Below are 61,580 nucleotides of genomic sequence, written 5' to 3'. Positions count from 1 at the left end.
TACAAATCTGATGATTTTTTGTTCTATTTCTTTAAAAAATGCCAATGGGATTTTGATGGGAATTGCATTAAATCTGTATAATGCTTTAGGTAATATGGTCATTTTAAGTATGTTGATTCTTCCAATCCAAGAACATGAAATATCTTTCCATTTCTTTTAATAGGGTCTTGTAGTTTTCATTATATAAGTGCTTCACATCACATATTTTGTTAAACTTATTCCTAGGTATTTTATTCTTTTTGTTGCAATTGCAAAAGGAATTATGTTTCTACTTCTTTTTCTGACAATTCCTAATTTGAGTATAGGAACGCTATGGATTTTTAACGTTAATTTTGTATCCAGAAATGTTACTGTATTTGCTTATTGTTTCTAGTAGTGTTCTTGTGGAGTCCTTAGGGTTTTCCATATAGAGAATCATGTCATCCACAAACAGTGACAATTTGACTTTTTTTGTTTCCTATTTGAAATATTCTCTTGCCTGGCTGCACTTGCTAGGACGTCCAATATTATATTGAATAAGAGTGGCGATAGTGGACAGCCGTGCCTTGTTCCTGATCTTAGAGGGAAGGTTTTTAGTTTTTCGCCATTAAGTATAATGTTGGCTGAGGGTTTGTCATAGATGGCCTTTATTTTGTTATGGTACTTTCCTTCTACACCAATTTTGTTAAGTGTTTTGATCAAATATAGATGCTAGATCTTTTCGAAGGCTTTTTTTTTTTGCATCTATTGATATGATCATATGATTCTTTTTTTTTAATTTGTTTATGTGGTGTATCACATTAATCGACTTGCATATGTTGAACCATCTCTGTGCCCTCGGATGAAGCCCACTTGATCGTGGTGTACAATCTTCTTAATATGTTGCTGTATTTGGTTCACTAGTATCTTATTTAGGATTTTTGCATCTGTATTCATAAGAGCTATTAGTCTGTGGTTTTCTTTTTTTATGTTATCTTTACCAGGTTTTGGTATCAGAGTAATATTGACCTCATAAAATGAATTAGGAAGTATTATCTCCTCTTTGCTTTTATTTGGAAGATTTTGAGGATTATAGGTATTAAGTCTTCTTTGAATGTTTGGTAAAATTCACTGGTGAAGCCATCTGGACTTTTACTTTTTGGTAGGTTTTTGATGATTGCTTCAATTTCCATACTGCTGATCGGTATATTTAGATTTTCCAATTCTTCTTGATTCAATCAGGGAAGGTTGCATTTTTCTAAGTACAGGTCTATTTCTTCTAGGTTATTAAAGTTGGTGTTATATATTTTCCATAATATTCTTGTATGATCCTTTGTATTTCTGTGATGTCAGTTATAATTTCCCTTCTTTCTTCCTTAATTTTGTTTCTTTGTGTGTTTTCTCTTTTTTTTTTTAAGTGAGTCTACAGGGTCACTTAAGAGTCAATTTTTTTAACCTTCTCAAAGAATCAGCTCTTTGTCGCATTTATTTTTTCTATTGTTTTGTTGTTTTCAATTTCATTTATTTCTGCTCTAATTTTGATTTTTTTTTCTTTCTGCTGACTTTAGGCTTCATTTGTTCTTTCTTTTCTAGTTTTTAAAGATGAAGCATTAGGTTGTTTATTTGGGCTCATTCTTGTTTTTGGAGGTAGGCCTATAATGATATGAATTTTCCTCTTATGACAGCTTTTGCCGCGTCCCAAAAGTATTGGTACATTATACTATCATTATCATTCATTTCTATATATCTCTTGATCTCTCTTTTTATTTCTCCCCTGACTCAGTTATTCTTCAGTAGCATATTGTTTCATCTCCATGTATTTGTGGTTCTCCCTGCTTTCTTTTTGCAGTTGATGTCTAGTTTCAAAGCATTATTATCAGAGAATATGGTTGGTATGATCTCCACCCTCTTATATTTGTTGAGGCTATTTCTGTGTCCCAGTATGTGGTTGATTCTTAGAATGTTCCATGTGCACTAGAGAAGAATGTATAAGCAGCTGTTTGGAGATGGAAGGCTTTGTATATGTCAATTATGTCCGATTGGTTTAATGTGTCATTTAAGGATGTTATTTCCTTATTGATTTTCTGTTTGAATGATTTGCCCATATCTGACAGTGGAGTATTTAGGTTCCTTACTAAGATAATGTTTTGGTCTGTTTCTCCCTTAGTTCTTTTAATAGTAGCTTTACATATTTTGGGCCTCCCTGACCGGGAGTATAGATATTAATAAGTGTTATGTCTTCTTGGTGCCTGATTCCCTTTATCATTATGAAGTGTCCCTCAGTATCTTTCTTTACCTTTTTTTATTTGAAATCTATTTCATCTGATATTAGTAGTACCAGTACTCCCGCCTTTTTCTGAATGCCATTTGCTCGAAATATCATTTTCCACCCTTTCATTTTGAGTCTATATTTATCTTTGGTGCTGAGATGTGTCTCCTTGAGGCAGCATATGGTTGGGTTTTGTTTTTTGATCCATTCTGCAACTCTTTGCCTTTTTATTGGTGACCTCAGTTCATTTACATTTAGGGTGATTATTGAAATACGAGATCTTCTTATAGCCATTTTATCTTTTGCTTTCCAGTAGCTCTGTGTTTCCATCGCTTCCTTGTCCTTGTGTTTCTGTTTTCTTTATTTTGATTGGCTTTTGCGAGGTTTTCCTCTGGGTCTTTTTGTTTTAAGTTATATACTTCAGCTCTGAATCTTTGGTGTGTGGTTACCGTTATGAATATGAAAAGGATATATATATACAGTTATCCATTTTCTTCTCCATGTGCTTTTTCTTCATTTCCCTTTGTGAGTTTGGATCTTTGAATCTTCCCTTTTTTAGTCATCGTTGTCTCAATTTGTTCCTATATATGGTGAACGTTCATTACTATCTTGCTAGAGCAATTCTCTTTTATTTAAGCTTATAATGTGCTGTTCTTAGTAAGAATTGCACACCTCTGCTTCTATTCACCTGATAGTCACTTTACTCCTAATTATGTATATTGTTTTTTGTCCTTTTGTTTTAGGTGAGCTGAAGTTTTTCAGTATTTTCTGTAGTGTAGTGGAGAATTTCCTCAATTTTTGTATGTCTGAAAAGGTCTTAATTTCTCCTCCATATCTAAAGGAGAGCTTAGCTGGATACATTATTCTAGGCTGGTAGTTCCTTTCACTTAATAGTTTGAATATTTGATTCCATTCCTTTCTGGCTTGTAAGTTTTGTGCTGAGAAGTCCGAGGATAATCTAATGGGTTTTCCTTTATAAGTTACTGTTTCCTTTTCCTTGGCTCTCCTGAGAATTCTTTGTGTCTTGGGAAGGCCTTTATGGATTGAGATAATTGGGTGTTCTGTTGACTTCTTGAATTCCAAGTTCCAACTCATTCCTTAGATTTGGGAAATTCTCATCAACTATTTGTCTGAAAATGCTTTCTAGTCCCTGCTGCTTTTTCTTGTCTTCAATAATGCTTATTATTCTGTTTCCTCTCCTGATGGGATCATCTAGTTCTTGTATTTCTCATTCATTATTTTCTATTCTTCACTGTCTTCTTCCTTCTGATTTATTTATAGATTTCTGTCTTTGATATCACTGATCCTTTCCTCCACTTGGTCGACTCTATTTCCCAAGTTTGTTATTTCATTTTCAACTGTTGCAGTGCGTTTTTTTTTTTTTAATCTCTAGGTCTTTCCTGTTCTTTTGATGGTTTTAATCTCCTTGCTCTGCTCATTTAGTTGTTTTTTCAGTTCCTGAAATTGTTGATATGACTCGTTTCCGAGCTCACTGAGATCTTTTAGAAGTACCATTCTGAATTCTCTGTCATTTAAGTCACATATTTCTATGTCTGTAATCTTATTTTCTGGAGATTTTTCTCTTTCTTTCTGAGATGCTTTGTCACCTTGGTTGTTCATGGTATTTAATGGAATATTTCCACACTTGGGCATTACTGGAAGTGTATTCTATTGTTTTTCCAGGAAGATTTATTATATAAAGGTCCCTCTTTAGCTTGTTGCAAAGAAGGCGCTTTTCTTTTGGTTTCCTGTAGGTGGCGTCTAATCCTCTTGGAACCCTGCTTTATATAAAGCTTTAATAATGCCTTTTTATTTTTTTTTGGTAGATATTTAATCAGGCTTGCTACCTTCAGTCTCAGTCCCTGTTAATGTCAGCGACAGTTTTGGCAGCATTTGCTCTGCTTCCCCTGGGGATCCAAGTGATTGGTCTCAGAGGGTATGGGGGGAGGAGCCTGTGGCTCAACCTAGGTTTGCAACCATGGCTGGTAAAAATCAACCATTATTTCTCTGTGGTCCTATCTCTTCTCCTCTGTTCTGATGACTGGGTCCTGCCGCCGGCTGTGTGGAAGTGATAACTTTCCCAGGCAGGGCTGTTCATTGTAGTCGCCATTTTTTCTCCCCTCCCACTCCTCCTGCAGGTAGCTTCAGCGGCTGTGAGAGGCAGCTTCTTTATTTCTCCCAGTCCACCACCCAACATGCCGGGGGTTCTGACCTGTGGCAGCTCTTATGCACAGATTCCATGTTCAAACATGCTGGTGTGCATTTTGGGTGTTTTTCCTGGAGTTTTAGATGTTTGGCTTATTGCTGTTTTGAGAGGAGCAATCTGGGGAGGTCTCTCACTCTGCCATTAAACATTCATTTTAATGAGGGGTGAACACATAAAATGTTAGGAGGACATAAAATCAGATTTCCAAGTAACATCTTCATGGTGTAAAAATACCTACTCATGGGGGGGAAAAAAAAAAAGCCTGGTAGGAAATAAACCAAAATGTAGATAGCTAGGAGGTGTTATGTACAATTTAAATAGACTTTGCTACACTTTTCTCTGTTTTCCAAGATTTTTGCATGACATGTATTACTTTAATCAGAGAAAACATAGAATGCAAAAGCTTGTTTTAAAAGTATGGTTCCTCTACTGCTTGAGTAAGTAAAATTTTTTTAGCCCAGGTACCAAAAATCTAATAAAAGCTATTTAATTGAGGACCGATCTCTACATTGCAAATCCTATGGCTCAGTCTTCAATTTCTCAGCTCATCAGTAGCATCTAACAGTCTATCAGTTCCTCCACCTTGAAGTGAAATGAAATAAAATGAAATGAAAACAGGACTCCTGATTTTCCTATCTCATTGATGCTCCCCAGCCTGTGCCGGCCAATTCTCCCTCATCTTCCAGCCTCTTTGCTGAAATGTTCTCAGACCTTTCCTTTGCCTACATTCATTCCCTAGGTAACCTCAATTAGTTCTATAACTTCAATATTATAGATATATTGACAATTCCCAAACTTATATTCCAGATCTCTAAACTTCAGACATATCCACCTGCCTTGTTGATACTTCATTTAATTGTCTAATAAGCCACTTCTTTAGACTGAATTGCATCCTCCCCACAATTCATATGTCGAAGCCCTATCCCCCAATGTGACTGTATTTGGAGATAAAGTCTGTGAGGAGATGATACAGGTTAAAAGAGGTCATAAGGGTGGGGCCCTAATTCGACAAAACTGGTACCCTTATGTGAAGAGCACAACACTTCAGAGAGCTTGCCCTTTTCCCAACTCCTATGTGAGGACATAGCAAGAAGGCCAGAAGATGGCCATCTGCAAGCAAAGAAGAGAGCAGGATCTTGATCTTGAACTTCCAGCCTCTAGAACTGTAAGAAAATAAGTTGCTATTGTTTAAATCACACGGTCTGTGGTATTTTGTTATTACACTGGAGCAGACTAATACAGCCACTTATTTTCAATATGTCTAAAACCACCCCTCAAAATTTCTACCTTCCTTAAGGTACATCATTCATTTTTGCAGTTGCTCAGTCCAAAAATCTTAGAGTTATCTTCTATTCCTCTTTTTTCACTTTCCATATCTAGTCAGTCAGCTAATCCAGGTCTCTGTTGGAACTATATTCAGAAATGAATCACTGTTCACCACCCTGTTTATCGCCCTACTACCCTGTTAGAGCCAGCAAATTTTTTTAAATTAAAAATTATTTTCAATTACAGTTGACATTCAATAGTATTAGTTTCAGTTGTACAGCATAACAGTTATACATTTATGTAAGTTATGAAGTAATCTCCCCAATAAGTCTTGCACCCACCTGACAACATATATAGTTATTACATTTTATTGATCATATTCCCTAAGCTGTGCTTAACATCCCTGTGGCTATAACTACCAATTTTTACTGTTGTGAGAAATGCCTGTAGTCCTGGCTGGATGCCTGGTGCTTGGAGCAACAAGGTCATCAGAAGCAGATGTGAACTTGAACACAAGAACACATTGCAGGGAGGGCGCACACACCTGACCTATTGTGGGACTTCTTGCTCTGGGATGAGGATGGGAAAAAGATACTTGAGAAGAAATAGCTGAAAATATGGTAGTGGCCTTGAGGCTGAGTCTGGGAATTGGTTGTAGTTTGTAATTGCTAACCTGATAGTAACTAATGATGTTTTGCAAGGCCAGCTTTGTGAGGGAGAATAAAAGACCGTAGAGACAGGGGTGGGGGATGTTAGCATTGCCATTCCTTGCCATTGCTCCCCTCCCTCATCCATGTTAGTAAAAGCATTTCCAGACTCTGACTCTTCTTCCTAACTGTCTCCACAACATTTTACTTCCTAATCCCTTCACCTTTTCCACTCAGCCCCCTGACCCCTCTTCCATCTGGCAACCATCAATTTGTTCTCTGTATCTATGAGTTTATTTCTGTTTTATTTGTTTGCTTTTTTAGATTCCACGTATAAGTGAAATCATATGGTATTTGTCTTTCTCCATTTGACTTCTTTCACTTAGCATAATACCTTAGGTTCATCCATGTTGTCGCAAATATAAGATTCCATTCTTTTTATGGCTGAATAATGTTCCATTTTATCATGTACCACATCTTTTGCTATTCAACTTTTGATTGGAGCATTTAATCCATTACATTTAAAGTAATCATAGATAGGTATGTAGTTGTTGCTATTTCAAAATTGTTTTCTGTTTGTTTTTGTAGTTCTTTGTTCCTTTCTTATTCTCTTGCTCTCTTGTATGTTGATGAATTTCTGTAGTGTTGTGTTTGGATTCTTTTCTCTTTATTTTTTGTATATCTCTTATAGAATTTTGGTTCGTGGTTAGCATGTGCTTCATATTTACCAAGCTATATTTATAACATTCTATTTTAAGTTGATGGTTGCTTAAGTTAAACACATTCTAAAATCACTCTCATTTTTACTTATCCCCTTCATGTTATTTTGCCAATATTTTTTACTTTTGTGTGTGTATGTACTCTTTAATTTACTGTTGAAATTACATTATTTTCTTACTTTTTCCTTTTAATCTTTGTATTTGTTGATCCTCTGCTTTTATTACATTTCTTTTTCAGTAAGAATTTTTTTCTTTGTGATATTTTTTTATTCATATTTTTATTTATTTTTTTCTTCTTAAATAAGTCCCTTTAACATTGCTGTGATACTAGTTTGGTGGTGATGAACTCCTTCACATTTTTCTTGTCTAGGAAGCTCTTACCCTTCCCTTGATTCTAAATGATAGGCTTGCTGAGTACTCTTGGTTGTAGGTCCTTGCTTTTCATTACTGAATATTTTGTGCCAGTCCTTTCTGATCTGCAAAGTTTCTGTTGAAGGTAACGAATTGCTTTACCTCTTGCTGCTTTTAAGATTTTCTCTTTGTCTTAAAACCTTTGACATTTTAATTATGACCTGTCTTGGTGTGGGCATCTTTGGGTTTATAAGCCAGCAATTTCTCTGTTGGAGTGCTGCAATAGCTGCCCTCCACTTTGTAAAGTCTATGTTCAAAACTCAGCTAGCGTAGAGTGATTTTTTAATAGTAAATCAGGTTGTCATTTCTTGGCTCAAAACTCTCCAATAATTTCCCATTTCATAACAAAATTCAAAGTTTTTGAAGTGGCCTACAATGTCAGAGGTTCTCAAACTTGAGCATCAGAATCTTCTAGGGGTCAAGACTTTTGGGCCCACCTGCAGAATTTCATCATTCAATAGGTCTGGGATGGTGCTGGATATATTGATTTTGTGCCTTTCTAATTAGTTTTAACCAGTTTCCACATGATGCTGATGCAGCTAGGGGACCCTTTTTGAGAACCACTACTCTACACATACTGTACTGTGTCCTCTCCCCCACTTGTCTCAGCTTCATTGCTCTCTCTCAGCTTCCTCTTGCTGATGTTATGAAATGTCCAAACCCATAGATAATTTTATATAAGGTCATTCAAGTTTCTTTGAGCCAAACTGACTACATGCCTGGAAAGAGGTTCTCAACAGACTGAAAAAAATACTTCCCAGAATGATAACTTACAGTTTCTTTTATGCGTTTGAGATTAAAGAGGGAATGTGAGGAAGATTACATCAAGGTGGGAGAAAGCAAGGCAAGGATTGGATTACAGGATAGTTATCAAGGTTGTGTGCTCTCAAGGGTGGTTACTCCCCTGAGTGGTCTGAAATATAGGCATTTCAAAAGTATGCTAACCTAGATATATAAGAAAGAAGGGCAAGGCTTAAGGCAAAGATAAGCCTTTTACAAAGGAAATTATATGCCTGGGGCATGACTATCCATCAAGACCTGTCCAGTCAAGAATTTATGTTATCACCCTGTGAGGTTACTTTCTGTCACTGGAATTTTCAGATTTATTAAAGAGCTCCTTTTGTGTCCCTAGCCTTAACTGCCAAACCTGTTGCCCTCACATTTGTGCTGGCCTGGACTAGACCCACCTCCTTGGTATTTAGATAAGATAGTTTCACTTGCTTCAGATTTCTGGGTCAAATATTATCCCTTCGGAGAGGTATTCCAGGACCACTCTATTTAAAATGGCACTGCCTGTCACTCTGGACCTTTTTACTTCTCCTAACAGCACTTAACACCAGTTTGTTCACTGCCCACGTTCTCTGTTAGAATTTAAATCCCAGGAGACCAAGGCATTTAGTTTGTTCAGTGTCCTACCACAGCAGCTAAAACAATGCCTGACGGTCGTAACAAACTCTGACTAGAGAAAGAGACAGAAAGGTCTGGGCCCGCGTCACAGGACGTGGGCTGCTGCACCATCCGGTTGGACAGCCCGGCTTGGCCACGTCCCCGGAGGCCCCCAGCCCAGAGGCGGGACTTCCTGTGCGGTCGCCGGAAACCTTCCGGGGTGAATCGAAATCGCCGCTGAAAGCGACAGCCGCGGCAGGAGGAAGGCAGTCGGCTGCGGTCGGCGCCATGGGCAAAAGGGACCGGGCAGACCGCGGTGAGAGATGGCGTGGGCGCGTTCGAGCCGCCTGCACTTGCCGTGTCCGTCGCCCCATCCGGGTCGCTTCGGGCGCGCGGTGGCAGCTAATGTCAACCCCTCGGGCCCGCGGCGATCCTCGCCCTTTGGGCCGGGTGGGCCTGAGAGACGGGACGTGGCTGTGGCCAGGCTCCCGGAAGCGTGGGCTCTGGCCCTGCTCACTTCCGTGTGCGTCTCTGCAGATAAGAAGAAGTCCAGGAAGCGGCACTACGAGGATGAGGAAGAAGAGGAAGATGACGCCCCTGGCAACGACTCCCAGGAGGCGGTTCCCTCCGCGGCAGGGAAGCAGGTGGACGAATCCAGCACCAGACTGGACGAGTACGGAGCCAAGGACTACCGGCTGCAGATGCCGCTGAAGGACGACCACGCCTCCAGGCCCCTCTGGGTGGTAAGCACACCCCCAGCCCGGGCGGGGCCCAACCGGGCTTCGTGGAGCCAGAGCAGAAATGCTGGCGGCTACCTGTTGGAGCTGCTTGCGGCTGAGAGCGCTCACGCTCGCGGTTTGCACAGCTCTAGGTAGGGGTGAGAAGGCTGCACGCCTGTGCGTAAGGGCTGGGGCTTCCTGCATCTCTGACCCCTCCCCTCCTTTTAATTCCCCTTTCTTTCCAGCCCTACCACAGTTTTGGGAATACTTTTATCTACTGCATAAATGACATTTATTATGTAACATTTTAATTCCCTATTTTTAAAAAGTAATGGAAGACACACTAAACATTGTTTTGCTCAACTCGAAATAATTAATGTCCTACATTCATTTGAAATCTAGTCGAAAGGACAGCCAGTCCGGTGGCTTTACCTGTGAAGGATAGTGGGAAGCTGTGGCTGACTTTGGAAACTTCTGTTCTCTCCACTTCTTGTATCTGATTAAAGTAGTAGGCCGCACAATTGGCTGAAGGAGTGCTTACGAAAATCCCTCTGGTGTTGGATAGCTCACTTTTCAGGCAGCTTATCCTTAATAGATAATAATATGAGAAAGAGTCCGATAGTCTGCAACTCATTAGTTTCCTTGTTTGTTGTCTGTTTGGTGTTCCTCAGGCTCCTGATGGCCACATTTTCTTAGAAGCCTTCTCTCCACTGTACAAATATGCTCAGGACTTCCTGGTGGCTATTGCAGAGCCAGTGTGCCGACCAACCCATGTGCATGAGTACAAACTGACTGCCTACTCCCTGTATGCAGCTGTCAGCGTTGGGCTGCAAACCAGTGACATCACTGAGTACCTCAGGAAGCTCAGCAAGACGGGAGTCCCGGATGGACTTATTCAGTTTATCAAGGCAAGTGGGGGGCCGAGGCTCTTTTGGCCCTCCTTGTTAATGTAGTAGTAGTGGGGACAGGTGCTACACATTATTAACTGTGGCAGTTATGAAAATACTATTCAGATCTACCTCAGGTGCTACTCCTGTGGATCCAGCATTGTGTTCTTGCTCAGGCTACACTTCCCATGAGCTGCTCTTAGCAGTAATTCAGGCCCATTCTGATCAGAATTATATGGAAATGCAGCCCAAAGTGAGTGGTATTATGGACTAAATTGTGTCCCCTCCAATATTCTTGAAGCCCTAACCCCTAATGTGTTATATTTGGAGAAAAGAAGTAATCAAGGTTAAATGAGGTCATAAGAGTTGGCTCCTGATCCAACAGGATTAGTGTACTTATGAGAAAAGACACTAGAAGACTTGTGTGCTTGCTTTCTCTCTCTTTGCATGTACATGAAAAAAGGCCATGTGACCGCAGTGAGAAAATAGCCCTCTACAAGCCAGGAGGAGAGCCTTCACTAGAAACTGAATCACTGGCACCTTGATTGTGGACTTCTAGAAATAATTTTCTGTTATTAAACCACCATCTGGCAGCCCAAGTAGACTAATACAGATGGTAAACTCCATCTAAGGCTGAATACCTGACCAAGACAATAGTTAATAATTTCCATTAGGGAAAGTAAAAAAAAAACTTCAGATGTTGACATGAGTAGGCTTCCATGTGAAGAGCAGTTGAACATGCTTGGGTTTGTTTTGAAAGATAGGTGAATGCCTTTCAGAAGAGACGGACTGTGGTTTTTGTTGCCCCCTGCTGATCTAAAGGGAGTTGGATTCAGACTCCTAAATCTGGAATGGCAGAAGATGAGTGCCACAGGCATCCAGTACAGTAATTCATTTAATCTCAGCGAAGCTGGTGGAGCCCTGGGGAGTTCTCTTACTGTGATGTGGAAGGTTGCCCAAGGAGAAGGGGAAGCACCTTGCTGGGATGAGCCCACATCAGTACCCTGCTGTGCTCAGTCTTGGCTGGGATCTGCCTGCAGGAATGTGGGTGTTGGTGCAGTGCAGCGGTAGATTCAGAAGGATAGCAGTGGAGGCAGGCAGCAGACCTGGATCTGAGTGGCAGTGTTTCATGGCTACTACACAGCCTCTGCTGCATGCCATCCTACAGGCTGTTGGGAACCTGAGAAGGATACACACTGTGCTCTCTACCATCAAGAAGCTTACTTGCTGGTTGGGAAATAGGGACATTGGTGTGGAGGCCAAGAGGCTTGCATTTAATTTATGCAGCAAACAATTTCTGAACACATACTCTGGCCAGCTTCGTGCTGGGAGCTGGAGTAATACTGGTGTGGCAGGATGAACCTGTGGATTAGGAGGGGGCCTGTGGGAATGGGAAGAAAAGGAAAGGGAAAATAAAGATTTTAAGCAGTGTTTTATTAAGAAATGTGCATCAGAATTAGCCAGGCAAGAAGAAGGATTCGTTCTCAAAAAGAAGATGATAGTAGGAAAAGCTCAATTTAGTCAGGTCTGACCCCTTATTGTACATTGGGTTTTCATACAATTACATGAACACTTCACTTGGTTGGTAGGTGGTAGGACATGCCCAGTAGCAAATTTGTTCTGAATGAGCTGCATATTGTTAATTTTGCTTGTTTGATTTGTTGTCACTTCTTGCAGTTGTGTACTGTCAGTTATGGAAAAGTCAAGCTGGTCCTGAAGCACAACAGGTAAGGGATTTTGTGATGGGCCCATGCAAGGCACTTTCACCCTCTATACACCAGGTGTTAAGAAGCTAACACTTGTGGACTGTTCTGCACTAGCACCTACTCCCCCGAGTAAGGTGATAAATGGAATAAGCAGAATGATGGGGCCAAAACTGGAAATTTGTTCACTGGTCACTATGTCTCCTGTAGCAGTGGAGCTGGTGCTTAGACCCCTGCTTATTTGTCTTCAAAGTAGGACTGCCCACAACCCTCATGTATTACATCATGACCAGTAGTACTCATAGCTCAGATTTTGTAAAGTGTTATGGGAGTGTAAGAAGAGAGAGGGTTGAGGGCACTGTTTCTAGACCATCTAATTGAGCAATGGAACATTCTGAAGATGGTGTACTGGTCAGTAGAAACCTCCTCTCTCTAATCTTGTAGGTACTTTGTTGAGAGCTCCCACCCTGATGTCATCCAGCATCTTCTCCAGGATCCAGTGATTCGGGAATGCCGCCTGAGGAACCCTGAGGGAGAGGCAACTGAGCTCATCACCGAGACTTTCACTAGCAGATCTGCTGTAAGTGGGCTCCTAGGGGTGGGAGCATTTAGAGTTACAGTGCAGGTGCTCCTCGTCCAGCATTTACAGCCTAGTGACCTTGCACTTTTCTTACCACTTCGGCACTTGCTTGGTCACAGTGGGGTGAAATGTTGTGTGCAAATCCAGACCCTTTCTTTCTCTTACAGATTGCTAAGTCTGCCGAAGGCAGTGGTGGACCTTCCACTTCCCAGGTGACAGATCCACAGGGTAAATCTGACATCCCCATGGACCTATATAACTTTTATGAACAAATGGACAAAGATGAGGAAGAAAAAGAAGAGACACAGACAGTATCTTTTGAAGTCAAGCAGGTTAGTGAATGTACACCCCTTCCCTTCCATGGTTCCTTGTCTAAACTGGTGTCAGGAGCTTGTCCAGCCCTGTCTGTGTGAGAGGAAGGAGTGCTCATCTATTCCTAAACTGCTTTCTCTTTTTTGGTGTCTAACTCCATTTTATTAATGGAGTTAGAGCTGAGTGTCTCATTCCTCATGCTTGTGGGTCAACCTTCACTAGTTCCTGAAGGGGCATGAGAAACAGTGCCTGAGGGCATTTTTGCTGGCTGATTAGACTTAATTTTGTCTGTGTCCTTAATTTGGATTGTTTTTCTGTGCTTTAATCCAGCTGTTAGATCAAGCAAGATCTGAAATCGCAAAAGTCTAGGTAAACAGTTGTTCTTTTGACTGTTAGGCCCCTTGGAATATGTGCTTTTTATGAGCATGCTTTGCAGTTAACAAGATTGTAAAACCTTTGTGCTCACTTCCCAGGAGATGATTGAGGAACTCCAGAAACGATGCATCCACCTGGAGTACCCTCTGTTGGCAGAGTATGACTTCTGGAATGATTCTGTTAACCCTAATATCAACATTGGCCTGAAACCCACAGCTGTTCTTAGGCCTTATCAGGAGAAGAGCTTGCGAAAGATGTTTGGGAATGGGCGTGCACGTTCAGGGGTCATTGTTCTTCCTTGTGGTAAGTGACACCTGAATGAAGATGTCCAGGCTGCTTCTTGCTCTCTCTGCGCCTTTCTCTAAATCGTACTTGGTCAGGGAGCAGCCAAGCTTAGATGACTCCCTAATTCATGACTTGACAAATATTTGAGTGCTGGCTGTGTGCAGGGCTCTGACCTCTGCACTGATCATATAATGGTGGATAAAATAACACTTCTGACCTCAAGCTCATTCTGGTGAGGTGGAGACAGACGGTTAGCAAATCACCTAAGCAATGTGTAGAATCTTGGGCAGTGAAAAAAACAAAAAACCGAGCAGCGTGAGGGGTGAGATGGTGATGTGGGGGAGGGTGTTATTTTGCCTACTGGGGTTAGGGTCTTGTTCTTTGCAGTCTGTCTGAAGAGATTTGTCTCTGGAAGATCCCCAGCATAGAAACATGGCTTATTCCTGGATTGCTTGTTACAGTGTACACATCCATAGAAGGGCAGTAACAACCCTCTTGGCACCTGTCTGATATGATTTGTCCTAAGTCATGTCAGCTCCTGGCCTAGGTTCATGGCCAGCAGTCAAAACAGACTCACCCACTGGCCCCGTCCCAGACTTGAGGCAGACTCTCCAGGGGAGGGGCCTGTTCCTTCAGGTTTTCCTTTCTGTTTTCTTTTTTTTTTTAAAGCTCTTTGAGTGATTTTGATGCATGTTCCTGGTAAAGGAAGAATTGCTGTTTAAAGGAATAGCTTGATTTTTATCTTAATCTTCAAATGGTGCGTGGTAGTAAATGCAAAAGCTCCTGGAATTTCACCTTCTCTGTCTTTGCCATGAGTGTACACACTTACTGCATTTCTGACTTCTCGGCTCAGTTCGTTGTGTAATCATAACAGCTGTCTTTTACTGAGTCCTTCCTTTGTGCAGTCTGTGTACTGGGCACACTGTACCCCAGCAGCACCACTTACCCATGGCTTTGGGCAAATTGTGTCTCGGCTTTAGTTTTCCCATGTTTAAAATGGCAATAATAGGATTGTCTCTGATTTCTGGTTTGTTTTGAGATTTCAGCATTTAAACAAGATGCATGTAAAATACTATAGTAGGGCCCGACACTTGTTTCTTTTAATTCTTACATTTGTGTGTAAAGTGGGCATGTCTCCTTTTTATAAAGAAGAAAACAGTAAGTGCATCGCAATGTCAGCTGTGAGGATTTGTATAAATAATTTTCCTAGATTCATGTGCTAATGAGTAGTCTGTCTGTCTCTGCCCTTCATTTCAACCTGGCCTTGGGTAGGATTATGTTTTGGTTTCTCATAGGTGCTGGGAAGTCCCTGGTTGGTGTGACAGCTGCATGCACTATCAGAAAACGCTGTCTGGTTCTGGGCAACTCAGCTGTGTCTGTGGAACAGTGGAAAGCCCAGTTCAAGATGTGGTCCACCATTGACGACAGCCAGATTTGCCGCTTCACCTCTGATGCCAAGGACAAACCCATAGGCTGCTCCATTGCCATTAGCACCTACTCCATGCTGGGCCACACCACCAAAAGGTCCTGGGAGGCTGAGCGAGTCATGGAGTGGCTCAAAACTCAGGAGTGGGGCCTCATGATTCTGGACGAGGTACACACCATACCAGGTAAGTAGGATGAGAGCTGAGCTACCCACTCATTGGATGGACAAAAATTGATTTCTAATGGTTGGGTTAAGGGAGGGACTGCCATGTAGTACATCTGTCTTGTTAGAAAGACTTGCTGGGTGAAGCTTTCAAATAAGTCTTAAGCATGGGCGTGGCAGGAGTGAGGAGGGTGGTGGATGGGTGTACACATTCACTGCCTTCTTAACCACTGGCCTAGAGCAGTCCTTTAGAAAATGATGTTTTTTTCTTTTTCCATATTATTGTTGTAGTTCAGCTTACCCATAACTTGTATTTTTTTATGGCCCTGTGAAAATGACTAGGAACCCTGAAAAGTCCTTGCAATAGTGTTGTTTTATTTGAAGGCTATAGTATTGATCCTTAATATGTCACAGACGCCCTTCTCCTAGTATTGAAGGCAATCCTTTTTCAAAAACAGCAACGTTGATATAATTTATATACTGTGAAATTCACCCATTGTAAGTATACAATTCAAGATTTTTAGTGAATTTATGAAGTTGTGCAGCTATCACCGTGATCCGCTTTTAGAACAACTTCTTCACACTCATTATCACTGTGTGCATCCGTAGCCCCAGGCAGCCACCAAATTGCTTACTAGCCCTATAGCTTTGCCTTTTATGGAAACACAGAATCATATATGTTCTTCTGGCTGGCTTCTTTCACTTCACATAATGGTTTATCCATGTTGTAACATGTACTGACAGTGTGTGTGTTTATTTTATTGCCGAATAGTATTCCAGGTAAACCTTTTTTGATAAAACAAATTAAGGAGGGGCCATGATAAATGAAATGTCAATCACAGATCCTCTGAATGAAATGAAATTGGAGGCATTTGCGATGGAGTATTCAAAAGATTGTCAGAATGGCTCTAGCATCTGGTTTTTGGGGGATATGTAATGAGTGCTCTTCTAGCACCTCTGGGTGTCTGAAGATATCTAGATCTTCATAGCAAGCCAGGTAGAATGAGGGGTCTGTCAGGTGGAAGGAACAAGTGTACGTCCTGACGCAGGAAAGTGCTGGGCATGGCTTGACAACAGCAAGGTGGCACTGCGGCTAGTGGGAAACAGAGAGGAGAGTGGTCAGAGCCAAGGTTGGAGAGGAGAGAGCAGAGTAGTGTGTTGGGGTAAATCCTACAGAACTTTGTAGGTCATGGTAAAGCTTGTACTCTGAGTGGATAGGAAGCCATTTGTGGGATTTGAGCAGAAGTGACATTCTGACTTAATGCTAGAAAACTATCACCCTGGCTGCCATTCTGAGAATAGATCGAAAGAAGCAATGGTAGAAGCAGCTAAATGGGTTAGTTTGTGGAATCCCAACAAGAGGCTTGACCTAGTAAGAATAAAGGTAATTTAGTTCTGGATATGTTTTGAAGGTTAAGCTGACAGGTCAGATGTGGGAGCTGAGAGAAAGAGAAATCAAGGATGACTAAGGTTTTTGGCTTGGGCACTTGGAAGAATGGAGTGGACATTAAAATTGAGGTGGAGAATATTGTAGAAGGAGCAGGTTTGGAGAGTGATGATCAGCAGTTAGGCTTTAACCATGTTAATTTGATTGCCCGTTAGACATTCAGGGAATGGCAAAAAATATTAGAAAATAGGCAAAAGATATGAATAGACATTTGACCAAAGAGAATGTACAGTTGCCAATGAGCATGAAAAGATGTTAGCAGAGAAATGCAAATTAAAACCATGATGAGATGCCAGTACACATCCATTCGAGTACTAAAATAAAAAATATTGACAATACACACTACTGACAGAGTACAGAGCAACTAGAACTCCCATACATTGCAAGAGGATGTATAAAATATGCAGTTGCTCTGGCAGTTCAGCAGTTTATTAGAAAATTACCTTATCACCCAGCAGTCCCACCTCTGGGTGTTCATCCTAGAGAAGTAAAACTGTAGGTTCACACAAAAACCTGTACGTGGATGTTTATTCCAGCCCTAGTCATAATCTTCAAAACCAACATGTGTGTCAGTGGGTGACTAGAGAGACAAAGTGGTGCATCTGTCTACTGGAACACTACTGAGCAGTGAAAAAGGATAGACAGACTGTTTGCTGCATGCAACAACCTGGCCACATCTCAGAGGCAGCATGCTGAGTGAATTGGCCCATCTCAAAGACTGCATAGTCTGTGATGCCTTTGATAGGATGTTCTTGAAAAGACAAAACTGTAGTGATGGGGACAGATCAGTTTGTGCCATAGGTGGGGTGGGGGTGGAGGGGTGTGACTATAAAGGGAGAGCACGAGGGAGGCTTTTGGGGTGATGGATTGGTCTGTATCCTGATTGTGGTGGTTACTCAAATCTACACATGTTCAAATTTATAGAATCAATCCCCCCGCCCCCGAATATGGTCAGTTTTACTGTGTGGTAATTTAAAAAGTAAACTAAAAAGAAAAAAATTTGGGAAGGGGGCAATATTAGGTCTGATTGGATTGGAAGTTGATATAGAAAATTATAATGTCTGTGTTTGAAGCTTAGGAAGGCTTTTTGCCCAAGTATACATGGAGTATGTATGGATGAGTCTCTTTAACCTGAGTCCTAGGTTTCAAGCCCCAGAGGTTGGCAGCCAGGTTTGGGATTGGTTATCTGATGATGAGGTTATGGGGGAGTGTTCCACATAGTTCATACTTGCCATCTGTGTCTGTCTCTCTCCTGTGGTTCACTGGGTTGCTTTGTCTCTGGTTGGACAGAAGAGTGAAACCAAACAACTCTAAAGGATTTTGAGTTTAGCCTTGTAAGCTATATGGCCTGGCCTTGCTCATTAGGCCAGAGAGCAAATGTTAATTAAATAAGGGAATTCTAGCAAATCAGAGTAAGTTTCTTGACTGTTCAACACATTTACCATGTTGGAATAGGTAGAATGATAAATCTTTGAGACTTAAAGATTGCTCAGAACAGGTTCTCCACATCGGAAGGACATGGTAGCCACAGCACTGGAGACACCAACCTAACATGTTTACACATCTTCCAAGAAGGAGCCCTGTTAGGTCATTATATTAATGATGGATTCTTATTACAGTACTTGCATATATTAATTGCCTACTGCATGAGAGGCACCGTGCTAATTTTATTTTAACAAATATTTATTGAGAACCTTTTAGGTAGCAGGCACTGTGATTGGCACTGGAGACAAGTAGAAGGGACAGTCAGTCACAAATAAATGTCAAATGACAACTGTGACACAATGTTCAGTGAAACAGGCCTCACACACAAAATACATATTGTGATTCAGTTTACATAAAGTTCAAAAAGGAAGCACATGTCCTTGCCGATGACTGAAGTCAGATTTGTGGTACGTTGAGGGAGAGTGCTGGTATTGACAGGAGGGGTCAGAGGAGAGACTTCTGGGTGCTAAGAACACTCAGATCTTGACCTGGGTGGTTCCACAGGTATGTACCAGATTACCTGGTTATCGAGCCATGCACTTCATTGTATGTGGGTTCTTTCCCTGTGATAGCCATCATGGCTGTAAGAGAATGTAAGTGACATTACTGATTTGCAGGGCAGATTTCCTGGGTGGGCTTGTTTCTGGCTGTAGTGCTTAGGCAGAGTCAAACTCGTGCTTCCCTGGGGTTGATAATCCCTGGGCCATCTCCATTGCTGCCTGCACATGTTAGGTTGGTGTCTCCAGTGCTGTGGCTACCATGTCCTTCCGATGTGGAGAACCTGTTCTGAGGTCCTTGGCTACCCTTTTGTAGAGCTGGCACAGTCCTTGGAAGTAACCTTGACACTTTTTTTGTTTGTGTGTTTTCCGAGTGTGTGTGAAAACTGTGTTAGGCCTCAGTGTGTGAAACTGTAACACCTGGCTATTTACTTGGGATTAGACAGCCCTTATTTCACTGTTTTTATGTTTTTGGTTTGTATTTCAGTGTGATCTGACTTCTTGTTCATCAGATTGTTATTGCCGTTGTCATTAACCTTATCATAATTGTATTGTAAGATAAGCCTACTCAAACATTTTCACTTTCCTTCAGAGTACAGTTGACCCTTGAGCAACTTGGGGGTTAGGAGTGCTGATCCCCATGAATCAAAAATCGTTGTATAAGTTGGTCCTCTGCATGTGTGAATTTCCAACCTTGGATCTAAAATATGGTCATCCCTTATGGACCCACACAGTTCAAACGTGTGTTGTTCGAGTGTCGATTATTAGAATTTTTAAAAGGCAAGCCAATGGAAACCCATAAATCGAGTCTTTTAAAATGAATTATCTCATATTTTTTATGTATTTATTTAATTTGATAAATCAGAAAGAATCATAATGGTTAAAGGAAAGTTAACATTATAACATTCAGAGGAAGTTGCTTGTTAACCAGAGTGAACCTAATTGGAGAAGTGTGGAGAAAATGACCAACCATCTTCTTGGTAATCTAGGTATAAGTTTTAGGGTGAACAAATCCCTTGTATAATTCAGAGCTCAATGACATGTTGTAGCTCATGTTTCAAATTGCCATTGATGCTCCTGCTGACAGTTCAGCTGTTGTGAAGAGAATACTGGATTCATTCACTTGGAGCTTCCTGCAGATTGTTTCTCCCTTTTGTTCTCTTTTTCATCCTTCTTTTGAAGAGGTCTAGCAGTGATGGTTATATATTCCTGAGTGGTCCTTCTTGTCTAGAGCCAGGTTTCTATGATCCAGAAACCTGGAGGGTTAGCCCATGTAGCGTCACGAGCCAGTGTTAAGTCACAATGTCTTGTGTGGTACTTGAGCATTTAAAAAAGTGACAGTGTGACTTGCCAATTGTTTCCCCAGCCAAGATGTTCCGACGGGTGCTCACCATCGTGCAGGCCCACTGCAAGCTGGGTTTGACTGCAACCCTCGTCCGGGAAGATGACAAAATTGTTGACTTAAATTTTCTGATTGGGCCCAAGCTCTACGAAGCCAACTGGATGGAGCTGCAGAACAACGGCTATATCGCCAAAGTCCAGTGTGCTGAGGTAGCTGTCCTCTTTCTTGCACAGGCCTCTCAGCTAGAGGCTCTTCTCATGGTTTAGAGGAAATCATCAGGTTGATTCCTCATGGGCAGATACCTAGATCAGGACCTGAGCAAAGTGCTGCCACCTCATGTAGTACCCTCAGTCCCCTGCGAGGTGGGTGGTATTCTGCCACTTCACAGATGTGTGATATAAAAATCACCATCCAGGGGCACATAATAAATGATAAAGTGAGGATGCGAATCCAGGTTGGCTCGGCTCCAAAGTCCACGCTCCTCTTCCTTTCTGGGAGTGAGCACTTCAGGGGGTTCCTACTTACCTTCACTTCTGAGAGATTCTTGGATGGTCCTGCATGGACAGTCATCCAGGCCATCCCCTGTGCCAAAGCCTGTTGGTTTCAGTGTTCCCAGAAGGCACCTGTGGCCTTGATCATTTTATTTCTAAGAACATATTTTACTGCTATTGTTCTATAATGAATATCTGTACAAGTATGTGTTGAAAATACATGTTCAAAGGTAAGTCTTCTCAGAAGGAACAATAACAGAAATCTTTTCTGGCACCTTGAAAGCACTGTCCCTCAGTGGTTAGAATAGGGCAGCCTTTGTTTTGAAAGGATGGAAAGGGGCCTGTTGGATAAAGGTAAGGTGAGGACCATGTGTAGGTAGACTTGCTCTGTTGCTTCCTGACCCTTTATTTGTGTCTTTGTAATCGCCATCCATCTCATGAGACAGCGTTGCCTGTAGCTGTACCTCCATTTCCCCTCTGGGGTAACTGCTCTTGGAGCTTAGGGTTGTCATTCTCTTCTAGTTCCCTAAACATATGTTGTTTTGCTTTGCTTTTTTTTTAATCTTAATGTATACGTAAATAGAAACATTATATATGTTGTATGACTTCTGTCTTTTGTGCAGTATTTTTATTCCTTGCATAATGCATTTTTTGATGATAAACGTAGCTTATTTGATTCCTTTGAATTGCTCTGTAGTATTCCATTATACATGTACACCACAATTCACTATGTAATAGAATATTACACTGCAGTAAAAGTAAAATCTTCTATAATGTTGACAGATATTTGGGTTGCTAAGCTGCTTTTTAATAGCTTTATTGAAATTTAGTTTATGTTCCGTAACATTTGCCTGCTTACCATGATTTATAGCTTGTGATTTTAATAAATATAAAGAGTTGTGCAACTATCCCCACAATCCAGTTTTAGAATATTTCTGAAGTGATTGTACCAATTAACACTTATCAAGGGCGAGTAAGGTTGCTCCACATCTCCTTCAGTACCTAATAATATTGAATTGTTTTCTTTTAATTTTTGCTAACCTATAAGTGTGAAATAGTATTCCTTTATGTTCTTAATTTGTGTTTTCCTCTGTACTAATGACATTGAGTATATTTTTATGTGTTTATTGGCTACTTGTATTTCATATTCTGTGAAATGCAGGATTTTAAAATTTTTACTGTGAAAGAAGAATTGCTTTGGTTATAAAGAAGTAGAACCCTATTGGAGTCATAACAGGATATGACCCAGAGGGAACCAGAGAACATTAACAGCAGAACTTAATGATTTGAGCTCAGCACAGAGTTTGGCATATAGCTATGGCTGCTAATTCTACGGTGGTGGCAGCATGAAGAAATGGTCTGTGTCGATCACATAGAAGTGGCACTGTTCACAACAAAAACTCAGTCTGTCAGTGTAGGCTTTGTGGCCTGTGCCAGTGCAAAGCTCCCAGAGAATTGTTGTAATTTATACACAGCCTTAAGACTTTTAAAACTCACGCACTTCAGTGTATTTCCCTGCACTTGCTTTAGCTTGTCAGCTGCCCAGCCACAGGGCCTAGCACACAAGAGGCCCTCAGAAGTGTTACTGTAATTCTTATTTGCATGTTAAGGTTGTCTCAAATGTGACAAACGGGACTACCTTCAAGGTGACTTCATGTCCATTTGACATGTTCTTATCATTCTTTAAGCACTTCCTTGTCTTCTGGCCCAGCAAGATATTTCTGACTGATCTGGTACTTGCTCTGCTCTGGCTCTGGAACCAGCCATTTCTCCATGGAGCCCTTTCAGTAGAGAATGTAATTTACAAACCAAGATCTGAGTGCTAGGTTTTGTGTTCATTGCTAGGATGTCATTGCTAGGTTCACTCATGAGATAGCTAGGAAGTGTGTGTGCAGTTCTCCATACAGGGCTGTGTGTGGACTTTTGTGTGGTGGTGGGAATCTGGTTTCCCTCACTTGGATAATTCCCTGGATATTGATACATTTAAAAATTTTTGTGATTTAATTAACATGCAAGAGTGTTCTGGTTCAACAAACATTAGGTATTAGGTTTTGTTTTTTTGTGTGTGTTTACAGTTATATTGAGGTATAATTCACATATTGTTGGTTTTGTTTTGATTTGTTTTTAAGTTAATTCTGCTAAATGAATTGTATCAAAGGTTCCAATTGGGTGATGTTTAAACTTGCAAACTGATCCATGATTCTTGTATCACAGGTTTGGTGCCCAATGTCTCCGGAGTTTTACAGAGAGTATGTGGCAATCAAAACCAAGAAACGAATCTTGCTGTACACCATGAACCCCAACAAATTCAGAGCTTGCCAGTTTCTAATCAAGTTTCATGAAAGGAGGAATGACAAGATTATTGTCTTTGCTGATAATGTGTTTGCCCTTAAGGAATATGCTATTCGACTGAACAAGTAAGAATTGAAAAGTCGGAGTTGCCTCTAAAGCCAGTTTTGCTTCCCCATGTGACAGTGCAGAAGATGCCTGTTATTTTCTCACAGCTCTCAGGAACTTCCTGAGATCTAAAAGTCTGGTTCTATGCCCCATGTCCCAGGAACCAGGCAAGATAGAGGAGTAGGTAGTCAGAGTCAGAGGTTAGAGCATGTAGAAAAGGAACCTGGTCACCTTGAGCCCAGGAAGCAGGAACTGGAGTCATGTTGCTTTGGAGCTGGGCTCTAAAGGTGGGCACAAGTTGGCATTTGGAATTTTAGGACAAGTGAGTACCCCAGGTGGAGATGAGGACAGACTGTGTGGACCAGGGACCAGGAAGGCAAAGCACCCCTGGTGTGGCCTGGCATTGAGAAAGAGTCCTCACCAGCCCACAAACCTACCCAAGTGCCTTTGTCACATTAGTGTCAATTCCAGAGGGATGAGAAGACAATGCATATATTTACTATGTGATATTTAATAGCCATCTTCCTACCACCCCCCTCCCCCATTTCAGTACTCCATCCAGATTCTTCCTGAGCCTTCCTCAGGTGTCCTGCTCCCACACCTGCATTTGAACACCTGAAGCTCGTCCCTTGGTTGTAGCCTCTTGAACATCTGCCTGGTTAGGGACACTCATTTGAATCTGTTGAATCTGAGCCTCTCTGGCACAGTGCAGGGCAACAGGTCATGGCTCGCTCATGGACACTGGAAAGATAATTATGACTTTTACTTTTTTTATGTATGGGTATACCTCTGGCCTTTTGTCTGTCTTGTTTTCTTGCTTTAAAATCATCTCGTGGATCCTGGGTATTGCTCCATTCAGCAGATTGGGACTGATGCGGGACAGGTAGTCTCTAAGCTTTTGGTTGGTTCATCCTGGCCTTAATAAAAAAGGAATAAGTGTCACTAAAGTATGTTGTAGGAGAGACCGTTGTGCTCTTTGTTTTATGAGGTAGTGGGCAGGACATCAACTTTGGAGTCTGACATGCCGAATCTGACTCCTAGCAACTCCTATTAGCTGTGTGACCTCAGGAGTGTTGTTTACCTCTCTCAGCTTTTTCTTGCTTTTTTGTCAAGTGCACTTATCACCTCCCAGCTCAGAGGAGTCTTGCGCCTGACATCTAGTAGATGTTCAACAAATGGTAGGTGTTCTTTTGAAGGGTGGTTACCCTTCCATTTCATTTCCTATATAGGGGAACCTTCAGAAACTGAGGGTTCACCATCATGTGAGTAGTTTCTCCTAATGATGGAAGAGGAGAAAAAGAACCACCTAAAAACCTATGTATTGAGAGACAGGTTGTTCTGAAGAATGGAGTTTTCCAACCCAGTATGACACACATAGAAAATAAGATTTGTGTGGTGCCCTAAACACTCTTATAACAGGCTTACAGTGGTTGGGGTGACCAGAGGCCATTAGCTTGGGGTATCCAGCTGTTCCACACCCTGCCCAGCTTTCCCATAGGCAGGGGGTTTGCTATCTCAGGTATACCTGTTACCAGTTTGTAGCACATTTCTGGAAAGTGCCGTGTGGAAGTTCAGAAATTGTGCTTTATGAGGCATCCATGGGCACTGCCCTGGGATGGCAAATGGTAGAACATCCACACTTAATTTCAGGTTCCTTAGATTTCTGCCCCTCAGTTCTTCATATGTAAATTGGAAAATGAAACCTACCTTTTATGAACTGAGGACTCGTGGCAGGGGCAGATGGATTCTTTTTAACATAGTACACAGCTCAGTGTTTGGTGTGCGTGGAACCTGTATACCTGGTGGCTTTCCTTATTGTTGTCATCATCATCATTACTGTTATTACTGACCCCTAGGAAGGTACAGAAACCAGATCATTCTCCAAATGGCAGAGGAATGGCATTGCCAGGTGCCAAGAAGTGATGACCAGTGAGGTCATTAGATAGGGTTGTGCCCTTTGGCAGAGAACTTGCAATTAAATAGAGGGGTTTTGAACTTAGTGTTATAGGAGGTCAGTGGGGAAAAGTCTGGAAGGAGCTCATTTTCCTACTCCTTCCTTGGAGAATGCCTGTGTCATTAGGAAACAGTTGCATTCAAACTTATGTTTGCAAATAGCAATATTTCCTTTGCCACTCCCATTGGGCTGCATGAAATTCAGGGAATTCTCTTAGTATTGACCCTAAGCTTAGATCTAGAGACATTGAAACAGGAAAGAGCACAGTCCAGAAACAAAGGAAAACGTAGAAGAGGCAATCCCAAAGAGAATGGTGACTGAACCTCAGCTCAGTGGGGAAGGGATTGGGTGTGTGTGTGTGTTTTGGGAAGGGAGTAGGTTAAGTGTATTGCCACTCATTTGTATGGCTTTCTTCTTGATATTCTTGTGTGACAGGGAGCTTCCTGGAAGAGAGAACTTTGTAGGAGCTCCTTTTCCCTCTCATGTGCTTTCAGGATAATTGAGTGATTCTGTGGAATTCTAATACAACTTTGTTCTTCTCTAGACCCTATATCTATGGTCCTACATCCCAGGGAGAAAGGATGCAGATTCTCCAGAATTTCAAGCACAACCCCAAAATCAACACCATCTTCATATCTAAGGTTTGTGTGGCATGTAGAGTGGTGGTTAGGTTCCAGCACCCCCAGAGCCTGGGGGACACTGGATAGTTTCTGGGGAGTGAATTAGTGTTTGTTGAAAGAGCGTCACGTGTCAGTTTTCATTTCTCATGTCCTGTGTCAGGGTAGTGGAAAAAGCAGAGTTAGGGTTTTATGTCTTATGCACAATTTATATAGTCTTTTTGCTGCAATAAAGTTTTTCCCTCCTTTTTTTGGGATGCAGGAATTTTAAGTTGTATTTTCTTTATAAAAGGAAAATAAAAGTTTATTACCTACTCTGGCAGAAGCAGGCATTTATTTAGATGAAGTTCTCTTTGTGGAGTTGGAGATTCCTCCAGGTCATGGCAGCCTTTGCCCTGGCTCCTAGTATGCATGCCTTGGTGGCTGGTGGTGAATGTAAGCATAGTGCAAACTCATGCAGGCCCAGCTTGGCCATAGTCTTAATTTTCAGTTAGAAGCTCTGGCCCAACTGTTTAAAATAGTCATGCAGATTACAATAGACTCAAAGCCCAAAAGAAATGAGATTTACCTACAAAATGATCATGGCTGTCTCTGTTAGTACCAGACTTTGATGTCTGTGAGGGAACCTAGATGGCTGGAGCCCCCACACTGAGGCAGCTACCATGAGTCAGAATCCAGCCCAGTGCAGGCAGTATCCCCCACCAGGTCACATGTCCGACATGTGCTGCTGGTCTCAATGGCCTCTAGTTAAGAGTGTGGATGGTTTTGTGCAGCCCTATATCTGTAGCAAAAAAAATAAGAATCACTCACAGAGTCTCTCTTGATAGAGCCGTCTTGTCTTTAGGCCCCTAGCAGCTGGCACTGGGACTGTGGCTGAGACATATGGGTAGCCGTGGGTCCTGATGGCTTCTTTAGGACAGCTCTCAGAAGTCCCACTAGATCCTAGAGGCCTGCCCGCATCTAAAAGACCCTGGTACAGACAGAAGGGGATAGTAGTGATTGTTTTTCTAAATTATCTATAGAGCTTATGAGCTTATTTAAATTTGAGGTCAGTAGATCCCCCCCTCCCCTTTCGTCTTATATATAAAAACCTTCCTAGACACACAGCTGCTTCATTTCTGTAGGTGGGTGACACATCATTTGATCTGCCAGAAGCAAATGTTCTCATTCAGATCTCATCTCATGGGGGTTCTCGGCGGCAGGAGGCCCAGAGACTAGGGCGAGTGCTCCGAGCCAAAAAAGGTAAAAATGATCTTCCCCTTACTGCTCCTAGAGGTCTCTCCTTTTGAACTGCCTTAGATAGGAAGAGGGTAGAGTTAAGCTGCCTGTGCGTTCATGATGGTGAGCTTGTGCTCCTAGGCTTAGTACACTTTGAAGGAGCAAAGCAATAATTGAGGTCTCCTTGGTTCTTGTTATTTCTCATGCTTTGGGAGTGAATATGTGAGTGTTTTCCATGACAGCTGCCTGCAGCTCACATGGATATCCTCTAAGCTGAGCACTTGTATTGGTAGATAGTAAGAGGAGCCAGGACAGCAGTGCTTAATGATATAGACATAGAAGGGGGAAGGCAGAGCTGGGCCACCAGTGGAAGTGTAAGAGCTGGAAGCTGTCTCTTGAACCACAGGTTAGGTGTAAGGAAAAGGTCTGGTAGGAGCAGCTTGGGCAGCCACAGGGTGGATGCCTCCCTCATAGCCTGTGAAGAGTGGTGCCCTGAGTGGCAGCTTGCATCAGGGGCATTGCCAACTCAGTGAATGAGGAAGGAAGAGGTGTGGATTCTCTGCATGTAAACTACAGCAAAAGGGCTCAGACCCCAGTTGTGGGCATGGCAGGGACTGATATTGCTGCTAAGAGATGACATCCTCCTGAGACCAGGCTGATCCTAAGACAAGGACAGAGAGGCCCTATCCTCAGAGAATTCAGTTATCTTAGGAGGCATCTGGACTGCTAGGATGTTTGAAAATGATATGTTGGAATCATTTTCTATTTAGATTTATTTAAGAAGAGGCTAATTGTGTTTAAAATGGAGACAGGGCAAGTTAGAAATAGCAAGCCTAGAATTGAGCATCAGATCTCAGGCAAGTAATTTGCCTTTCTGAGCCTTGGTTTCCCATCTGAAGTAGGAGTGGCAGTCCTAACTTATAGGACTATTATGAGGAATGAGACTTACTTAACAGTGTAGTAGACTGCTGGATAAATTGTAGCTTTTAAAAACTGACATGTCTATAATCTGACTAGCATATTTGAAAGTAATTCGTTACTTATTCCTTATTCTTTATTATAAAAAAAATACATAATTTGAAAACCCCTTTGAATTTGATTAGAATTTTGTTCTTTTAAAATACTGACTCATTTTACAAGGCCAGTATTGCCCTGATACCAAAGCCAGAAAAGGATACTACAGAGAAGAAAATTATAAGCCAATATTCCTGATGAATATAGATGTAAAAATTCTCAATAAAATACTAGTAATGGGATGCTAGCAAACTAGTAGTGGTGAAAAGTTGATAGTTTTTTCTCTAGGATCGGGAGCAAGACAGAGATGCCCACTGTCATCACTTTTATCCAGCATAGAACTGGAAGTCCTAATGAAAGCCATCAGACAAGAAAAGGCAATAAAATTGGAAAGGAAGAAGTAAAATTGTCTATTTGGAGATGGCATGATTTTATATACAGAAAACCCTAGACTCCACCCAAAAACTGTTAGATCTAATCAATAAATTCAGTAAAGTTGCATATAAAAGTTAATATACAAAAACCATTTATAATAGCATCAAAACAAAATCCTTAGGAATAAATTTAACCAAGGAGGTGAAAAAATCTCTACACTGAAAACTGTAAGACACTTATGAAGAAATCAAATACAAGTAAAAGGAAAGATATCCAATGTACATGGATTGGAAGAATTATTATTGTTAAAATGTCCCTAGTACTCAAAGCCATCTATAGATTAAGTGTAATCCCTATCAAGACTCCAATGACATTTTTTTACAGAAGTAGAAAATAATAATCCTAAAATGTATATGGAACCACAGAAGACCCCAAATAGCCAAAGCATTCCTGAGAAGAACAAAGTGGGAGGCATCACAGTTTATGATTTCCAGCTGTGTTGTAAAGCTGTAGTAATCAAAACAGTGTGGTACTGGCATAAACACAGACAAATAGACCAATGTTACAGAATCAAGAGACCAGAAAGAAACCCAAGCATTTATAGTCAACTAATATTTGACAGGGGAGTCAAGAATACTCAATGGAGAAAAGACAGACTCTTCAATAAATGATGCTGGGAAAATTAGATATTTGCATGTAAAAAATGAAACTAGATTCTGATATCACACCATTCACAAAATTAACTTGAAATTGATTAAAGACTTAAATGAAAGGCCACAAAACGTAAAACTAGAGGGAAATGGAAAAGTGCTCCTTGACATGGGTCTTGGCAATGGTTTTTTGGATCTGTCATCTAAAGCAACAAGAAAAAAAAAAGTTGGGATTACATCAAACTGAAAAGCTTTTGCACAGCAAAAGTAATGACTGACGAGATGGAAAGGTAATCTATGGAATGGGGAAAATACTTGCAAATCATATATCTAATAAGGAGTTAACATCCAAACTACATGAAGCCTTCATATAGCTCAGTAGCAAAAAAAAAAAAAAGAAAAAAAAATTCAGTTAAAAAATGGAGAAAGGACTTGAATGGACATTTTTCCAAAGATATACAAATGGTCAATAGGTACTTTATGAAAAGATGCTCAACATCACTAATCATCAGAGAAATGCAAATCAAAATCACAATGAGATATCACCACACACCTGTTATGAAAAAGACAAGAGGTAACAAATGGTGGCAAGGGTGTGAACAAAAGGCAACTCATGTGTGCACTGTTGGTGGGATTGTAAACTGGCACAGCCACTATGGAAAAGAGTATGAAGATTCCTTAAAAAGATAGAACTACCGTATCATCCAGCAATTCTACTTCTGGGTGTGTGTCTGACAGAAATGGTGTCACTATGTCAGAGATATCTCCACCCTCATGTTAATTGAAGCATTATTTACAATAACTAAGACATGATAACAATCTACTTGCCCATCAACAGGTGAATGTATAAAGAGAATGCGGTATATATACAATAGAATACTGTTCAGCCATAACAAAGGAAATCCTGCCATTTGTGACAACATGGGTGGACCTTGAGGGCATTATGCTGGGTGAAGTAAGTCAAAGAAAGACATATACTATATGATTTTACTTATAGGTGAAATCTAAAAAAAAAAAAAAAAAAATCAAAAGCCAAACTCATAGAAAAAGTTTACATTTATAGTTAACAAAGGCAGGGGTTAGCAGTGGGAGCACTGGATAAAGGTGTTCAAAAGGTAAACTACCAGTTATAAGGTAAATAAGTAACATGATGACTAAGTTGTAAAAAAATATATATATATATGTATGTGTGTGTGTGCGCGTGTGTGCGTGTGTGCGTGTGTGTGTGTGTGTGTGTGTGTGTGTATATATATAAATAAATGGAGCTACTTTACAGTGGAGTCAGAGCTGCCATTGCAGAGGAACTGCCTTGTACAGTTTATGCCTCAAACCTTTGTAAAGGTAAAACAGGGCTAGATAACTTTTGGACTGGGCCATATAGCATTGTGTCCCCAAAGAACTGTTTGCAGGTACCGAAAAAGCAGATATTATGACTACCAGACTGAAAATTAAAAACATTCTTTAGAATTTGAATGACTGTTACTTTATCTGCACCAATAGAAATGCCTTCCTTCTAGTGATGTAATCGTTCCCCTTTCCCTTCTCATAAACACTCCCCACTTTTGGCTCCGAATCGGAACGCTATTTGTGCTTCTGCCTGAATCTGCTTCCCGAATAGCTGTTCTTTTTGATTTCACATAAATTCTTGTTGCCTCTCTCACTTTGGCCTTTTATTTTTAGTTGAACATAGTTAATTAACACTGCTGTATGATATATGTGAAAGTTGCTCAATTCCTAAAAATTATCATCACAAGGAAAAAAACATCTTTTTCTTTTTTTTGTATTGGTGTAAAATGATGGATGTTAACTAAACTTATTGTGGTAATCATTTCACAATATATGTAAGTCAATTGTGCTGTGTATCTTAAACTTACACAGTCTATATGGCAATTTTATCTCAAAACTGAAAGAAAAAAGACAAAAATCTTTGATAAAAGATATTTTTTGGCTTTTTGCATCTCTGAGCAAGACTAGGAAACAAATTCAGAAGCAGTACACAGGTACTTACTTAACCTGCTGACATTTGAACTGTGAAGCAAAAATATTCAGATTTTCCTGAAGGATTGGGTTTTATAGGCTATAATATATTTTGTCCTAGTTTCTGTGATAATTCTTACAAGGTTATCAATGAGCTGTTTTTTTAAGCAGTTTTGTTGAGATATAATTCGCATACTACACAGTTGATCCATTTAAAGTGTACAGTTCAGTGGTTTTCAGTATATTCCCAAAGTTATGTAATCATCGCCACAATATATATATATATATATATATATTCATTACCCTCAAAAGAAGTTCTTACCTATTAGCAGTAACTCCTCATTTCCCCTTACCTCCCAACCTCCAACCCCAAGCAACCACTAAACTCCTTTCGTCTCTATTAATGTGCCTATTCTGGACATTTCATATCTATGGAATCATAATTTAAACTGTGACTGTCTTCTTTCACTTTTAATGTTTGCAAAAAGGTTATCCATACTGAAGTATGTATTAGAACTTCATCCTTTATTGCTGAATAATATTCCTTTGTATGGACACCACATTTTATTTATCCATTCATCTAATAAATTTGATAGAGCTAGTAAATGGATATTTGGATTGTTTCTACTTTTTGGCTCTTAGAATAATGCTGCTATGAAATTTATGTGCAAATTTTGTGTGGACATCTGTTTTCAGTTCTCTTGGATATATATCTAGGAGTGGAATTGTTGGGTCATGTAGTAACTCTGTGTATAACATTTTAATAAACTTCCAGATGGTTTCCAAAGTAGTTGCATCATTTTACATTCTCACCAGCAATGTATGAGAGTTCAAAGTTCTCCACATCCTTGACAACAATTGTAATTATCTGTCTTTTTAAAATTCTAGCTATCCTATTGTGTGCCAGGTAGTATCTTGTTATGGTTTTGATTTACATTTCCCTGACGACTAACGATGTTGGACATCTTTCAAGTGCTTATTGGCCATTTGCATATCTTTTGAGGAATGTCTATTCAGATCCTTACCTTTTTTGTAATTAGGCTTTTTATTGAGTTGTAATGGTTCTTTATATAACCTAGATACAAATCCCTTATCAGATACATGCTCTGTAAATATTTTCTCCTATCCTGTGGGTTGTCTTTTCAATTTTTTGATAGGGTCCTTTGAAGCACAGAAGTTTTTAAATTTGATGAAGTTCCCATGCAAAGTCAGGGGACTTATCCCCTAACAACAAAATTCTTCCACTGTATTACTTGCTTTTGAGCCCTGGACCTGGTATTCTCATAGCTAATGTCTTTTCTCCTGTCCTCTCCCCAGGGATGATTGCAGAGGAGTACAATGCCTTCTTCTACTCGTTGGTGTCCCAGGACACACAGGAAATGGCTTACTCAACCAAGCGACAGAGGTTCTTGGTAGATCAGGGTTATAGCTTTAAGGTATGTATCCATTGGTCTCAAGTCAGAGTAGGACCACAGCCTTTTTTATACCCAAGCCACCAGGAGAAGTGGGGCCGCTATTAACACCATCATGGGACAGAGCTTAGGCAGGTACACAACATTAGGGGACTGGAGGCCCTGCTGCAGACTCCCTTTGTCTTTGCATGAATATTAGGTAGCTTTGAGGGAAAAATATTATACAGGGTCTCCTGCCTCCAACTTCCCACAGTGACTAGTCAAAGAGTGGAGCCCTCTCAAGCAAGAGGCTTTCTTGTTAACTTTTTACAGTTGCCTTGTGCAAAGAATGTTAGATGTTGATGAGAAAATGTGCAAGCCTAGCAGGACTCGATGTGCCAAGGAATGGTGGCCTTCACTATGTTAGTCTGAGCACCTGAACTGGATTACTTTCTCAGGGGTTGCCCCCTCGGGGTGGCTAGGACAACTCTTCTCGTAGTCAGCTGCCGAGCCTGGGCCTTGGTGGGCCTCACAGACATCAACCATCCACTGTACTACAAAGTCAGATATTTGAATAACTTGGGAAATTCTAAGTAAAGCTTTGGCTAACTTTTACTGGCTGAGACCTTTGCTTTTTTTCTTACTGACACAAATAGTAATATTATATTGGGATTTAGTGTCTCAAAGAGTTTTTATTTGTGGGGGGTGGGTGGAGGGTACTGGAAGCAGGGAACTAAAAGGACCACACTAGAACTCATGTATACAGTTTCCCAGGTTCTTGATTTGAGAAAGACTGTGGGCTGCCTTTTTAGATACTTTAGATTGTGTCTTTACAAGTTGGAGAGTATTCTGTTATTAGCCTTAGACAAGAGGATGGGGTTGTCTGATGCTTCTTTTAGCCAGAGCCAGTGAAACTTTTCTGACTTCCTATGCTGTCCTAGAGAACAGGACTCTTGGGACAGTTTTTGAAGGATTCTCACTGTGGCCTTTTTATAGCCTTTTTATATGTTGGTAAAAGACGTGTTGATGATAGCATTCATGTCCCCTGATGCCTCCAAGTCTTAGGGTAGGGGAAGCATCAAGTCAGGAAGTGCTCTGGGTTCTTTGAAGGGTGCATTCGACTTAAAGTCATGTGAGCACAAAGTTGTCTTTGTTGATTGGAGCTGCCTTTGTCTCCCTTGCCTTTAGTGCTGCCACTGAGAGCAGCTAAGTTAGAGTTCCTAGAATCATGACTGTGGAGAGGTGGCCAGACCAAGGCAAAGGTGTCCCATATCCGTACTCTGGATCTGTGGCTGCCAGAAGGGCTCGGCCAGGTTTTTTCTTCTAGGAATTTTAATTAAAATTAGAAGAATTAGAGGGAAAAAAGTCCCCCTTATGTAATCAATCCAAGCTTTCTACAGACATAGGTAGGCCTTATGTTATCTCCAAAGAAATGAAAATCAAATCTTCATCAGGCTGTCATCTTGGTGTTTTAGAAAAGCATCTCGTAAATCCATTCTTGACATTTTGTTATTTGTAAGTGCTCCCTCCTGCTGGAAGCCCTGAGTCCAAGCCAGGAGGTTGAAGGCCCTTCTTGGGGTGGGCAACAGGTTGTGCCTTTTAGTCTCTGGTCCTTTGACCTACAAGATAGGAAAACTAACAGAGCGGATGTTTCAAAATCACCAAGATCCCTGTTGATCTTCTGTAAGTGATCATTTACCAGCTGTGTGTTGGGCAGATTTCTCTGGAATTTTCTTAACCTCTCTTGCCTTGTAGTCATTGATTATATTCCTATTGAAGGCATCTCCTGTAGCTGGTCTTCATACTGCCCAAAGGAGCTCTCCACTGTTAGCTACCTGTTCCACTGGGCCTAAGGGAGGGAAGTGACCAGAGCAAGTGAACCAGGGGAAGGTGGGGTAGGGTCAAGGGAGAGAAAACAAGGGGACATATTTCCTGCTGGTTTCGGCTTTGCAGGTCATCACAAAGCTTGCTGGCATGGAGGAGGAAGAGTTGTCATTTTCAACGAAAGAAGAACAACAGCAGCTTTTACAGAAAGTTCTGGCAGCCACTGACTTGGATGCTGAGGAAGAGGTGGTGGCAGGAGAATTTGGCTCCAAATCCAGCCAGGTGAGTGAGTGGGTGGGGCTCTAGGTGTCAGTTGTCCTGAAGGACTGAATTCTTAGACACACACATGCTCAGTCTTGTATGTGTGTGCACCTGTGTGATTTTTCTGAAAAGCTTGGAAAACACAGGAATTTGTAGAGAAGATAATAATAAGAACAACACGTTAACCGGTTGGTATGTATCCTTTCTTCTCTACATACTGTTTTACGTGGCTGAGCCTGCAGTGGCTGTAATCGGTCTCCTGCTCCATTCACATAGCAGTCTGGTGCAAGTATTCGTTAATGTTTTGATGCTGGAGACCAGGTTGGCAAACATGACCCCAGGCTCTCATAGGTGGCTGCAGGGAGTGTGACAAGTCACTTCTTGCCTCGTCCTCAGCCATCGAGCTGAGCCTTCAAGCCTGTAACATGGGTCTGACGATGAACTCATATTGTTGTTTTAATACTTATTTTGAAAAATTTAGAGTTCTCTGAAAATACTCAACTTTTCATTTATTCTGCAAATACTTATTGAATGCCTGCTGTGTGACAGCCATATATAATATGGTATAATTAATGAAAGTATCATTATGGGGAATTGTTATTAGGCCCTTCAAGGAGAGAAGTATAGTTTAGTTAGGTGTTTTTGAAACTAAATTGGTATTAGAGCCGAAAGGTGAGCAATGACTGGAATAAGGAAGAAGAGAAACAATGGCACCTGGGGAGGTGCTGCCCCTCCTGCAGCCTGAGACCTTTCTCCCTCAGACCTGGGGTTTAGGGGCTAGTTCTGTCTCTGGCATTCTGCATGGAAGCCCCAGGGAAACTTCCTGCTTCAGACCATGTCCTAAGGTCAGGTCTGGTCAGTCCCACCTCACAGTGGTCACCTGCAGTCAGGCTGTCGAAGGCATTGCTTTAATGACTATGTGCATACTTTGTTGCAATGTGGTGTGAGTGGTGTGCCAGGTTCTGGTCAAACCCTGGACTTGAGTGGATTCTGTTCACACCATGTATGTCAAGGCAGATGTTATTCCCATTTCACATATGACTTCACTGAGGTGCAAGCATTCAGTATTTGCCCAAGTCACCCAATGAGTTGTAAAGCCAAGATTTAAGCCCAGGCTTCCTGGCTTTTCCCTTGACTCAAGGCCTAGAGTCTCAGGAAATTTTCAGGGACTTCTTCCTTCATTGTTAAAAAAGTCTCTTCAGAAATTGTCATTAAGAGAGGGTAGCCAGGGAATCTGAAGCCAGATTACCTGAGTTCAAGCCCTATCTCTTTGAGAGCTGTGTGATCTTTACAAGTTACTTAACCTCTCTGCTTCAGTTTCCTTTTCTGTAAGATGGAGATTATAATGGTTGTGAGGATTAGATAAGGTAACACATGTAAGTATTGCTTAGAACCCTGCCTGAGACATAATAAGTGGTTAATAAATGTTATTTTAAAAATAATAAAAATTATTAACTCTGAATTTTATAAAACTTATTACAGATATTATAAAAGGACTGTCTTTCCCCTTGGAAACTAATAGTAGACTGGGTCCTCCACAGGTATCCCGGCGCTTTGGCACGATGAGCTCCATGTCGGGGGCTGATGATACTGTGTATATGGAGTACCATTCGGCACGGAGCAAGGCTTCCACCAAACATGTGCACCCACTTTTCAAGAGGTTCCGGAAATGATGCCCTTGGCATCATAAAGTTGAAGGCTGGGTGCTCAGACCAACACTGGAAAAGAGATTTCAGCATAATCTCCACATCCATGTTCTTTCCTCTAGCATTGGGCAAACTGATATAAATTTAATATCTTTCGACCGTGTTGAAGAAACTGCATCAAGGACTTAGTTCTGTCTTCATTGGTCATGTAGGGTTTCAGAATACTAGGGGCACTATATTTTTTGGTCTTTTCAAACTTGTTGGGGCGTGGTCATTCCTGTATATAAAAGTTTTTAATATTTGAGGTGTATTTATCTTAATGTTCTCTTGAATAAACGGACCATTTAATTGCTCTTCATTATAGATATCCTTATACCTTGTCATAGGCATGGGTCATGTCTGGACAACAACCCTCCATCGAGGCCCCATTTTGTAGCAGGAGTGAGACAGAGCCCATCCCCAGGGAACTACTAGGGTGATGAGAAGAGACTTGCTGCTTTGTATTGAAGTGTTGACAGGGGACAGGCCCTGGGAGTTGGGGGGCGGGGTGGTCTAGGTAGAGGGAAGAGGTTGAGCAGTTAACAGTGCTGCCTGTTCATGTTTACATCAGGTGAATTCCACTGTGGGTGCCAGGTCCTCTAGATCACCTGAAGGTTATCACCTCAGTAAGCCACAGTGCACATAGCTCCTGGTAGTTGATCTTCTCTGAGAAAATGACTTACTATTTTCCCCCCAGAATACATTTCTGATATTTCTGGGAGGCTAGATTCCTCCTCTAATAGCAGCTTTGTACTCTTGGGTCTTTACTGGCTAGAGTCTTTATTCTGAAAAACGTCTTTAGGCTTTTTGTTGTTCATTCCTGGTATGAGAGAAAAGGTTAAGGAAAAGACAGCCAAGGCATGATTGCTCTCTAAAAGAAAGGCACACACAGGCATAGGTGGTGAAGAAAAACTTGTCATTTTGAGGTGGAGGCTCATTCTAATAAACAACAGCATTCACACCTGGGGAGTGTGGAAAGCATGCTAAAGAAGGCCTCTAAATTCGGGGTCCCTGCCCACCCCTTGCAGCTCTGCATCAGCATTACATTTCCTGGTGGTCAGTGTCCTTACACTTTCTCTGTGAAGCAGCCACAGGCCAGCCCAGGGGAAGAGACAGTATCCATTCTGTCAGGAGTGCTTTGAAATAAGAGCCACTGTTCCTGAATTCCACTTCTCTGAGCTGGCCTTTTGGGGACAAACACACATAGTCAAAATGGCCCTGAGCCACCATACCTGAGGCCTGTGCTCAGGAATGTAGGTGCTGAGGCCCACAGACCTGCCCTTCACACCCCAGTGGGCTGGCGCCTAATGTTTTCTTGTTCCCTAACTTGTCTTCTGACAATGTTGAATTTTTACTGAGCCTTGTGATCCTAGAAAACGGACCGTTTAAGAAATCCCCCATCATTAGTGTTCTGAAAAGCAACTTACTGCAAAGAACCACCCTTCACATATGACTTAGATGAGACTCATGGCTGGCCGCTGTTCACCTGTGACAAGGCCAGACAAAGACTTCCCAAATTCCTATTCTTTACTTCAGACGATGAGTTGAATTGCTTATCCCCACTGATCAATTGGAACAAAATGCTTGTGACTCAAACCTTGTTTAAGAATCTCTCCTTCCCCCTCTTTAGAACAGGCTAGACTCAGGGTAAAGTATTGTCTCATCTATTGTCCGACTATGCCACTCCTATTTATCCCACTTCCTGACACCCTCTTTCTACTTGTTTCTTCCTCCCTATAGAAGAAAAACTTTTTTGCCTAACCCTTGAGACCCAGATCTTATGCGTTCTCCACATTGCAATAGCCCTCCCTCTGCAATAATTCTTTCAAATAAAGTTTCTCCTTACCAAGTCTGGATTTTTTTTTTTATTTGACACCATGTAACAAATTCCTATTCTCTAAAAGTAAGTTGAGAGATCATCTCCAGCAAGCCCAACTCTTGGTCCTATCCCTAATAGTATCCTCTACTGTGCTATGTCCTTTATGGTTTTTTTGGTGCTTACATGTATGTGTATCTTATTAGTCTGAGTTGTGTCTCTACCCCAATATTTGGCATATAGTAGGCACCCAGTGACTGTTGAGTTGGACTCTTTTCAAAGTTTATGGACTTAAAAGGAACACTAGCCCTGCCCGTTTATGCCTTGAGGAAAGTTGTGAGCGAACTGCTCACTGGTAACGATCTACCTTGTTATCCTATCCTCCTGCTTTTTCCCTGAATCAGCTCTTACATCCTATGGCAGACAGTATTTGCAAGGACAATGTACCAAATAGGACTGCTGCACAAAGAACTACAGAGATTTGCTTGGAGTCCCTCAAGTCTTCCACTGAGCATGGTTAGCACGGACGTATAAGGAAGCTACCCGAGGCTAGGAAGGAACCATGTGAAAGGATAACTGGGAGTTTGCCCTCTTCCCACCAGCCAGAGTGAAAAACCTCATAATCTACAAGGTAGAGTTTTCAGTGATGTTTTGCCTCAATTATGTGGAAAGTTAGGCCTAAATTCATGCTGTATTGGTCCTGTTAAAGTTTAAAAGCAAGACCTGAAAAGATCAAACTATTTCTCAGTAACTTACCATATCCCAGAACAAAAGCTAATTATTGTAATGCAAAAATAGCCAGCAACCAATAAAGTAGAACTCACAATGTCCGACATCCAATCAGAAATTACCAGGAAAGTGAAGGGCCTGGAAAATATGACTCATAATGAAAAGGAAAATCAAATGGACCCAGGAATGACGCAGTCGATAGAATTAGTACAACAGGCATTAAAACTTGTAACTATATTCCATATGTTCACAAAGCTACAGGAAAGATTTCACATTAAGTTGATGTGGAAGATATAAAAATGACCCATATCGAACTTCTAGTGATGAAATCTGTCTAAAATGGAAAGTATTCTTCTGCGTGTTCTGGGCAGCTTCTGAAATGGCTCCAGTTATCCCACCTTCTGGTAATCAAGGCCTGTGTATCCCTCCTCGAGTGTGAGCTAGAAGTGCAGACTTGCTTCTATTGGCTAAAATCCATCAAAAGTAATGGGATATCCAAGGTTACAAAAGACTGACTTTTATCTCGTTTCAACACTCTCTGACACTTCTCATTTGTTTCCTCTGACAAAGTAAGCTGCCCAGCAAAGAGGCCCACATGGCAAGGAACTGAGGGAGGGCCTCAGTCCAATTGCCCATGGTGTACTGAATCCTGCCAGCACCCACATGAGTGAGCTTGGTAACAGATCCTCCCCTCAGTGAGACTGAGATGACAACTGCCCTAACTTAAACTTTAATTGCAGCCTGTGAGAGACCCTGGCCCAGAGGACCTGAATTCCTGATGCCCAGAAACTGTGAGATAATAATGTTATTTTAAGCTACTTGATTTTATATTGTTTAAAAATTTTTCTTATTTACATTTCTTATTTTTAAAAACATCAGGCAACCACTATGTTCCAAGTGTTTGCTTATTTATTTTAAACTTTTATTAAATTTATTGGGGTGACATTGGTTATTAAAATTACATAGGTTTCAAGTGTACAGTTGTATAATACATCATCTGTATATTGCATTGTGAGTTCTCCACCCAAAGTCAAGTCTTTTTCTGTCACCATATATTTGTCCCCCTTTACCCTTTTGTACCTACCCCAACCCCCCTTTAACTCTGCTATGTGCCATACTGTTGTCCGTGTCTGTTTTTGTTTGTTGCTTTCAGTTTTATATCACACATATAAGTGAAATATGGTTCCTGAATTTATCCATTTGACTTATTTTGCCTATACATTTCTTTTCAAAAAAAATTTTGATTGCTAAGTTCTAGAGATGGATAGTGGTCATGACTACACATGGTTGCAAAGCAATAACTAGTACAGATTTTATTATCAAGAGTGGGATGCTGATTACACTTGAACCTTATTGGATTTGTTAATCAACGTCACCATTAAAAAAAAAAAGTGGGATGCCATTGTAACAAATATACAAAAATTTGGGAGTGGCTTTGGAACTAGGAAGTAGGCAGAGGATGGAAGGATTATTTTCCATTTTTTGAGTTAAATTTATTGGGGTAACATTGGTTGATAATATAAATTTCAGTTGTATATCTTTATAATACAACATATGTGTACTCTATCGTGTGCTCACTGCCCAAAGTCTAGTCTCCCATCACCATGCATTTGAACCCCATTACACTCTTTGTCCTCTCCTCTACTCCCTTTCCCCTCTGGTAATGACCGTTCTGTTGTCTGTATTATGAACGCGACTTTTTGTTTGTTTATTTTGCTGTGTTTGTTGCTTTTTTTATATTGCATATGGGAGTGAAATCATATAGTTTTTGTCCTTTTACATCTGACTTATTTCACTTAGCATAATATTCTAAAGATCCATTCATGCTGTTGCAATGGCAATATTTCCTCCTTATAATGGCTGAGTAGTATTACATTATATATTTATACCACATCTTCTTTGTCCAAACATTAGTCGAAGGACACTTCGGTTGTTTCCATGTCTTGGTTATTGTGAATAATGCTCCAGTGAACACAGGGGTACACATATCTCCACAAATAAGTGTTTTCAAATTTTTCAGTTAGATACCAAGAAGAGGGATTGCTGGGTCATATGGTAACTCTATTCTTATTGTTTTGAGGCACCTCCGTGCTGTTTTCCATAGTGGCCGAACCAATTTACATTCCCACCAGTGGGGTGTGAGGGTTTACTTTAAACCACATTCTCTCCAACATTTGTTAATTCTTGTATTATTGATAATAACCATTCTAATTTCATTTGACATATTGTATATACAAAATAAGGCAGTATCCCACTTAAAAAAGTTATTTATTTTAATTGGTTTCAAGTATACAGTATATTGGTTAGATATCTATATAGTTCATAAAACGATCCCCATAATTGCTCTTTCTCTCCCCGTAGCCAGCATATACTGCTAACTGCATTCCCTATGCCATGCCCCCCACTCTCATGACCACCCATCAGCTACTAATTTGTACTGCTTTAACCTTTAACCCCATTCTTACAGCTCCCCAACACCCCTCCCCTGTCTCTCATCAAATTGTCCACTATATTTGTGAGTCTGTTTTTGATTAGTTTGTTCTTTTTATTTCTTAGATTCAGAATATAAGTGAAATCATATAATGTTTATCTTTCTTTGTCTGACTTAAATACCTTCTAGGTCCATCAAAGCAATATCTTTGTCCATCCTCTTCCTTTTAATCTGTGAGTCTTTTAATGTGAACCAAGCCTCTTATAGGCAACTTGTAGGGGTCTTGTTTTCCTTTCCATTGATCCACTCCATCTTTTAGTTGTAGCGCTTCTTTTCCATTTGAGGCACTTATTGATAGGAATATAGTTGTCACTATTCTTTATTCCTGTTTTTGATACACAGTTTTTCTTCTTAAAGAAGCCCCTCAATCATTTCCTGTAATACTAGGTCGGAGGTGATAAAGTCCTTTTATTTATTTGTTTGTTTATTTATTTATTCACTTCTAATTTTTATTCTTTTATATTTTCTAAGTTTATTGGGATAACATTGGTTAACACAATATTATAATTTTCAAGCATATATTATAATTTGACATCTATATATTCTATTGTGTGATTACCATCCAAAGTCCATTTTCCTTCAGCTACCATATATTTGATCTTCTTTACCCACTTCACCCTCCCCCACCACTTCTATACTGGACCCCCTTTACCCTGTCTACCTCTTCCCTCCTCCCCCACCCCTTACCCTCTGGTAACCACTAGTCCATTGTCCATGTCCATGAGTCTCTGTTTCTTTGTCCTGTTCATTTGTTGCTTTTAGATTTATATCCCACATATAAGTGATATCATGTGATTTTCAACTTTTTCAGTCTGTCTTAGCATGATTATCTTGAGGTCTCTTTAGGTTGTCACAAATATTTCATCTCTTCTTATGGCTGAGTAATATTCCATTCTATATATGTACCACAGCTTCTTTAGCCAATCATCTATCGTAGGACACTCATTTGCTCCCATGTCCTGGCCACTGTGAATAGTGCTGCTATGAACATTGGTGTGCAAATATCATTTCAGATATGGGTTTTCAAGTCTTTGGGGTAAATATCCAGTAGAGGGATTGCTGGGTCATATGGTAGATCAATTCTTCATTTTTGAGGAACCTCCATATTGTTTTCCATAGTAGCTATGCCAATTTGTAGTCCCACCAGTAGTGTATGAGGGTTCCTTTTTCTCTGTATCCTCTCCAACATTTGTTACTACTTGTCCTGCTGATTATAGCTATTCTAACAGGTATGAGATGGTGGCTCATTGTGGTTTTGATTTGCATTTCTCTAATAGCTAGCGATGTTGAACACCTTTTCATACATTTATTGGCCATTTGTACATACTCTAGGAAGAAGTGTCTGTTCAGGTCTTCTGCTCATTTTTTGATTGGATCATGGGGGTTTTTTTGTTTGTTTGTTTTAGCTTTTTTTGTCATTGAGTGATATGAGTTCTTTGTGCATTTTGGATATTAAGCCCTTATCGGAGGCATTGCTCGTAAATATATTTTCCCATTCGGATGGTTGTCTCTTTACCTATTGATGATTTCTTTTGCTAAGCAGAAGCTTTTGAGTTCAATGTAGTCCCATTCATTTATTTTTGCTTTTACTTCTCTTGCCTTTGAGGTCAAATTCATAAAATCCTCTTTAAGAACAAGGTCCTTGAGTTTTGTTCCTATGTTTTCTTCTGTGCATTTTATCGATTCTAGTCTTATATTCAGGTCCTTAATCCATTTTGAGTTAATTTTGGTGTGTGGTGATAGACAGCAGTCTAGTTTCATTCTTTTGCAGATGGTCTTCCAATTTTCCAAGCACTATGTATTGAAAAGGCTTTCCTTTCTCTACTGTATGTTTTTGGGTTTTTTTTTTTTTGTCAAAAATTATTTGCACATATAAATGTGGGTTTACTTCTAGACTCTCGATTCTGTTCCACTGGTCCATGTGTCTGTTTTGCTGCTAACACAATGCTGTTTTGAATACTGTTGTTTTGTAGTATAATTAGAAGTCAGGCAGAATGATGCTTCCAGCCTCATTCTTTGTTCTCAGGATGGCTTTGGCAATTTTGGGTCTTTTGTACTTCCATACAAATCTGATGATTTTTTGTTCTATTTCTTTAAAAAATTCCAATGGGATTTTGATAAGGATTGTATTAAATCTGTAAATGTTTTAGGTAATACAGTCATTTTAACTGTGTTGATTCTTCCATTCTAAGAGCATGGAATATCTTTCCATTTCTTTGTCTCTGATTCGCTTTCTTTTCATAGGGTCTTGTAGTTTTCATTATATAGGTCCTTCACATGTTTCATTAAATTTATTTCTAGCTATTTTATTCTTTTTGTTGCAATTGCAAAAGGAATTATTATTTTCTACTTCTTTTTCTGACAATTCATTATTAGAGTATAGGAATGCTATGGATTTTTGAATGTCGATTTTGTATCTCGATACTTTACTGTATTTGCTTATTGTTTCTAGTAGTATTCTTGTGGAGTCTTTAGGATTTTCCATGTAGAGTATCATGTTATCCACAAATAGTGACAGTTTGACTTCTTTGTTTCCTATTTGGGTGCCTTTTATATCTTCTCTTGCCTGATTGCACTCACTAGGACCTCCAATGTTATATTGAATAAGAGTGACGACAGCCTTGCCTTGTTCCTGATCTTAGAGGGAAGGTTTTTAGTTTTTCACCATTAAATATAATGCTGGCTGAGGGTTTGTCATATATGTTCTTTATTATGTTAAGGTACTTTCCTTCTATACTGATTTTTTAAAGTGTTTCGATCATAAATGGAATCTGTAGCTTTTTGAAGGCTTTGTTTTTTTGCATCTATTAATATGATTATTTGATTTCTTATTTTTTAATCTATGTAGTGTAACACATTAATTGATTTGTGTGTGTTGAACCATCTTCTGTGCCCCTCATATGAAGCCCACTTGATCGAGCTGAATGCCATTTGCTTGAAATATCATTTTCCACCCTTTCATTTTGAGTCTATATTTATCTTTGGTGCTGAGATGTGTCTCCCTGAGGCAGCATATGGTTGGGTTTTGTTTTTTGATCCATTCTGCAACTCTTTGCCTTTTTATTAGTGAGTTCAGTCCATTTACATTTAGGGTGATTATTGAAATATGAGATCTTATAGCCATTTTATGTATTGTTTTCTGGTAGCTCTGTGTTTCCATTGCTTCCTTGTCCTTGTGTTTCTGTTTTCTTTATATTAATTGGCTTTTTTGGGGTTTCCCTCTGGGTATTCTTGTTTTATGTTATATACTTCAGTTCTGAATCTTTGATGTGTGGTTACCATTATGAATATGAAAAAGGTTATATATATAGTCATTCATTGTCTTCTGTGTGTGCCTTATCTCCTTTCCCCTTTGTGAATTTGGATCTTTGAATCCTCTCCTTTTTTAGTCATTTGCTGTCTCAATTTGTCTCTATGTATGCTGAACATTCATTACTATCTTGATATAGAAATTCTCTTCTTATTATTTAAGCTTATAATGCCCTGTTATTAGTAAGGATTGCACTCCTCTACTTCTATTTGCCTGATAGTCGCTTTACTCCTAATTATGTATTTTTTTGTTTTGTTTTGTTATTTTGTTTTAGGTGAACTGACCCCTTTCAGTATTTCCTGTAGTCCAGACCTCGTAGTGGAGAATTCCCTTAATTTTTATATGTCTGGAAAGGTCTTAATTTCTCCTTCATATATAAAGGAGAGCTTAGCTTGATACATTATTCTAGGCTGGTAGTTCCTTCCACTTAATAGTTTAAATATTTGATTCCATCTCTTTCTGGCTTGTAAGTTTTGCACTGACATGTCCGATGATAATCTAATGGGTTTCCCTTTATAAGTTTCCATTTTCTTCTCCCTGGCTATCCTGAGAATTCTGTTTTTGTAATTGATTTTTGATAACTTTAATACAATGTGTCTCAGTGAAGGCCTTTTGTGGTTGAGATAATTGGGTGTTCTGTAGACTTTTTAAATTTCAAGCTCCAGCTCATTCTTTAGATTTGGGAATTTCTCATCCATTATTTGTCTGAAAATGCTTTCTAGTCCCTGCTCCTTTCCCTTGCCTTCGGTCATGCCCATTATTCTTATATTTCCTTTCCCAATGGGATCAGCTAGTTCTTGTATTTCTCTTTCATTATTTTTTTCATTCTTCTGTTTCTCTCTTCTTCCTTCTGATTTATTTCTAGATTTCTGTCTTCTATATCACTGATCCTTTCCTCCATTTGGTTAACTCTTTCCCAAGCTTCCTATTTCATTTTTCAACTCAGTGTGTTCTTTATCTCCAGAAGTTCTATTTGGTTCCTTTTGAGGGTTTCAATCTCCTTGTTTTACTCATCTAGTTCATTTTTCAATTCCTGAAATTGTTGATTTGAGCTGTTTTGGATCTCATTGAGTTTTTTCAGAAGTAGCATCCTGAATTCTCTGTCATTCAAGTCGCATATTTCTATGTTTGTAAGCTTATTGTCTGGAGATTTCTCTTTTTCTTTCTGAGATGGCTTGTCACCTTGGTTATTCATAGTATTTAGTGGACTATTTCCTTGCCTGAACATTAATGGAAGTTTATTCAGTTGTTTTTCCAGAAAGATGATTTATTATATAAAAGTCTCTCTTTAGCCTGTTACAAAGAATGTGCTTTTCTTTTGGTTTCCAGTAGGTGGCGTCTAAGCATCTTGGATCCCTGCTTTATATAAAGCCTTAATTCTTTTTTATTTTCTTGTAGATGTTTAATCACACTTGCTACTATCAATTTCAGTCCCTGTCAGGGTTATCAACAGTTTAGGTAGCATTTGCTCGGATTCCACTGGGGGTCCACAGTGTTTGGTCTCGGAGGGTATTGGGGGAGGGGCCTTCAGAGTTAGGAGTTCAGGGCTGCAGCTCAGCCTCGGTTTTGGAACCAGGATCGGCAAAAATCAACTGTTGTTTCTCTGCTGTCCTGTCCTGCTTCTCTGCTTTCTGCCCTCGTGCTGGCTGTTAAAAGTTCTAGCACTTCCATGCAGGCTGATGAAGGAAGTCACCATACCTTCAGCCCTCCCCCTCCTCCTGCAAGGAGCTGGACAGCTGAGAGAGGCAGCTTCTTTATTTTTCCCAGTCCACCATTCGACACCTGGGGTTCTGACCTGTGGTAGCTCTTATGCTCAGATCCCACGTTCAGACATGCTGGTGTGCAGTTTGGATGTTTCTTGTGGAGTTTTAGATGTTCTGCTTATTGTTGTTTCAAGGGGAGAGATCTGAGGACGTCTCTCACTCCACCATGTTTCCCAGAATCTTCCTCCTTTAGTTTAATTTTATCTAGGAAGCTCTTTATCTCTCCTTCAACTCTAAATGATAGCTTTGCTGAATAAAGTATTCTTGGTTGTAGATCCTGGGTCTTCATCATGTTGAATATTTTTTTCCAAGCCCTTCTGTCCTGCATAGTTTCTTTTGAGAAATCAGCTGCCAGTCTTATGGGTGGTCCTCTGTAGGTAACTATCTGCTTTTCTCTTGCTGCTTTTAATATTCTTTCATTGTATTAAAATGTTATTAAAAAAATTTTTTTTTTTAGTTTCGAGTATACAGTAGTACATTGGTTAGACATCTATATAATTAGTAAAGTGAGCCTTCCAATTGCTCCTTTCCTCCCCCGGCCCTCCACCTAGCCATCATATTAATGCTAATTGCATTCTCTATGCCATGCTCCCCATCCCTGTGACCATTCCTGCTACTAATCTGTACTTCTTTAACCCTTCACCCTATTCTCCCAGCCCCCAAACTCTCTTTCCCTCTCTCTGTCACCAAATTGTCCACTATATTTGTGAATCTGTTTTTGATTAGTTTGGTTTTTTTTATTCCTTAAATTCCACATATAAGTGAAATCGTATAGTGTTTATCTTTCTCTGTTTGACTTAAATACTTTCTAGGTCCATCAAAGCAATATCTTTTTCCATCCCATTCCTTTTCATATGTAGGAATCTTGTTTTCTTATCCTTTCAACCACTTTATCTTTTGGTTGGAGCACTTAATTCTTTTCCATTTAAGGTACTTATTGATAGGAATGTAGTTGTTACCATTCTTTAATCCAGTTTTTGATATATGCTTTTTTTTTTTTTCTTAAAGAAGTCCCTCCAACATTTCCTGTAACACTGGCTTAGTAGTGATAAATTCCTTTAGCTTATTTTTGTCTGGGAAGTTCTTCATCTGTCCTTCAACTCTAAACAATAGCTTTGCTGGATAAATATTCTTGGTTGTAGATCTTGGGTCTTCCTCACGTTGAATATTTTTTGCCACGCCCTTCTGTCCTGCAAAGTTTCTTTCATGAAATCAGCTTCCAGTCTTATAGGAGCTCCCCTGTAGGTAACTATCTGATTTTCTCTTGCTGCTTTTAAGATTCTCTCTTTGTATTTAACCTTTGGCATTTTAATTATGATATGTCTTGGTGTGGGTCTCTTTGGTTCCCTGAACTTTGAAATTTCTGAGCTTCCTGTGGTCTTATGTCCATTTCCTTCACCGGATTAGGGAAGTTTTTCATCATTATTTCTTCAAACAGCTGTTCAACATCTTGATTTTCTTCAGTTACACTGATCAGATGGATATTTGAACCCTTAAGTGTCCTATATCCTCCTTAAGTTATTTTTTATAGTCTTGGTATCTTTTTTCTTGCCATTCTGATTGAGTGTCCTGGTTGGCTTTCCTGTCCTCTAGATAGGGCATTTGGTCCTCTTCTTTATTCACTTTGTTTATTCCTTTGTTTATTCCATTTAATATACTTCTCATCTCAGATAATGTGTTCTCCATTATAGATTGGTTCCTTTTTATAATTTCCATTTTTATTTTTATCTCTTTGTTGGAATTCTCTGCACCTCCCAAAAGTTCATTGCACATTTTTTTAAACTAGTGTTTTGAATTCTGCATCTATTAGATTACTTGACTCTATTATATCTGGATCTGTGTTCTGTTCTGTCATATGGTTTCTGCTTCTTTGTCTTCCCATTTTGGCTACCTTTCCGTGTCTGTTTCTATTTACTAAGCAAAGGTCGTAAGTCTCCTGGTCTTATTAGTGTGGATTTGTGAAGTAGGTGTCCAGTGGCACAGTCCTGAGAGGGGTTCAACTGCAGGCCAAATTTAGCCTAAGCCTCTACCCCTTCAGGACCACCTGTCAAGATTCAGCAAGCAATGTACAGATACTGTGCTTATAGTTGCCTCAAAAGTCCACACCAGAAACTGAGGCCAGCTTCCTTCACCAGTGTGAGTCTCAGCAAGGAGCACTGGACTTTCCAAGGATACACCTGGATGTGGCTTGTGTGGGGGCCTGAGTTGGGGTAGGCGAGGTTTCAGGGAATCATCTGGGCAGAGTGACCTCTGTTATCCAGTTTGATGACTTCACAGCTATGGCGGCGCTGTGCCCTGTGACCTGGGAAGGGAGAGGACTCAATGGGAAATAATGGATACCAACAGCACTTCCGTATGGAGCGAGTCTCATCTCTACCCTCAATCCAACAATGTTTCCCTGTAAGTCCCTCCTGCTCACTGCGTTCAGCCAAATGGGCACTGGTGCTCAGGGTGAGCAGGTCCATCACCATGAAAATCCTCTCGCAGATGTGGTCCCTTTAAGAGGCTTCTGCCGCTGCCACTTCTGCCACCTCTGTCTCACTCAGCTACTTGGGACAGGCAGCCCCGCGTCCTTGCCCCGTCCTACCTTCTGGCTTTGCAGGGTGATTTCTTGTATTTCTTCCTAGTTGTATGCCTTGTTCATCTAGATCCCAGGTGATTTTTCCTTGCTGCTGCTCCTTGTTTTTGTCACAACATAGATTTGGCCACCAGAGGGATGAACAGAGCCTCTATTATCTATGTCATTTTTTTCTCTCCAACTTTTTGTATTTAAACTTTGGCATTTTAATTATGGTGTGTCTTGGCGTGGGCCTCTTTGGATCCCGATTTTTGGAATTCTCTGAGCTTCCTGGAGTCTTTTGTCCATTTTCTTCACCAGATTAGGGAAGTTTTCTATCATTATTTCATCAAACAGCTGTTCAACATCTTGATTTTCTTCAGTGACATTGATTAGATGGCTTTTTGGACCCTTAATAGTGTCCCATGTTCTCCTTAAATTATTTTTCAAGTCTTAGCATCTTATCTCTTGTTGTTCTGATTGCATGTCCTTAGCTTTCTCATCCTCTAGATAAGGTATTTGATTCTTTTCTTTATTCACTTTGTTTATTCCTTTACTTATTCCATTTAATATACTTCTCATCTCAGATAATGTGTTCTTCATTTCGGACTGGTTCCCTTTTATAATTTCCATTTCCATTTTTATGTTTTTTTAAAAAAATCTTTTTGTTGAAGTTCTCACTGAATTTACCTACACTTCCAAAAAGTTCATTGAGCATCTTTATGACTAGTGTTTTGAACTCTGCATCTGTTAGATTACTTGATTCCATTATATCTGGATCTGTGTTCTATTCTCTCATATGGTTTCTGCTTCTTTGTCTTCCCATTTTTGCTGCCTTTTCATGTCTGTTTCTATGTACTAAGCAAAGCTCCTAAGTCTCCCAGTCTTATTAGTGTGGATTTGTGAAGTAGGTGTCCAGTGGCACAGTCCTGAGAGAGGTTCAGCTGCAGGCCAAATTTAGCCCCAGCCTGTTTCCTTCAAGCACCATCTGTTAAGATTCAGCAAGCAATTTACAGATGCTGTGCTATTGCCTCAAAAGTCCACACCAGAAACCAAGACTAGCTACCTCCAGTGTGAGTCCAGGCCCTGCTCAGCAAGGAGCACCTGACTCACTGAGGATCTACGTGGATGTGGCTTTGTTGGGGCTGTGAATTGGGGGAGGCAGGGTTTTCATGAATCCTCAGTGCAGAGCGACCTCTGTAATCCAGTTTGATGATGTCTCAGCTATGGAGGTGCTGTGTCTGTGCAAGGGGGCTCAACAAGAATCAATGGATACCACCAGCAGCTCTGTGTAGATTGAGTCTCGCCTTGGTCCTTACTCCAACAATGTCTCCCTGCAAGTCCCTGGTGCCCCCTGCTACAGCCGAATTAGCACTGGTGATCTGAGTGAGAAGATCTGTCATATCGAAAATCCACTCACAGACGCAGTCCCTTTGAGAGGAGTCAGCTGCTGCCACTGCTGCAGCCTCCGTCTCACTCAGCCACTGAGACTGGACAGGCTCGCATCCTCACCCTATCATACAGTATGTTGTTGCAGAATGATTTCAAGGATTTCTCCTTAGTTGTATGGCTTCTTCATCTAGATCCCAGAAGATTTTTCCTTCTTACTTGCTCCTTGCTTCTGTCTCAACATTGATTTAGTCTCCAGAGGGAAGAACAAAGCCTCCGTCACCTACGCCATTTTTCTCCCCTCTCCCTACTATGGTTTTGATTTGCATTTTCCTTATAGTTAGTGACTTTGAGCATCTTTTCATACGTCTTATGGCCATATGGATGTCTTCATTAAAAAAATTGTATATTCAGGTCTATGGATTGCTTTATTTTCTATGGATTGCTTTATTTTGTTGTTGATTGTATAGGTTTTTGGATATTTTGGACATTAACACCTTATCAGTGGTATCATTTACAAATATCTTTCCTAATCGGGTTGCCTTTTTATTTTGGTGAACCCTAACCCTAACCATAACCCTAAACCTAACCACCCCTAACTCTAACCCTAACCCTAACCTTACCAACAACCAACCCTAACAACCCTAATTCTAACCCAAACCTAATACTAAGCCTAACCAACCTGAACCCAAAAACCCTAACCCTAACCCCAAAACAAAACAACTCTAACCCTAAACAAAACAACAATCACCCTAACCTTAATCCTAACCCTAGCCCTAACCCTAACCACCCTAACCCTAACCTCTAGCCCTAAGCCTTCTTGCAGAAGCTTTTTGTTTTGATGTAGTGTTATTCATTTATTTTTTCATTTACTTCCATTGGCTTTGAGGTCAAGTTCACAAAACCCTCTCCGAGACCAGTGTCTATAAGTTTAGTACCTATGTTTTCTTCTATATATTTTTTTATTCTAGATCTTATATTTAAGTCTTTAATTCATTTTCAGTTAATTTTTGTGTATAATGTCAGCAGTCTACTTTCATTCTTCTGCATGTGGTTTTCCAGTTTTTCCAGCATAATTTATTGAGGAGACTTGCTTTTCTCCATTATTCATGTTTGGCTCTTTTGTTGAAAATTAGTTGCCCATATATTTGTGGGTTTATTTCTGGGCTCTCAACTCTATTTCATTGGTCTGTGTTTCTAGTTTTCTACAAATACCATATTATTTTGATTATTCTAGGCTTCGTATGATAGTTTGAAGTTAGGGAGTGTGATATCTGCAGCTTTGTTCTTTTTTCTTAGGATTGCTTTGGCTATTCAGGGTCTTTGCTTTTGTTTTTGTTTTTCCTGCTTTATTTAAATATAATAGACAATTAGTTGCTTGTATTTACATTGTACAATTCAATGTTTTTTTAAAAATTATAGTTGGCATACAACAATATACCAGTTTCAGTTTTATAGCATAATGATCAGAGATCCACATAACTCACAAAGTGATCACCACACTAAATCTAGCACTAGTCTTTCCTTTACATATTTATTACAACATTATTAATCATCTCCCCCATGCTAGACTCTATATCTCCATGTCTATTCTGCAACTATCCATTTGTACTTCTTAATCTTTTTGCCTTTTTTTCACTGTCCTCCCCAACAGCTCCCCTCTTATCTAGTAGCCCTTCAAATAGTCTTTGTATCTATGGGTTTATTTCAGCTTTTGTTGTTGCTTTTGTTGTTGTTCTTGTTGATTTTGTTCTTTAGATTCCACATGTATGTGAAATCATGCAATATTTGTCTTCTTTATTCGACCTATTTCATTCAAACAATAACTTGCTTCTAGGTCCATCAAGGCAATATAATTTTCCATCCCCCTTCCTTTTAGTCTGTGTGTGTGTATTTTCATCTGAAGCGAGTTTCTTTTAGGCAGCATATGTAGGGGTCTTGTTTTCTTATCCATTCAGCCATGCTATCTTTTGGTTGGAGCTCTTAATTCTTTTCCATTTGAGATACTTGTTGATAGGTATGCAGTTGTTACCATTCTTGTCTTTGATACATGATTTTCTTCTTAAAGAAATCTCTCAAACATTTCCTGTAATACTGGCTTGGTGTTGATGAATTCCTTTAGCTCATTTTTGTCTGGGAAACTCTTTATCTGTCCTTCAGTTCTAAATGATAGCTTTGCTGGATAAAGTATTCTTGGTTGTAGATCCCAAATTTTCATCACTTTTGAATATTTAGTGCTAAGCCCTTCTGTCCTGCAAAGTTTCTTTTGCGAAATCAGCTGCCAGTCTTATGGTTACTCCCTTGTAGATGACTAATTGCTTTTCTCTTGCTGCTTTTAGGATTCTCTCTTTGTATTTAACCTTTGGCATTTTAATTATGATGTGTCTTTGTGTGGGCCTCTTTGGGTTCCTCTTTCTTGGGACTCTCTGAGCTTCCTGAAGATGTATGTCTATTTCCTTCACAGGTGAGGGAAGTTTTCCATCATTATTTCTTCAAGTAGCTCTTTAACATCTTGTGTCCTTCAGGTAGCCCTATGACATGGATATTTTTACATTTAATAGTGTCCCATAGGCTCCTTAAATTATTGTTATAGTCTTGACTTATTTTTTCTTGCCATTCTGACCGGGTGTCCTTGGCTTCCCCAACCTCTATATCAGTGGTTCAGTTCTCTTCTTCATCCTCTCTATTAATTCCACAAAATATACTCTTCATCTCAGATCATGAGTTCTTCATTTCTGACTGGTTCCTTTTTATAATTTCCATTTCAATTTTTATGTTTTTTTTTTTTCCCATCTCTTTGTTAAAGTTCTCACTGAATTCACCTACACTTCCCTTAAGTTCATTGAGGATCCTTATTCCTGGATCTTTGTTTTGTTCTCTCTATGGTGTCTGCTTCCAATTTTGGATGCCTTCCTGTGTCTGTTTCTATGTACTAAGCAAAGCTCCTAAGTCTCCCAGTCTTATTAGCACGGCTTTGTGTAGTAGGTGTCCAGTGGCACAGTCCTGAGAGGAGTTCAGCTGCAGGCCAAGTTTAGCCTTAGCCTGTGCCCTCTGGGGCCACCTGTTAAGGTTTAGCAAGCAATTCACAGATGCTGTGCCTATAGTTGCCTCAGAGGTCACACCAGAAGCCGAGGCCAGCTATCACCAGTGTGTGTTGGCTCTGCTCAGCAAGGAGCACCAGATTCTCTGAGGATAAAGCTAGATGTGTCTTGGGTGGGGCTGTGAGTTGGGGGAGGCGATGTTTCAGGGAATCCTCTAGGCAGAGTGACCTCTGTTATCCAGTTTGATGATGTCTCAGTTATGGTGGTGGTGCGTCTGCGCACTGGGGTGGGGAGAGGGTTCAACAAAGGAACCAGGGATACTGCTGACACTTCTGTCTGGGAGAGATCCTCCTGCTGGCCCTCACTCCTACAATTCAGTGTCCCACTGTAGTCCCTCATCCTCCCTGAGTAGGTGACCTGGTGCTGGTGCTCAGAGTGACCAAATCCGTCACCACGAAAGTTCGCTCATGGACACAGCTTCTTCAAAGAGGCATCTGCAGCTGCCAGAGCCTCACTCAGCCAGTCAGACAAGCATCCTGTGTCTTCACTCCTTCCTACCTTCTACCATTGCAAGTTGATTAATTATTTCTCTCCCTAGTTGTAGTGCTTCTGTTCATCTAGATCCAGGCAACTGTTTGTTTGCTCTGTGTTTCTGTCACAACTTTGATTTGGGTTGCAAGAAGGATAAACAAAGCCTCTATCATTTACGCCATCCCCCTCCACCCCATTCAGGGTCCTTTGTGGTTCTGTACAAATCTGAGGATTTCTTGTTTTATTTCTATGAAAAATGCTATTGGGATTTTGATGGGGATTGCATTGAATCTGTATATTGCTTTAGGTAATATGGCCATTTTAATAATGTTGATTCTTCCAATCCATGAACATGGAGTATCTTTCCATTTCCTTTGTCAGTTTTTTCTTTTAGGTCTGTTAGTAGTTGCTATATATATTTTGGGGCTCCCAGGTTGGGTGCATATATATTGACAAATGTTTTGTCTTCTTGATGTATTGTCCCCTTTATCATTATAAAATGTGCATCTTTGTCTCTTGTTATGTTATTTTATCTTGAAATCTATTTTATCTGATATAAATACTGCTGTACTTGCTTTCTCTGGATGTCATTCGCTTGAGGTATCATGTCATACCTCTTCACTTTGAGTCTATGTTTGTCTTCGGAGCTGAGCTGAGTCTTCTGCAGGCAACATATAGTTGGGTGTTGTTTTTTAATCCATCCTGCTACTCTCTGACTTTTGATTGGTGAGTTCAGTCCATTTACCTTTAGGGGATTATTGACATATGAACACTTACTACAGCCATTTTATATTTTGTTTTCTGGTTGCTCTGTATCTCCATTGTTTCCTTTCCTTTGTGATTCTGTCTGCTATTTTAGTTCGGTGGTTTTCTATTATTTTTTCTCCATTTCCTCTTTCTTTATGTTTCATATGTCAGGTCTGGATTTTGTTTCGTGATTACCATTAGGTTTGTGTAAAATATCACATACAATAGCCTTTTTTCTTCTGATTACCTCTTATCTTTATTCACTTGTACCCATTTAGCTCTTTCCCTCCTCCCCTTTTGTCCTCACAAATCATTCTTTCTTTTTTTTATGTTTTGCCTTTGTTACCAGATTGCAGTATTTGTAGTTATTTTCTAATGAGCCCTTTTTTTTTCAGCTAACATATAAATTATGTTATAATTAGGTGTTTAATTTCATATTCTGAAGTTGATTTGCAGTTTCCTGCTTCATTTGTCTATCAGTCATTTTACTCGAAGTTTTATATACTTTTGTCTTTTTGTTTCTGGTAGAAGAGCTCCTTTTAACACTTGTAATGTAGGTTTTCTGGTGGTAAATTCTCTCAACTTTTGTTTGTCTGGAAAGGCCAGATAACTTTGTTGGACATATTATGTTTGGCTAATGGCTCCTTTCTTTCAATATTTTGAATATATCTTTCACTCTCTTCTGTCTTATATTGTGTCTACTGAGAAACCAGATGATAATATAATGAAATTTCCTTTGTAGGTTACAGTGTTTTCCCCACTGGCAATCTTGAGACTCTTTTGTCATTAATTTTTCAGACTGAATAAAATGTGTCTAGGTGAAAGTGTTTTTGCATTGATATAAGTAGGTGTCCTGTTAGCTTCATTTATTCTAAAGTGCAGTTCTTTTCAGAGGGGAAAGCTCTCATCAATTATTTTTTGAGTAGGCTCTCTGTTCTCTTCTCTCTCTCTTCTCCTCTGACATACTTACTATCCTTATGTTGCTCTTTATAATGTTGTCAGACAGTTCTCAGAGAGTTCTATCACTTTTTTAAACTCTTATTTCTTTCTCTTTTTCCTTCTGAGTCATGTCTAGCTTTCTACCTTTATGCTCTCTAATTTTCTTTTCCATCTGATCTTTTTTTCCAATGCTCTAATCATGTGCATTACTCATCTCCTTTATTGAGTTCTTTAGCCCCGGAATTTCTGTTTGTTTCTCTTTTACAGTCTCTACCTTTTGGGTGAAGTACTCCCTTCTTTCATTAATTTTATTCCTGAGCTCATTGAATATGTTAGTTTTCTTGTATATCATTATGTTTCTACATAACTGCAGTCTTGAATTCTCTGTCATTTAAATCACCATCTCCCATGAGTTTAAGTTCGATTTCTGGAGACTTTTCAATTCTTGTGTTCTCAAGTTACCTTGGTTGTTTATATTATTTGACAGATTGTTTCTCTGCCTGTACATTTGAGGTAGTAAACTCTTTTCTTGTTTAGATACTGTTCCCTTCTTAACAATTCAGCAAGTTTATAGATATGTACTTTCTTTTCGCTGTGCTTCTTGGGACATCTTAGGGTTTCCCCCTCACCTGGGCTCTGCCAGAGCGTGGGTGGCAGGGGATGTAAGATCATGATCTTGTAGCTCTGACCCCTTCCCATGATGGTTGTTGGCCCCACTGTTATTTAAAGCTCCCCTGCTTTCTTTCCCATGCTCTGCCAAGATGTGTGGGAGAGGGGAACCATGTTATTGATCTTGCAGCTCTGCCCCTCCATCAGAAATGGCTGTCAGCTCTGCTGTTTTGTTCTACCATAATGGGGACAGAAAAACAGAGATATCTTTTCCCAGAGGGAAACTGCTTCTGCCCCTCGTGCGCTCCAGGCCTCAGTGTGAGGGATGCAGCCTGACTCCCGCTGCTGCTGTGTTCACTGGAGCCACAGTGGGTGCCAGGCTGCATCTGTGGTAATCATCTCTGTCTTTCCATGGTCTCACCTCCCCTACTTGTTCCAAACGCCCACCTTCACATGCCATTATGCGTTGATATTTCAGGAATGTTTGTGTGTTGAACAGAGAATCCTTTGTTGAATTATATTGTGTAACTTGTTGTAAATTCAAGGGGAGAAACAATGGAGTTGCCTCACTCTGCCATGATGTGCCAAATCTGAGTTCTCCATTAATGTGCTAACCTAACATCTTTCCTCCCCCCCTGGTGATTCCCTGAGATTCTCACTCACTCAACTCATGAGCCTGACCTGAGATGCCTCCAGTGGCTTTTCCACACAAGCGGACTTCCTCAGCTCATGCTGTGGACTTTCCTAAAATCTCTCAAAGGTCCACAACCCCAAACAAGTAGTACTGGACTAGTGTACTTTATATCTCTTGTTGAGCAGCCCTAAGCCAGGTACTAGAAGCAGCCAGCCTTGGTTCAGAGCATATCTACTCCTGTGTGCCTCCAAGTTCAGCACAGGCAGCTACCAACTGCAGATCACTTGTAGCTCCTACAAGGTGGCCTCAGGCCAAGCACAGGCAGAAGCTGACTTTGGCTTGCACTGGATCTCTTCCCAAGAGACCCCAGGACCAACACACCTGGTGGCAGGCTTCAGATCATAATGGAGCACAACCCAATCAGCAACATAAGTGACACACCTGTAGGGTGGACTTGGCAGGTATCATTGCCCTAATACAGTGAATTCTACTCCCTGGGGTTAGCCCCCTCAATGTAGTTTGGCCACTGTAGTTATGGCCAAGTGGAATAAGTCATACAGAGAAAGACAAATACCATATGACTTCACTTATATGTGGAATCTAAAAAACAAAATAAATAAACAAACAAAACAGAACCAAATTCATAGATACAGAGAATAAACTGATGGTTGCCTGATGGGGGAAGGCTTGAGAGGCTGAGTGGAAAAGGTGAAGGAATTAGGAAGTCCAAATTGGCAGTTACAAAATAGTCACAGATATGTAAAGTACAGCTTAGGGAATGTAGTCAATAATATTGTAATAACTAGATATGGTGTCAGATAGATGCAAGACTTATTGGGGGAATCACTTTATAAGTTATATAAATGTCTAATCACTATGCTGCACACCTGAAATTAATACAGTATTGAATGTAAACTGTAATTGAAAAAAAGAGTAAGAAAAATAAAAGCTTTTATTTTATTTTCATTTATTCCTTCTTTAGTGTTCTTTTTTTATGCAGATATAAGTTTCTGATCTACATAATTTTCTTTCATCCTGAAGAATTTTGTTTAACATTTATTGCAAAATAGATCAACTGGTAATAAATTTCCTCATTTTAATTTTTATGAAAGTCTTTATTTTTCTTTATTTTTTCAGGTTTTAGGGTAGAGAAGTCCACCCCAGATGACGTCTCCCGCCCCGCACTGTAAATATTTCACACTATTCTCCTCTTGCTTACATGTATTCTGAAGAGAAGTCTGATATAATTCTTATCCATGCTTCTTAATAAGTGTGATTTCCTTTTGCTTCTTTCAAGATTTTCTCTTTTGTTTTTTGATTTTTTGCAATTTGCATATGTTATATCTAAATATAATGTCTTTTTTTGTTTGTTTGTTTGCGTTTACTGGTTGGCATTTTCTGAGTTTCTGGATCTGTAATTTAGTATCTGTCCTTAATTTTGGAAAATTCTATCATTATTATTTCATGTTTCTTCTGTTCTTTTTTTCTTTTTCTTATATTCCCGTTATGCACTTTACACCTTTAAAATTATTTCATAGTTCTTGGATAATCTGTTTTGTCTTTCTCATTCTTATTTTTTTTTATATTTCAGTTTTAGAAGTGTCTATTGACATTTCTTCAAGCTCACTGATTCTTTCCTGAGCCATGTCTAGTATATCAATAAGCCTATCAAAGGCATTTTTTATTTATTTACAGTGTTTTTAATTTTTAGCACATCCTTTCAATTCTTTCATAGAGTTTCTTTTCTCTGCTTGCATTGCCCATATATTCTTTCATGTTTACTTTTTCCATTAGAGCACTTAGCATATTAATCATAGTTATTTTATATGTGTCATCTGTTAATATCCTCATCTTTACTGTATTTGAGTCTGATTCTGTTGCTTGCTCTGTCTCTTCAAAATGTTTTCTGTCTTTAGAATACCTTGTGATTTTTTTGTTGTCGAAAGATGAACATAATGTACTGGATAAGAAACTGAGGTAAATAGGCCATTAACATGAACCTCTATGTATATTTGGCTAGGGGTTTGGCTGTTTACTATTTGTCATATCTATAAGTGTCAGAGGCTAAATTTCCTCTGGTTTGCTTGGTTTTATCTACTCTTAGCACACAGGTATCCTATTGCTTTGCTGGTAAGATGTAGGGGAAGAGGAAATGTTCTCTAATCTTATGATCAGGTCTCAGTCTTTTAGTGGGCCTATGCCCCTGTGCTGTGACCTTCTTAAGTGCTTCTAAAATTTTTGTCTCTTGGGTAGGAGAGTGAGATAGAATTGGGTATCTCGCTTCCCTCAAGTCAGTTAGGCTCTGGTAAATTGTTTCTCTTGAAAGCAAGCCCTGTTAAGAACAGAGTGCATTGATGTATTTTTCCTTTTCTTTCCAGAAGTATTAAGGGATTCTTCGCTGTGAGAAAAGACTGTTTGTTTCCCATTTAACTGTATCGGCACTCTTATCAAAAATGAATTGATATAGATGTATGGGTTTATTTCTAGACTCTCAATTCTATTACATGAATGTAGATATCTACTATCATGCCAGAACCACATCATCTAGCTTATTTGGTAATCTTGATTATGCAGTAACTTTTTAGATGAGGAAGTATGAGTCCTCCAATTTTGTTCTTTTTATTTAGAAAAACAGTCATTTTAATGTTTTAAAAGACACACACAAAATGCTAGGCAGAGGGAGTCTAGACCAATTAGAACTCAGGCTGCTGTAACATTGAGCACAATACAATGATTTGACCTCATAATGGAAATGACTAATTAAAATGAAACTTCACAAGTCTTCATGTTTGAAATAATATCTTAATGAACAAAATATCAAAAATACAAAGAATGGGAGGAGTCCAAAAGGGATTGTGGGAGAAAGACTCCTTTCTGTCTGGCTGCAGCCATCAGGTAAGTCAAGATGGGCGCTACAAGTATATCTAGGAGCTATGGAGGAAGACGCAGTCTGATGGAATGTGCTTTCTGTGCTGCTGGCAGTACTGCCAGCTCTCTGTGCTCCAAAGGGCCCCCTGCCCTCCCTGGCCCCACAAAGCATGCAGGCTGGGATGCAAAGCCACGCAATGTTGAGTCATATATCAGATCCCTGTGTACCATGGTGGCTGCAAATGCCAGTTCCTAAGGATGTGACCTACAGCAAGCTTGTCCATTATAGTGTTAACCAGCTAGTTTGCTTGGAGCCTTCAGTCTGTTGCCAGGAGCAAGGTGGATGCCCCTATGGGGCTTTGGGAGTTCTGAATTCTTACTGGGCTGGTGAAGATTCCACATACAAATTCATTAAGGTTATCCTTATTAATCCTTTCCATAAAGGTATCAGATGAAAGGTATCAGACACCCAGTGGATCACCAAACCCATCTGCAAGTGCAGGGATGCGTGGGCTGATGTCTGCTGGCCACAAGAGCCGTCTCCTCAGAAATAGCCAATGTTCCAACACACTATTGGTGGTTCTCGCCGTGCAGCTTGGAGAAGGCGCAATACTCTTCAGCTCCACTGTTACCTCTAATGTAAGCAATGTTTATAAAATTTGACCTAATAAATCATTTAGGACAGTCAAAAGGAAATAAAAAGTATGAATTTCCCCCTTAGGTTTATAATCAACTATAAAACCTCTGTTTAATACATTTACTTTTATAGTCCTCTGGTTAGCAGCACATGATATACAAGTACACATATACTAGTATTTTACCATGAAAATTATAGCTTTTATCTCATACTGGTGACTTTTCTTTTTACCCATTGCTATATACATTTAATTTCCATTTTAAAACACATAAGATCTTTCTACTGATAAATTTTAATCAACATGTTACATAAAAAGAATCTTGTTTTTTAAAATGATTATTTTTAGTACTGTAGCATGACGGATTTAATTGAACAATTGAAGCATAATATGGTAACTACATTGTATTGTTTAAATTAATTCACAGCTGTAGGAAAATGTTTGATTGTTAACAAGATGAGACTGCATAGACATGAGCAGTAAAATACTAGAAAACAGTGAACAAATAAGATGATTTTTCACTGGTGACCATTCATTATTTTGCTTTTAGAAACCTGCAAGAATTTGTCTTCAAGTTTCAAATAATCTGGTAAATCTAGTCTTTTCTTAGCTTCCTCAATGTCACCTTGAATTGCTGAAATAAGTGAATCTAAAGAATCATTTTTTTTCTGGTCCAGCTAATGATGGCCACATTGAGGACTTGCCCATAGAAGTCCTCTGTTAAGGTATATGTGATATGAATTTCCATGATTTTTTTCATATTCTCGTAGTATGGTTCCATCCTATGCTCATCATCATCTTATGGACATCTCCACTTCCAATACTCGTCCAGCCATAACAAATGGCAATGGATACATCAGCTGAAAGATTATCTACTATTGATTCAGGAAAGTTCACTGTGAAGATGCACAGCCACTTGGAGGCACGGCCAAAGTCCCACACCACTTGGCCTTGGCAAAAGTAAGGTAGGTGCCTCAGTAGACTCGGGGTGTAGGCTATGGCTTGTCCTCAGGTGTGGCACAGCTGCCATCCAGGTGGTACCCAGCACCCGAACCATCCGGAGGAATTCAGGTGAAAGCTTGGCTAGAGGGCCAGTAGGATGCACAAAGGGCCATGGAGCACACCACAGCGAGCCCCTCCTGCTGCTGACCTGATAGAAGCTGCCCTCCAACTTTGTTTTTCTTTTAAAAGATTGTTTCTCACTTCCATACAAATTTTAGGAGTAGATTGGCAATATTTGCAATAAAAGCAGATGAGGTTTTGATATGGATTACATTGACTTGAGGCTTATTGTTATCTTAATATTATCTTTTAATATATGTATGGACGTCTTTCCATTTATTTAAGTCTTTTAAAATGTCTTTCTACAATGTTTTATTGTTTCCAGTATCCAAATCTTGAACTTCTTTGGTTAAATTTGTTATTTTATTCTTTTGGTGCTATCATAAGTGGAATTATTTTAATTTCATTTTTTGATTGTTCATTGCTAATGTATAGAGGTAGTACAAATCTTGTATATTGACTTTGTATCCTGCAACTTTGGTGAACTTGTTAGCTCAAATGTGTGTGTGCGTGTGCGTGTTTG

The 61,580-nt window shown here is 40.0% G+C and overlaps 1 protein-coding gene and 2 pseudogenes across 1 annotated transcript; 2 read left to right on the top strand and 1 right to left on the bottom strand.

The window, feature by feature from the left end:
- Positions 1 to 9,049: 9,049 nt before the first annotated feature.
- Positions 9,050 to 36,255, top strand: ERCC3 (ERCC excision repair 3, TFIIH core complex helicase subunit). The gene is made up of 15 exons (XM_016157092.2): positions 9,050 to 9,178; positions 9,400 to 9,605; positions 10,253 to 10,489; positions 12,146 to 12,195; positions 12,616 to 12,751; positions 12,919 to 13,083; positions 13,537 to 13,741; positions 15,019 to 15,333; positions 20,107 to 20,291; positions 22,788 to 22,990; positions 25,469 to 25,565; positions 26,666 to 26,783; positions 32,093 to 32,211; positions 34,120 to 34,272; positions 35,793 to 36,255. The coding sequence occupies exons 1-15, from the start codon at positions 9,151 to 9,153 to the stop codon at positions 35,922 to 35,924; spliced, it is 2,349 nt and encodes a 782-aa protein (XP_016012578.1). The 5' UTR covers positions 9,050 to 9,150; the 3' UTR covers positions 35,925 to 36,255.
- A 22,439-nt stretch (positions 36,256 to 58,694) lies between these two features.
- Positions 58,695 to 61,132, top strand: LOC118613740 (annotated as a pseudogene).
- The window catches only part of LOC107516871, a 3,109-nt pseudogene continuing 2,042 nt past the window's right edge, over positions 60,514 to 61,580 (bottom strand).

The sequence above is a fragment of the Rousettus aegyptiacus genome, unplaced genomic scaffold (genome assembly GCF_014176215.1).
Source record: "Rousettus aegyptiacus isolate mRouAeg1 unplaced genomic scaffold, mRouAeg1.p scaffold_m13_p_2, whole genome shotgun sequence".
Taxonomy (NCBI): Eukaryota; Metazoa; Chordata; class Mammalia; order Chiroptera; family Pteropodidae; genus Rousettus; species Rousettus aegyptiacus.
Note: the sequence above shows the minus strand (reverse complement) of the source record. Positions and strands in the feature narration are given on the sequence as shown.

What these genes read in the sequence shown, in the direction of transcription:
- ERCC3 (XM_016157092.2), top strand. Translation starts at nt 9,151, where the DNA reads ATGGGCAAAAGGGACCGGGCAGACCGCG. An exon ending in AAGGGACCGGGCAGACCGCG is followed by an intron (nt 9,179 to 9,399) that starts GTGAGAGATGGC and finishes GCGTCTCTGCAG; the next exon opens with ATAAGAAGAAGTCCAGGAAG. An exon ending in CCTCCAGGCCCCTCTGGGTG is followed by an intron (nt 9,606 to 10,252) that starts GTAAGCACACCC and finishes GGTGTTCCTCAG; the next exon opens with GCTCCTGATGGCCACATTTT.